General features: G+C 47.0%; 1 protein-coding gene and 1 pseudogene across 1 annotated transcript; both read right to left on the bottom strand.

The window, feature by feature from the left end:
• Positions 1-21,126: 21,126 nt before the first annotated feature.
• Positions 21,127-28,348, bottom strand: LOC109770249 (protein FAR1-RELATED SEQUENCE 5-like). The gene is made up of 5 exons (XM_020328958.3): positions 28,117-28,348; positions 23,571-24,190; positions 22,481-23,472; positions 21,363-21,942; positions 21,127-21,138 (listed from the first exon to the last, which is right to left on the bottom strand). Exons 1-5 carry the CDS (start codon positions 28,346-28,348, stop codon positions 21,127-21,129), a joined length of 2,436 nt encoding a protein of 811 aa, XP_020184547.3.
• A 1,157-nt stretch (positions 28,349-29,505) lies between these two features.
• On the bottom strand, positions 29,506-46,801 carry LOC109770241 (condensin complex subunit 2-like; annotated as a pseudogene).
• Between the last annotated feature and the right edge of the window lie 25,288 nt (positions 46,802-72,089).

A 72,089-nucleotide genomic window follows, 5' to 3' on the forward strand; every position in this document is an offset into this window, starting at 1 on the left:
AAATCCCCAACTCTCTCCGAGGGTCCTTGAGTTGCTTAGGATTTTCGAGGATTTGCCAAAATGCAATAAAATATGCTATGCAATGATGATCTAATATATAACATTCCAAATTGAAAATTTGGGATGTTACATTCTTTCCATTTCTGCAGACTGCTCAGCGCAGCGAGGGGTTCAATGCTGTTTTGAAGCGGTACGTGAGCCCTGGCAACTCATTGATGCAGTTTGCCATGCAATACATAGCTTTGCAACAGAAAATACTGGGATCTGAGCTACAGCAAGAAGCAAACACCGCACTCAAGCAGCCTAAATTGCTAACATATTTACCAATGGAGAGGCAGATGAGCAAGATATACACCAACAAGATTTTTAACAAGTAAGTGGATTATCTTACAGTCTTATTTGCACTACCATGAAGATAGTAGTTGCCATGTAGAATGCAATGTAGTTGCCAACTTTTTGACATGTTGATCTATTGAAAACAGCCATTGATTACATTGTAAGCATAAACTGTAGTTGCCATGTGAAATGAACTGTAGTTGCCATGTGAAATGAACTGTAGTTGCCATGTGAAATGAACTGTAGTTGCCATGTGTAATGAAATGTAGTTGCCATGTGAAATGATATGTAGTTGCCATGTGAGACAAAACTGCACTCGCCATGTGAAATGAACTGTAGTTGCCATGTGAAACAAACTGCATTTGCCATGTTAAATGTTATGCAGTTGCCATGTTAAATATTATGCAGTTGTCGTGTGGAAGCAAACAATCCAAAAAAATGTGGAAAAAAGGCTTTCCAATCCATCATTGATTTTAATACGTTTGCTATGTTGTGACCTACCTCAATATAAGGTGCTGAAAACATCAAATAAGAGTTTAACGAGCACAAAAACATGCAGATTCGAGGAAGAAATAAAGCGTGCCAGCATGTACACAACTTACCAGGTTGACGAACATACATTCAAGGTGTGTTCTCTAATGGGCATGTCCGATTCGGAACTTGAAGACCCGTACAAGGGAAGAAACTACTTTGTGAAGGCCTCGATAAACGAAGGCAAATACTACTGCCAATGTTGCAAATTCGAACGGGACGGGATTGTGTGCTGTCACATACTCAAAATAATGGACATGCACGCGGTCACGCAATTGCCCCGCCATTTCATACGACGGCGATGGACTTGGGATGTTGACGATGCGTTGGGGCCACAAACATCAAATGCAGTTTTGGTTGTGCATGATGACAGACCAGAGGCAACCATGGACGCTGTGAGGCACGTTGTATTAACCAAGAACTATGCTGAACTAATAGATGAAGCATGCAAGAGTGATAAGACAGCGAGGGTGGCAGAAAAACACAGGAAGGCCCTGAAAAGAGAGCTTGATGAGATCAAAAAGAGGAAGGCTGAAGAAGCCTTACACAGGTTCCCCCACACCTCAAGTGTGCCTTCGTCGACGGGTCCATCCTCTGAAAACTCGGAGGTAGGGTCTGGAACAGCAAGCACGCAAACCCAGGTCAGGAACCCGCCCCGTTCCATCACAAAAGGGCGTCCAAAAGAGGTGAGATACAAATCGGGGTTGGAAATTCAAGCAAAGCACAAGAAAACAAAGAAAGGAATGGGCAATCCGTAAGCATCTGTGGAGGATTATAACTTAGGTGTTGGTGACAATTTTGTAAAGTAGATGGTCAAGATTTTAAAAATGCGAGAATGACTGTTGGTGGACAACAAAATTTGAAGAAAATGCCATGTATGCATGACTAAAAAATGCCATGTAGGTGCTACTAAATCTGCCATGTAGCTTCCATCGAATCTGCCATGTACATAATTGCTACTGAATCTGCCATCGCGTAGATTTCTGTTTTCAGTCCACGCATTTTTGTTTCACGCATATTGTATTGTATACATACTCTGAACGAACTAGTTGAAACGATCACGTGCAAAAACACGACAGAGAACAGTTGCTTATGAACTACCATGCTAACCGATACAGTTATCAATGCAAAAAACCCAAAAGCAAAACGAAACAATTACTTTCACTAACCGTGCCTGACCAACTATATTTGCCATGTTTCAGGCATCATAAACGCATTCAAACACCCAACTGGTACTCACAATCACAAACACATAATAGTAGTGAACATAAACGTAGTTGTTGTCACACCTAAGCAGGTTCAGATCCACACTTATATTACAAATATTCAATGGCACACACATGCCACCACTATATACTAGACTACGGGGGATGCAGTCATAACATAGCACACGGACATAGTTTTAAAGAACAAGGTGATACCTTACATTCCTCAGCCACCGAATGTAAGTTAGGCATGCGTATGTAGCATCACGTGATCACTTGTACTTCTTGTTAGCGGTTTTGACAGCTCCCTCTATGAACTCTCATGCGTTAGCCCGCGTGTTGAAATCTTCATTCATCAACCAGTTCCATGTGTATATTTTACGGAGCTCGACGACCATTGCAGCTGTGATCACAGGGACCCGTTGACCTTCCCACTTTGCAAGGTATTCCAACATGTGAAAGCCGCAGTCATGCCTATAACGAAAAGAAACAGGTGAAGTTATGCCAATAGAAAAATATGATAAACTTCGATGAAGAGGTGAAAAGGTTTAAAATTGATGTGGAGGACACATGACAAAGATAGTAATTACCCGTTTCCTTGCTTCGTAGTGTTGACATACTCGATAGGAAAATGACTGATCTGAACCTTTTAGTTTTCGTAATGACGGTTCCATGTCTCTTTCAGGTTGTTGATGAAGAATTCAGCATGTGTAGTAAGGTCTTCGTCTTCTCCTAAACGGATTGAATCAAGCACCTCAAATCGTTGGTTCTTCAGGTCAAGGCAAATCGCGTAGTGGTGACCACACTTGTCATCTGGGTTGTGTGGTGCAAGCTCCTGGAACATGGGGAATATGACCTGCAAGTAAAAAAAGAGGAAAGAAAAAACAGAGTTCACATCAAAACAGAGTGATGTAGTTGGAAAAATGATATGTAAAATTATTGCCAGATGCAGTAAGAGATATATGAATAACCAAGCATCAAGTGGTTAAAGTGAACGCATCGAAAATGTTTATTTGCCATGTGTAATTAAAAGAAGTTTCCATCCATGTATAAACAAAGTTGCCCAATATTTTAAGTGAAGTTGCCACATAAGTTGCATTAAACGGTCAAACTTATTTTACATGGCAGCTGTTGCCACATGAAACATCTGTCACAAATAGTATGTTAACCACATATGAAGTATAACTACTGACAAAACATACCAGGCAAAAAATGTACACCGAGAAGAAACACTCACATATTTCTTCAGTGTGGGCTTGAATTCACCATGAGCTGCAAAATGCTTCCTCGGGATTTTATGGTGGAAGTCACCATCCCATATTTTGCGGGTCACGCTGTACTGCATGATCGTCTTGTTGGGACAAATGTACATATGCCTGTTGATGAAGTCAATCCCACACGCAACTACATTCTTCGACATTTTACCAGTAGGCCTCATAGACTCGGCAAGATCACCCAGGTCGACATATGTCGCATCACATTGTATGATTTTGGTTCTATCCAAACATGAGCTGTATGAAAATGATATAACATGAAAGAAATCATGTCTACTAAAAAAATAAAAATAAACATAAACAACGCATGGCTAGAAGAGAAAAGAAAACATCTGAGAAAAGCAAGTGAGTGGTTGTGTGGTGTGGACATTACGCTTTCAGCTCCTTCATGTGCTTGCTGTTCGACCTCGCATTTCCAAAACGCTTGACAATATCGTATAGATGGTTCTGCTCCTTTGTGGCCTTAACATCAGGCTCAAAGTCATCCACTGGGGGTGCGTGAACTACCCTAGTCTGCCTCACAGATCCAGGGGTGGCACTTCTAACAGTATCCTCGGATACTAACTCAGCAGGCACGTTAGAACTTGATTGCCCTGACCCCGTGAGGACCTCCTCTTCAATGCTTCCTCCTCAATCCTACGGTAAGCTTCATCGAGTGACGGCGAAATCTCCTCAGGGGTGGCTGCAAGAAATAAAAAAGTGGGTCAAGAAACTTGGAAACAACAAGTCATTGTGAAAAAGTCCAGACTGTGAATTGTAGGTCCTAATAAGAAAGTGTCAATATCAAATGTCACTTGGTAGAGGAAAATGTTTCGCAGGTGAGAACTGCACTGGAGTTTCCATGTGGCAACAACTGTAGTTGCCGTATGGCAACAATTGCAGTTGCCATGTGAATTGCACTGGAGGTTCCGTGTGGCAACAACTGCAGTTGCCATGTGCATTGCACCGGAGTTGCCACATGGCAACAACTGTAGTTTCCATGTGCATCCTATGATATTTGCCATCACAATTAAGAAACCAAAAAAGCTTGTGACAAATGTCAGACAAAAAATTTAGAAACAAAATGATAAGCACACAATAATTTACCTTGCACTATCGGCTCTGCAAACTTCACAGCTTTCCTGCCATCAGCCATTGGCTGCGCCATCGTTGGCCGTACCTGCCGGGAAAGCAAAGGCAACAGGCGCAGGATCGTGCACCACTGGTTCATCCTGAGTGCGATCAATGCCGAGACTAAAGCTCCGTGGAGTGAAAGCCATGGGGTGCCTCTCCTGCCTACCAACCGGATCGTGAACAAACTGTTTGGCAGAATCTAGAGGTGACAGATCAACAACATGTCTTCCTCGTCTGCTGCAGGATCATCAGGCTTATTGGTAGGGCGGGGCGCGCTGCCAGCGGTCTCAATCACAACTTTCTTGCCTATCTTCCTGTTTGGGATGTAGGGGACACCAATGTTGACAGGGAGTTTAGAAGTGCGCAGATTTAAGCTGGTGTTCTCCATGGTGGTTAAAGACGCACTCTACTACGAACATCCACCTCCTTCAGTCGTGCATGGCTTACCACCTGCGTTTGTTGTATTTCGGACTTCCATCTTCTCCACAACATTGCTTTTGGAAAAAGGTGGGAACAGTGTGGAAGCAGGCACATAACTAGAGTCACCTCTGCTGCTCTTAGCTACCTCTGGTGCATTGGATAACTGTGCAGGATGCTTGCGGGGGCCACGCCGCCTAGGTGGCAGACCAGCTCGCGCAACGGTTGCAGTAGCAGCCTCTGGGCCACCAGCCGCTGGAGCTGTTGTGCGATGAGTCTCATCTGTGGATGGCCTATCATTCTGAAATGTGGCCGCGGCCCCTTCTTTTGTGGACACAGAAGTGCCACCAGCCACACGCTTGGAATCCGTATCTGATGAGCAGGAGTCTTCCTTGTTTAGGTTGATCTCAGGAGCGTCCACTTCAACACTTGTTGTCGGGTGGCATGGGTCACAATAGCATCCCTCATTGCCACCAGGGTGGGCAATATCTCAGCAGTCCTGGCAGATACTAACTCGTCACTCCCAGATGTACGGATGCCTGTTGTTGTAGTCTGCACATCTGCAACCGGCGGAGATGGTCGGCCGCTTGCATCAGAGCTAGTGGGAACGGTGGACGGTGTTGCAGCAATTTTGTCGAATGGCGGCTCATGAATATCTGAAGTACCACTTGTCAACAACTTGGAGTGAATGCGTTCAAGTGGGTCTTTGGTAGTGCGTTTGGTCGAGCGTGTAGTAGTCTTCTTCACCCTGCAAGAAAATGCATGAAGAGTACAAAAAAGGTGAGCAAAATAATTGCCATGGTAGTCATCATAAAATGAAAAATGTGTGATATGCCAGAACTGCCATTTGAGAACAAGGTATGGATGAGCACACATGAAAATGTAGGTGGTGGAAGTTAGTGGAAAGCTACCAGTTGCCATATGAGTGAAAAAAGATTTTCCATGTGGTCTAGTAAGCAGTTGCCATGCAGAAGAAGCAGGAGTTGCCATGCAGCAAATTTAGATCATAAGAACAGCAGTTGCCATGTGGGACAGATAGGAGTAGCCATGTGGCAAGTTAGACAGCTGCCATGGAAAGCGGACAGTAGTTGCCACAGAAAATGTATCAAGTAAAAAGGTTGTATATGATTTAGAATGCATCAAACAAATGTATTAGAACAAATAAAAACAGGGAGAACCCACCTCTTGATTGTCTGCCTCAAGTCTTCCAGCACGACAGGAACCCCGGTGTTGGGCGTCGATGTGTCAGGAGATGACCTAGTGGTAGTGGTGGCACCAACAGTGGGAGCCCCCTTGTTCAATCGGGCAGAAACACGGGTTGGCGTGGGTGCTTGTTTCTTCTTACCTGGTCGTCCACCAGCTGTCGCCTCACTGCACATAGAAAAATGTCAAAAAGATACCAGGTGTGAGACACAAAAATCATGGCGCACTTAGCAAAATAAAAAAAGGTCGGGCTGTTAAAAAGGAAGGACAAACAAAACGCTAAATAGACGTCGAACCTCCTCCTAGCAGCTACGGGATCGATCCTACACCTCTTGCTAGCAGAGCCTTGCCCAGCATCATCTGGAGCCCTACCCCTCTTTGAGAGCGAACCCCCCATGTCTCTTGCAACAGTTTGATCGATGCCTCCGTCTGGTGGAGGAACTTTTGGTGCAGCCTTGTCGTTCTTACCGCCTACACGAACTTCATCATGTTCATCATCATCGGTTTCATGTGGCACATTCTCCATGTCATCGTCACCGTCCTTGTCGAGGCCAGCATCCACGCCACCAAAACCATCCCCATCTAGCTCATCTTGCATGTCAGGGAGCTCCTGAGAGCTGTTGTAGTCATACCAGCCACGGCAACCAGTTGGTCGATGTGTCCGTTCTCCAACAAATGATGTGAACTGCCTTGCAACCGCGTCGCTATTAGAACCATTAAGTGTTGTCCAACCCTCAACCAACTTCCCGAGCAAGCTGGTCATGCCGGAAGCAAACTGCCCGACTAGGTGCTCAACAGGTGCCCTTGCCTGAGCAGAAAGCAAAAAGTAACAAGAACCAAACATATTAGAGTCACGTGCGTAAGAAAAATAAGCCAAAACAACAGTAAAGAGATATCAAATGCAAGAAAATATAATTTCAGAAAACAAATAAACATCCTTGATTACCTCAGCAGGACAAGATGGAGCTGAATGCACATCCATCAACTTGCCAAAGTTTTGTGGCCCACCAAACACACTGTAGTCTATAGCATGCTTAGCCATCAGCTAAAAAACAGCAAAAACAACTAAGATGTCAAAAGAAATAAGGAGCAGTGACTACAATTCATGGATTGCAAAAAGGAAAAAGGAAGGAGTTTCGACACGGAATGGCGGAGTTGTCGTATGGGGTCAAACATGGGTGCCATGTGCAGACAACCATGGTTGCCAACGTATTTATCGCTTGTTAGCCATAAATGGTTGCCGTATGGGGATTTTTTCATATTATATCCAACATCTAAATTCACGAATGTCGTGCAAGAAAGAAGGCAGAACTAACCTGCAGTTTCCCATATTTTGTATCAGATATCCTGTCTGCGGCAAGCACAGCCTTGACAACATCATACGTCCATGCAGAGACAGCAAACTTATGTGGAGGCGGCGGGCCTCCTATCTCAGTAAAGTTGACAGTTAACAAATCAAGACGAACGACGTACATGAGCTGGTATACACAATAAAAAGCAAGCTATGTTAGTTTCCATCATGCTATGTTGAAAAAAAGCTTATGCAGTTTCCTTGAGTCACAAGGTGAAAAGAAAGGAATAAAGATTTGCCATCTATCTATGTTAGCTGCCATCATGCTATGTTGGCAGTTGCCATCCTATTATGCTAGTAGTTGCCACAAGTTCAACATGATAGTTGCCATCCAGATTGTATAAGGATGTAGGAAATGAACACTATTTGTGTTGTAGAAAAATGCTATTGTCTTGTAGGCAGCAACTACAGATGCCATGGATCAAACAAAATTCACTTTCACATGTAAAGAGCCACAGAGAAATGAAACAAAGGGTTGCCATGCACGATCTCCTATGGTTGCCATCAAAAAAAGGAAATACAAAATTCGGTTAAAAGATCAGTCAAAAACTCTGGGTTGTCAGATTATGACCAAATAGAGATACCAAAAATGCAAAACAATTTGGTTCACACTTATGAACAGCTGCAATGTTGATTTAGAAAAGAATGAACTGTGATAAGAGCATTTGCAAAAAAGTAGGGAAAAATACCATTAGGTGCAAGCGACAGCCCTTCTGGCACATCTTATTTGAGAATGCATCATGCATGAAGTCTGCGATGAATTTACACCAATTCATGTTCTTAACGTCTTTCAGCTTCGCCTGCACAACACAATTTCAGGACAAAAAGATGCCGCATCAGCATTCAAAATAAAAACATCAAAAACTGGCAGTGACTAGCTTCCGCGTGACATCAAGATCAAAAGATTGTAGGGGAAAAGATGTAGAGAGAGCATTCACCAGGATAGGGAAGCACTTGTTGCTTGGGCGAAGAGATGTGGTAGGCGCAAAGACAGCTGAGATCAAGTACATGAGCAGCTTCATCTTAAATACCTCGCCATGGGTTTTCATGCCCTCTAGCAAAGTTGCCAGCACAGTCGTATTAGGCATGGATGTCATTCCAGGAAACAAACGGGCGAACAAGGCTTCCTCAATCTTATTATTCACCTCATACGGGACTTTGATTTCTCCACGGGGCACACCCAAAGTGCAGAACACAGATTCCTCATCCAAAGGCAGTCTTCCACGTCCCGGAATCACGAATCCCCTAGATGCAGGCTCATATATCTCACCGAGCCAGTCGCATACAGGGTTTACTAGGTTCGTGCACCGAACATTCATCAGAGCCTGCATCCCCATCTCACCGGCAGCTCCCTTCTGCTCATCAGTAAATCCTTTGTTCAATATAGCTAGGCGTACTTGCGAAGCCCTATTGCGCTGACGTTTCTTCTTCTGCATAACACAAAAAGGATCACTTGTTGCCATGTTCAATGTAGTAAAAAGTTAGTTCCAACAGAAGAATGAAAACTCAATGTCAAATTAAAACATAGGGGGAGAGTGACCTCATTGCCATCTTTTGTACGACCGGTCGCATGATTATGTGGCGGTAACTCCATGAAGTCATCATCATCATGTTGATGGTCACCGTGAGCCATTGTGCTACGGTAAGAACAAAAACACATTAGTGTAAAATGAAAACACAGCCGACAGATGCGGACAGAAATGCACGAAATAATGATTCACTGGATATCATCGATAACAAAAATGAAATCTGCCATCTTTACCCCAAAGTTGTAGCATCTGAAAAGGAGGTAAATGCCATGTGTTGAACATGCACAAATAGGCAGAAAATAACCAATGGAGAAGCAAATGCAGAAACATGGCAACTGGATGTGTGTGTGCTTCTTAGGGAAGCAGTTGCCATGTAGCAGAATCAAGTTGCCATGTTGGCACTAATAAAAGTGGCAACTGAGGCAGTAAAGTGGAACACCCATCTACCATTGTCCAACATGTAATGTGGCAAATGGCACATTGGCTTAGTAAAAGGACAGGCCACATCTACTAGGTTCAAGTTGCCATGTTAACAAACAAAGGATGTGGTAGCTAAGGCAGTTCAAATAGGACAGACAACTTCCAGTCTACAACACATAATGTGGCAACTCACACCCTGGCCTCGTAAAAACATGAGTTGCCATGTAATGCAATCAAATATGTTGTGCTATCACAAAACAGCATGGCAACGTAGTGACTCTATTGTACATTCAAACTGCCATTACTCTGCATATGACATGGCAACTGGCATAGTTGATTCACAAAATTAGTTGCCACTTAGAGGATAGTTGTAGGTAAACAAATGCAATGAAATTGCCGTGACTGCCATTATCACACAATTAAATGTGCAACTACCTAGATATAGAAATCATACACAAAAATTACTCGCTGACTTTGATCTCATAAACTGACATTATCCCACATATGACATGGCAACTGACATAGTTGATTCAGAAAATTATTCGCCATCAGTGATGATAGTTGGGGACAAAACAAGGGTGTTGAAATTGCCATGACTGTCATTATCCTACATCTTTGAAATGCACCGAACTAGATCTAGGGTTCATTCACAACTATCATACCCTGAATTCAACAACAGAAAACGCCCTAAAAACAGTGATGGCCATAGCCTTCGAGGCAAAATAAAAACTAACAACTAGAAATCATCTCGCACAGGCAAATGCAGGAACTAATCTCTCCTATGTACGGATGTGGTGGACGACCGGGCGAGCCTCACCGGCATGACTACCACCGCGACGGCGAGGAAACTACCCAATGCCGCCCTAAATGGCACGCACGCGACTCCCCCGCTGACGGGGACACCAGAGCGCCGCCAAATCCGCCGGAATCTCGAGAATGCTCGAGGGGAATGTGACCACGGAGGGAGGGGGACAGATTTCGCAGGGAGGAATGTGACAAGCTTCTATAGCCTTACCTTCTCACTGTGTCTGCTCCGGCAACGACGCTCCAGTCCGGTGAACCCCAGCAACGGCCGCGAATGTCGTCGTCTCTTCCGCCGCTGCCGCCTCCTCACGTCTTCTCCTCCAATCGAATGGAACTGCTGTGGATAGTGGGTTGGGGAGAAGTGAATGCGAATGGGAGTAATGGAACCGCAGCGAGGGGAGGAATGGCGAGTCGTGAGAGACGCCAACCGAAGTCGTGCGCGGCGTGCGGGCGCGACGGCAGTTCCACCGCACGACCCGACTCGCAAACCGCTGTTGTCCGAGGGAGAAACGGCGTGCGGGCGAACTAACTACACACCACACACCGGCCTTGTCCTACGTGGCACACGAAATCTGCCTACTCGTGTCAAGATTCGTGCAAAAACAAATCGACGGCGATCAAGACGTGTGGGCGAGTTGGGGAAGTGCCAGACGTGTGGGCATTAGTGTTTTCGTAGATATATGCTGCAACTTAGTTATGGTAGGTCTGGAACTGAGCACGCCCAACTCCTCGGCCTTGGACATGAGAACATATATGGCAATTACAAACATGAGCGGCGAGAAACTATCTCCCTGCCGAAGACCGCGCACATACTTAATCCTTCGTCTCAGTACACCATTTACCACTACCTTCGTACTTGAAGTTTGGAGCAAAATCAACAGCCAATTCGGCCACTTAGATGGGAAACCCTTCCGTCTAAAAACTCCAAAAAGAAACGCCCAGGACAGCGAGTCAAAAGCTCTAGGGAAACACTTCATATATGTAGTCTGATGCGAAGCATTCATCAGACCACTTGTCAGCTGTCGATATTTGCTTCATCCTGCGGACGAGAAATCACAGCTTGACCCCATGTTTTGTTGCTAACCACTAGTTTTTGTGCATGTTCTCATAACCCCTCCCTCTAATCACGCACACGCTTAATCTCTCTCCAATCCCCCGTTCCTCTCACCAGCTTGGCTGCCCACCTTCGAGATTTCATTCCACTGCGTCCTCCTTTCCTACATCTCCGGTCAAAATCGATCCCCGGTTTCACCGGGATCCCAACACACGTCGCCCCAGGCTCGCCATTGACCGTAGCTAATAGATCTGATCCCCTGCACTGTCCCAGTCCATGATGCTAACCCCTGGGCGACCTGGCCGCTGTGCCACTAGATCTAGGCGTCCGAGGCCTCCATCTCTACCGCGTTCTTGCCTCACCAATTTCCCCGGGGCATCACCCATATATCGACGTATCACACGTCGGCCGGACAATCGAGGTATATTATTGTGTCACCTCCCCCGCACACACACACACACACACACCTTGTGTCCTAGGTTCTGATGATTCTCAGTTTGATAGTTCTTAATTTCAGTAATTCAATTGGTTCCTAAAATACATTGCGTGCCCATGATTAATTTGTAGAAATTTGCATTGTGTATCGATGATTGAAAGTTCTTGGGTGTCAGAATTGCTTTGGGTGAATCTAACTGTTCCATCATCACTTGTGCCCACCCACAGATTATTCTCAATTCAATATTTCCAGTAGCCATGCTTTGTATTGTAAGCATCAGATATGTGCTCCGGCTTTCCACTTTGTTTGCGTCAATGATGGATGAAATTGTTTCATAGATCACAAAATGATCGATGCACACACATGTTTTTTAGATGATGCACACACATGTTGGCAACACTCATTGTTTGTTTCCAGTTGCAAAATTATATGCTTCCACTAGTTATGAAATACATCAAGATAACAACAAATTGATGCTTCTAAGTATCCATGCTTCCTAACTTTATTGTATACTTTTTTCTATCCAGATAGTTTGGGGCAATAGAAACGTATTTCACTCTGTTTGTACTTGCTATTGCATTTTCAAGAGATTTGTTTGTATTTAACATTGCCATCATGCTTCCTGTATTTTGTATATATGTTGATGAGGCGACTGGAATTCTTCCTTTTTACTTGTGGATAATGCAAAATCACGATGTCACGCCCAATATGCGACCCTATCCGAGAGGAACTCGAAGGTCCCACCAAGGATAGACCCGCATATTGAAACGCTTTTGCAAGGTGGATATCATTACATCATACCATTACATAATAGTTCGGGATACATACAAGGCACACAAATGCCGCAAGAATACATCAACATACATGAGAACAACATCCGACTACGGATGAAACATAAACAAAAACTCAAACGACATCCACCCTGCTAGCCCAGGCTGCCGACCTGGAACCTATCCCCTGATCGAAGAGGAAGCAGAAGAAGAACGCCAAAACAAGTAACATCGCTCTCGCGTCATGATCATTGCAAAACCTGTACCTGCAACTGTTGTTGTAGTAATCTTTGAGCCACGAGGACTCAGCAATCCCATTACCATGGGTATCAAGACTAGCAAAGCTTAATGGGTAAGGAAGGGGTAAAGTGGTGAGATTGCAGCAGCGACTAAGCAAGTATGGTGGCTAACTTACGCAAATAAGAGCGAGAAGAGAAGCAACGGAACGGTCGTCAACTAGTAATGATCAAGAAGTGATCCTGAACTCCTACTTACGTCAAACATAACCCAAAAACCGTGTTCACTTCCCGGACTTCTTGATCATTACTAGTTGACGACCGTTTGGTTGCTTCTCTTCTCGCTCTTATTTGCGTAAGTTAGCCACCATACTTGATTAGTCGCTGCTGCAACCTCACCACTTTACCCCTTCCTTACCCATTAAGCTTTGCTAGTCTTGATACCCATGGTAATGGGATTGCTGAGTCCTCGTGGCTCACAGATTACTACAACAACAGTTGCAGGTACAGGTTTTGCGATGATCATGACGCGAGAGCGATGTTACTTGTTTTGGCGTTCTTCTTCTGCTTCCTCTTCGATCAGGGGATAGGTTCCAGGTCAGCAGCCTGGGCTAGCAGGGTGGATGTCGTTTGAGTTTCTGTTTATGTTTCATCCGTAGTCGGATGTTGTTCTCATGTATGTTGATGTATTCTTGCGGCATTTGTATGCCTTGTATGTATCCCGAACTATTATGTAATGGTATGATGTAATGATATCCACCTTGCAAAAGCGTTTCAATATGCGGGTCTATCCTTGGTGGGACCTTCGAGTTCCTCTCGGATAGGGTCGCATATTGGGCGTGACACATGGAAACTCATTTTTGTATGAGGACAGGGTGTGAGCTGCCACATTTTATGTTTATGCAGTGGAAGATTTGTGCCTTTCTTTCGTACTATCTTGTGCTAACATGGCAACTTCAGCTTTTTGTTTCAAGTGCCTTATGATCTGTACATTTTTTCAAATGAAGCCAATGTGTTTTGTTGCCACATTTATTGTTGGACAATCATAGGGGGTGTGGGTGTTCATACGATATTGCCTAAACTTTTTGCCACTTTCAATTGAGCCCATGTGGCAAGTACATTCTGTTAGGTGGCAACTGCTTACTTCATACTTTCATTTTTCACCCTGACATTTTGCTTTGTTCTTACCTCAGCAGAATGGCTCGCGGCGATCATCAAGACGATGATGATGATTTCATGGAGTTACCGTGGCAGAATCGGGCAACTGGACAGAGAAAAGATGGCGATGAGGTAACTGTCCACACCCCCAGCCCCCTTCCCCCATATGTTTTGAATGTCATGTTGAGTTTGCAATCGTCTGATAGGGTCTAAACCTTCATGATAGTGAAACATGGCAACAAATGATCATTTGTCTGTTTTGCAGAAGAAGAAACGTAATCGCAATAGGGCTTCACAGGAACGCCTGACTATATTGACCGAGGGATTCACCGACGACCAGAAGGGAGCTGCTGCTGAGTTGGGGATGCGGGCTCTGATGGATGTTCGGTGCAAGAATCTAGTGAACCCTGTATGCGACTGGCTCGGTGAGATTTACGAGCCCGCCTCCAGGGAATTTGTGATTCCGGGACGTGGAAGACTGCCGTTAGATGAGGAATCTGTGTTCTGCATGTTGGGTGTGCCCCGTGGAGAAATCAAAGTCCCGTATGAGGTCAATAATACGATTGAGGAAACGTTGTTTGCCCGTTTGTTTCCTGGGATGACATCCATGCCGAACACGACCGTGTTGGCAACTTCGCTGGAGGGCATGAAAACCCATGGCGAAGTTTTTAAGATGAAGCTACTCATGTACCTGATCTCAGCTGTTTTTGCGCCGACCACATCTCTTCGCCCAAGCAACAAATGCTTCCCCATCTTGGTGAATGCTCTATCTCTACTCCTTCATTTTTTCCTTCAATCTTTTGACTCCTATGTCATCTGTAAGCTAGTCACTGCCAGTTTTTTTGATGTTTTCCCATTTTGATTTCTGATGCAGCAACTTCTTGTCCTGAAATTTATGTTACAGGCAAAACTGAAAGAAGTGAAGAACATGAATTGGTGTAAGTTCATTGCGGACTTCCTGCATGATGCATTCTCAAATAAGATGTACCAGAAGGGTTGTCGACTCCATTTAATGGTATTTTTGTACTACTCTTTTGCAAACACTCCTAGCTCCTTGAGCATCCATGGCAACCATGATGGTGACATTGTGGAAACTGCCAACATAACTAGAATGGCAACTGCCAACATAACTAGATGGCAACTGCCAACATAACTAGATGGCAACTGCCAACATAACTAGTTGGCAACTAACAGAAATACATGGCAACTCTTTCCTTTCTTCATGCCCTCCAACTTGATGATTGAAGGAACATACGTTAGCTTCTTTTTTGCAAAATACCATGATGGCACCTGATTTTTTTTATTTTTAAATTGTTGTACATCAGCTCATTTACGTCGATCGTCTTGATCTATCCACTGTGGACTTTACTGGGATAGGAGGCCCGCCGCCTCCACACAAGTTTGTTGTTTCTGCGTGGACTTACGATGCTGTCAAGGTTGTGCTTGCCACGGACAAGATAACTGATACGAAATACGGGAAACTGTAGGTTAGTTCTGGCTTCTTTCTTTGCACGACATTCTTTCAATTTTGACGCTGCATAACATATGAAAAAATCCCCATACGGCAACCGTCCCGTGGCCAACAAGAGATGACTACCTTGTTAGCCATGGTTGTCTGCGCATGGTATCCATGTCTTACGCCACATGGCAACTCTGCCATCCATTTTGAAACTTCTATCCTCTTCCTCTTTTTTATTTTTATTTTTGCAATACATGAACTGTTAGTTAGTGTTCATTGTTTTCTCTCTTTACATGCTAGCTGTTTTTTTGGTTTTTTCCAGCTCATGGCCAAGCATGCTATAGACTACAGCGTGTTTGGTGGGCCTCAAAACTTTGGAAAGTGGATGGACGTGCACTCAGCTCCGTCTTGTCCTGTTGAGGTAATCAAGGATATATATCTATGGTTGTGTTTGGTTTATTTTGATCTTGTGCACGTGACTTTAATACAGTTGGTTACTGCTGCTTCTTGTTTTGTGCATAGGCGAGGGCACCTGTTGAGCATCTAATTGGGCAGTTTGCATCCGGAATGACCAGCTTGCTCGGGAAGTTGGTTGAGGGTTGGACGTCCCTTAATGGCTCTGACAGCGACGCGGTTGCGAGGCAGTTCACTCCTTTTGTTGCGGAACGGACACATCGGCCAACTGGTTGCCGTGGTCGGTACGACTACAACAGCTCGCAGGAGCTTCTGGACACACAAGATGAACTAGATGGAGATGCTGCTCTCGACAAGGACGATGACGATGACATGGAGAACGTGCATCATGACACCGACGATGATGAACATGTTGAAGTTCGTGCAGGTGGTAAGAAGGGCAAGGGTGCACCAGATGTCCCCTCACCGGAGAAAGTCAAAGAACATACAGCTGCGAGAGGCAAGGGGGTGTCGCCCTCAAAGAGGGGGAGGGATCCAGAGGATGTTGGGCAGGGCTCTCCTGTCAAGAGACCTAGGACCAATCCCTTAGCTGCTAGGAGGAGGTTCGACTTCTATTTTAGTGTTTTGTTTTGTCTATCCTTTCAAACAGACTGACCCCTTTTTTCAATTTGTTTTTGCTAAGCGTGGCAACGATTTTCGTGTTTGACACTTGGCACCTTTTTGGCCTGTTTCTTATATGTGCAGTGAGGCGACAGCTGGTGGACGAGCAGTTATGAAGAAACAAGCACCAACGCCCACCCGTGTTTCTGCTCGATTGAACAAGGGTGCCCCTATTGCTGGTGACACGCCTTCCACTAGATCATCTCCTCGTACGTCGACGTCCAACACCGGTGATCCTGTCGTGTTGCCGGATTTGAGGAAGACAGTCAAGAAGTAGGTTATCCCTGTTCTTTTTCATCGCCATATTGCTATATTTTTGCTTTTCAATGCAGCTGTTCAGCTTGCCACATGTGCTTCTGCCATGAGTCCCACATTTTTGCAACTGTTGTTTCTCCCATGCTCTATTTCTTTTTACTACATGGCAACTCCTGCTTGTTTTGCATGGCAACTGCTAACTAGTCAAGATGGCAACTCTTATTCCACCTACATGGCAACTACCAGCTTTTCCATCTGTTTGTGCACTCATCCACACCTAGTTTTGAAATGGCATTCCTGGCGCATCACACATTTCTTACATTTTTTAAGATGTCTACCATGGCAACTGCTGCTTGTTACGCATGGCAACTGCTAACTGGTCCACATGGCAACTCTTATTCTACCTACATGGAAACTATCATCTGTTCATCTAACAATGTTCGTGTGTTTTTTTCAGGGTGAAGAAGACTACCACACGCGTGACGAAGCAGAACCCCAGAGACCCACTCGAACGCATACACTCAAAGTTGTCGACAGGTGGCAGCTCAGACGTTCATGAGACGCCACTGGACAAACCTGCTGCTGCAGCGTCCATTGTTCCCACTACCTCTGATGCAAGCAGCCGAGCATCTCCGCCGGTTGCAGATGTGCAGGCTATGACAGCAGGCATCCGTACACCTGGGAGTGACGAGCCGGTATCTGCCAGGACTGCTGAAATATTGCCCACTCTGCTAGCAATGAAGGATGCTGCTGTGAGCCATGCCACCCGATCAGCAAGTGTTGAAGTGGACGCCCCCGAGATCAACCTAAGCAAGGAAGATTCCCGCTCATCTGACACGGATTCCAAGCGCGTGGGTGGTGGCACTTCTTCGTCCATGAAAGAAGGGGCTGAGGCGACAGTTCATAATGATATGCCATCCATAGGTGAGACTCTTGGCACAACAGCTCCAGCTTCTGGTGCTCCAGAGGTTGCCAAGGTGACCGTTGCGCGAGCTGGTCTTCCACCTAGGCGTCGTAGCCCCCGCAAGCAATCTGCAGACATACCCAACGCGCCGGCTGTAGCTAGGAGCAGCAAAGATGACTCTGGTTATGTGCCAGCGTCCACACTGTTCCCACCACCTGCCAGAAGCAATGTTATGGAGAGAACGGAAGACCGGAGTACAACCGACCCAGGTGGCAAGCTGGGCACGACTGACGGAGGTGAACGTGCGGAGCAGACTGCGTCTTTACCCGCAGTGGATAACCCCAGCTTAAATCTGCGCACTTCTAAGCTCCCAGTCAACATCGGTGTCCCCTACAGCCCAAACAAGAAGATTGTCAAGAAAGCTGCGACTGATACCGCTGACAACACGCCCCGCCCTATGAATAAGCCCAATGATTCTGCAGCGGCCGATGCAGAAATGTTTGTTGATCTTTCACCCTTGGATTCTGCCCAGCAAGTTGTTCGCGGTCCGGCCAGTAGGCAGGAGAGGCACCCAATGGCCTTCACCCCACCGAGATGTAGCCTTGGCATCGATCGCAGTCAAGATGAACCAGTGGTGCAAGATCCTTCACTAGTTGCCTTTGCTTTCCCGGCAGGCATGGCCCCAATGATGGCGCAACCAATGGTCGAGGGCAGGAAGGCTGTGAAGTTCGCAGAGCGGGTTGTGCAAGGTACATTTCTTATGCGTTTATCATATTCGTGTATACATCTTTTTAGCATGACTTTTGTCCCAAGCATTTTTTTTGGGTTCTCACTTTTTGTGATGGCAAATGTTATCTGATGGACATGGCAACTGGATTTGCTTGCATGCTATCACCTACATTTTTCTGTCGCCATGCTGCATTTTCCATTCTGCAAGCACATGGCAACTGCGGTTGATAGATCATGGCAACTGTAGTTGTTGTCACATGGCAACTACAATGCATTGCACATGGCAACTGGAGTTGCCTGCACATGGCAACTCCCTACTTTCTGTGCCTACATTTTCATATTCTGCAACCTTCATTTCAAACTAGATTTGTTTTGTTTTTCCAGGTATCCTAACCCACTTTTTTGATCCTTGCAGCCACCCCTGAGGAGATTACGCCGTCACTTGATGAAGCTTACCGCAGGATTGAGGAGGCAGCATTGCAGAGGAGGTCCTCACGAGGTCAGGGCCAATCAAGTTCCAACGCGCCTGCTGAGTCCGTATCTGAGGATACCATTAGAAGTGCCACCCCTGGTTCTGTGAGGCAGCGTAGGGTAGTTCACGCGCCACCCGCGGATGATTATGAGCCGGAAGTCAAGGCCAGAAAGGATCAGAACCAGCTGTACGATATTGTCAAGCGCTTTGGAAATGCGAGGTCCAACAGCAAGCACATGAAGGAGCTGAAAGTGTAATGACCACACCCACATAAACCTCTCATTTGCTTTGCTCTTTTTACTATTCATCCTTTTTGATATTTCTAGATATGCTCCGTTTACGTTTTATTTCTTTTTTCACTTAGTAGACATGATTCTTTCATGTTATATCATTTTCATACAGCTCATGTTTGGATAGAACCAAGATCATACAATGTGGGTGTGACTTCATCAACATGCATATGGATATGTCTCCCGACAAAACAATCATGCAGTACACTGTGACGTGCAAAATATGGGATGGTGACTTCCACCACAAAATCCTGAGGAAGCATTTTGCTGCGCATGGTGATTTCAAGCTCACAATGAATAAATGTGTGAGTACTCCTTCCTTTTTTGCACATTTTTTTCCTCCCATGTTATTTTTTGCCAGTAGCTATGGTTCAGATGTGGGCTACACCCTGCTTTGTGACAGCTGTTTCATGTGGCAACAGCTGCCATGTAAAATGACTTCTGATTTGCTTTCCTAATACAACCTATGTGCCAACTTCAAACTAAAATACATGGCAACTTTGTTCATACATGGACGGCAACTTCTTTTAATTACCCACTACAACTAAACATTATACGTTTGTCCACTTTTCTTGGCCCCTTGATGCTTTCGTAGTCACTCATGTGCCTGTTAGTGTAACCGGTGATATCTTTACATGTCATTTTCCCAACTTCATCATTTCTGTTCTTAATGTGAGCTCTGCTTCTTTTCTTTCCTTCATTTTTGTTTGCAGGTCTTGTTCCCCATGTTCCAGGAGCTTGCACCACACGACCCACACGACAAGTGTGGTCACCACTACGCGATCTGCCTTGACCTGAAGAACCAACGTTTTGAGGTGCTTGATTCAATGCGTTCAGAAGCTGATGCAGACCTTACTACGCATGTTGAATACTTCATCAACAACCTCAAAGAGACATGGATCCGTCACTATGAAAACTCAAAGGTCCAGATCAGACATTTTCCAATTGAGTACGTGGCGACTACGAAGCAAGGAAACCGGTATTTTCCCATCTTTTCCTCATGTGTCCTCCAAACCAATGCTCACCCTCTCTTTTTTGTCACCTCTGAATTGAAGTTTATGATTTTTTCTATATGTTCTTGTGAGTTAACCTGACGCTTTTCTTGTTTAGGCACGACTGCGGCTTCCACATGTTGGAATACCTTGCAAAGTGGGAAGGTCGACGGGTTCCTGTCGTCACAGCTGGAATGGTCGTCGAGCTCCGCAAAATTTACACATGGAACTGGTTGATGTATGAAGATTTCAACACGCGGTCCAACGCACGTGAGTTCATAGAGGAAGCTGTGAAGAAAGCCACCAAGAAGTACAAGTGATCACGTGGTGCTCCTGACCGAACGCCTACCTTACATTCTGTTGCCGAGGAATGTAAGGTATTACCTTGTCTTTTCAAAACTATGTCCGTGTAATATGCTATGACTGCATCTCCCCGTAGCCTAGTATACAGTGGTGGCGTGTGAGTGACATTTGAATAGTTTGTAATACATGTGTGGATGTGAACCTACTTAGGTTTGACAGCAGATACTTTTATGTGTTTTCAGTATTATTATGTGCTTGTGGGTTGGTAGTACCGGCATGGTGTTTTGAATGCGTCCTTGATGTCTGAAAACATGGCAAATGTAGTAGATCAGTCATGGTTAGTGAAAGTTATCGTTCTTTCTTGTTTGGCTTTTTCAGTTTTTTTGCACTCCTAACTGTACCGGCTAGCATGGTAGTTTGATCACGGAGCAGTAACCTATGCGGTTGCTGCACAAGACCGTTTCAGCTTGTTTCCCATTGTTTGCACTAGAATACAATATGTGTGACTAAAATGCGCTGACTGAACATGGAAATCTACGCGGTGAAGATTCAGTACAACTAACATGGCATGTTCAGTACAACTAACATGGCAGATTCAGTAAAAAATAAGATGGCAAATTTAGTAAAAAAATAACATGGCAAATTCAGTAGAAATGGCATGGAAGATTCAGTAGAAATGGTATGGCAGATTCAGTAGAAATTGCATGGCAGATTCAGTTCAAGTAACATGGCAAATTCAGTGCCATACACGTGGCAACTATAGCTATTCCTTCATGGCATTTTTACTTCAAATTCTGATGCACCTGAAGAGTCATTCTCCAGGCTTTACAAAATTTAGAACATCTAGATTACAAAAAAAATGTCACCATGGACCAAGTCAAAGTGCTCCAATGTTGTTTACGGATTGTCCGTCCCTTTCTTTGGTTTCTTATGTTTTGCTTGAATCTCCAATCCCGATTTGTATCTTATCTCTTTTGGACGCCCTTTTGTGATGGAACGGGGCGGGTTCCTAACTTGTGTTTGTGTGCTTGCTGTTCCAGATCTTACCTCCGAGTTTTCAGATGATGGCCCTGTGGACGAAGGCACACTTGATGTGCGGGGGAACCTGTGTAAGGCTTCCTTAGCTTTCCTCTTCTTGATCTCATCAAGCTCTCTTTTGAGGGCCTTCCTGTGTTTTTCTGCGACCTTTGCTGTCTCATCACTCTTGCACGCTTCATCAATTAGTTCAGCATAGTTCTTTGTCAACACAACGTGCCTCACGGCTTCCATGGTTGACTCTGGTCTCTCGTCATGCACGGCCAAAACTGCGTTTGATGTTTGCGGCGCCAATGCGTCGTCAGCGTCCCAAGTCCATCGCCACCTTATGAAATGGCGGGGCATTCGTGTCACCGCGTTCAAGTCCATTACTTTTAGAATGTGACAGCACACAATCCCGTCCCGTTCGAATTTGCAGCATTGGCAGTAGTATTCGCCTTCGCTTATCGATGCCTTCACAAAGTAGTTCCTTCCCTTGTCTGGGTCTTCAGGTTCTGAATCCGACATGCCCATGATAGAACACACCTTGAACGTATGTTCGTCCACCTGGAAAGCCGTGTACATGCTGGCACGCTTTATTTCTTCCTGGAATCTGCAAGTTATGTGTGGTTTTTGTTAAACTCTTGTGTGAAGTTTTTTGTAGCACCTTTTGTTTGTTGTGGCCAATGGAATTACAATTCGTTCAAACATGGCAACTACAGTTCATTAAACATGGCAACTGCAGTTGAGTAAACATGGCAACTGCAGTTCATTAAACATGGCAACTGCATTTCATTTAAACATGGCAACTACATAACAACTTCAATTTGGCATTTGCATTCCATACCATCATGGCCATTGGAATTTACATTTCATTAAACATGGCAACTGCAGTTCATCAAACATGGCAATTGCAGTTCATCAAACATGGCAACTGCAGTTGAGTGAACGTGGCAAACTGCAGTTCATTAAGCATGGCAAACTGTAGTTCATTAAGCACGACAGCTACATATCATGTTTACTCTGTACCTAATGGCTACTTTTCAACACAATCATCATTTTCAAATAAGCATTTCAACCGCATTGCATTCTACATGGCACCTGGTACCTTCATGATTTGTGCAAATAAGATTGTAACACAACTGACTTACTTGTTAAAAATCGTGTTGGTGTATATCTTGCTCATCTGCCTCTCCATTGGTAAATACGTTAGCAATTTTGGCTGCTTGAGCGCAGTGTTTGCTTCTTGCTGTAGCTCGGATCCCAGTATTTTTTGTTGCAAAGCGGTGTACTGCTTGGCAAACTGTAGTAATGAGTTGCCAGGGCTCACGTACCACTTCAAAACAGCATTGAACCCCTCACTGCGCTGTGTAGTCTGCAGAAACGGGAAGAAGCACTGCATGAAGTAGGCCGGCACCCAGTACATTCGCTTCTCCCACAAGCTAGCAAGCGTCTCGTGGTCTTGGACTTGATATGTTTCAATCATAACCATCCAACTCCTTTCAAACTCCTCCACCGTCAAGCTGTGGTCCAAGAACAGCTCGAATGCCTTGTGCAGGTCTGGACGGTCAGCAAAGAACGGTCCTATTGTCTCCTCAGCCTTCTTTATAATGTGCCACCTGCAGTGCCTGTGCACTGCCAACGGAAAGACCTCCTCTATGCCTGCACGCATGCTAGAATCCTGGTCTGTTATTATGTTCATCGGAGCAAGTCCACCCATGCACTCCAAGAAGGTCTTGAACAGCCAAACGTACCCATCCGTGTCTTCGTTCCGAACGAGCCCGCATCTGAACTGCAACGACTCATTGTGGTTATTTATTCCTATGAATGGAGCGCATGGCATCTTGTACATATTAGTGAGATATGTCGCGTCGAATGAAATGCAATCTCGGAAATGTTTGTAGGCTCTTCTTGCAGCACCATCCACCCAATACATGTTCCTGACACGGTCCTCATCGTCCAATCTTATCCTGTAGAAGAAATCTGGATCTTCCTTCGCTTTCTCATCGAAGTAGGCCATTGTGGCCTCTATGTCAGCCAACTTGCTCTCTCTACGGTACTTTGCCTTTAGGTTTGTGACGTCAGCTGGTATGTAGGGCATGCTACTCAAAGTCCCTTTTTTGTTGTGGATGAGTGATAGTATCTGGACCATTCTTGATGGACCGACGTTACAATCATGAGCAGCTTTATGAATTTCTTCTCGAGGGGGGTGAATCCTCTGTGGGCGGTCAGAAATTTTACCAGGTCGAACTTCTTTATGAGTTTGTGGTTGTGCTCGTCAAAATATTCAGTGACCACCCACTGTGCTCCATCTACGTTTAGCTTACACCGGACAGGGCATTCCGTCTTGAGAATGATACCTCTCTTTCGTTCCGGAACGACAGGCGCAACACCTTTCCCCTTCTTGTTCCTTCGTGCCTTGTGGCACCTCATCTCACCTCTGTTGTACTCGTTAGTTTTCTTAATTTTCCTATGGTATTCGGTGTTGACCGCAAATCCATGGAACTTTGCATATGTCTGGTAGAATTCCTTTGCCTCTGCGAACGATTCAAATCTCTGCCCAAGATACGGTGGCTGGGGTACCATGATCTCTGATTTCCCACCATCTTCATCCCCTTGTGCTTCGTCATCAGTTTCATCATTCACTTCAGTATCGGCGGCACTTTCATCTACTTGAGTGTTGCCAGTGCTTGTGTTCAAAGGTGTGCTTGTCGGCATTGCTGGAATGATTGCCATTTCCCACTCTGACTCGGCATTGTTTGCAGCATGATTGTTGGCTGGCTGGTGGAACGCGTCTTCCGTGCGCTCAGAGCTCCCCGCAGTAGATGTCCCCGCGCCGCTGTTGATTGTAGTTGAAGGCCCTGTAATAAAAAAACAGGTACGAGCGTAAGATTTTGCTTGAATGACATGTTCATCGTAACGGAGTACATAAACTGCAAGTGATTTGGCATGACATCATTCAAACAGCAAGCCGTGAGTCTGCATGTGGACATGCATGGCAAATGTAGTTCTCCAGTCATGGCGGCTACAGTCCAACAAACATGGCAACTACTTTTGCCAATGCATGGCAACCAGCTCCTTTCAGTACCAAAACTTGCATTCTATATCAATGGCAGCTGCAGTCCTACATACATGGCAAATATTGTTGCCAATACATGGCAACCAGTATATTCTAGCATCAAAACTTTGTATTCTATGCTTGAGCTCACTAGGCAAATGCGATCAATCATTAGTGCTGCACACATGCTTTTAGCAATTGGCAAATCCCGAAGACAATATATGAGTCATTGCACATGACCACTTGTTAGCGTTTTCTGTTTGATTTTTTCCACCATCACTGCTACAAATCTTCTTTTCCTCACATGCTATTCCCACAAAAACAAATACAGTGTTGTTTTTGTGGTTCAAATTTCCTTACCTTGTTGTGCCGCATGTGCCCATCTTGTGTGGTCTGTCACACCAAATTGACGTGCTCTGTCTGCAATCTGTGAAGCTTGCCATGAGACGTTTGCCGAGGTAGCACCACCGTAATAACCTGTAATCATGGTAGTAGTTGGTCAATGCATGGCAACTGTAGTTTCTTCAACATGGAACATGCAGTGGTCCAACCATGCCACACAGATTTGTTCACACTTGCCATCCACGGTTGTTTGTACATTGCAATCACATTTTTGATCATACATGGCAACTGCAGTTTGTCCTGGCATGGCAACTGCAGTTGTCCAGGCATGGCAACTGCAGTTGTCCATACATGGCAACTGCAGCTGTCCAGACATGGCAACTACAGTTGTCCAGGGATGGCAACTGCAGTTGTTCAGTCATGGCAACTGCAGTTGTCAACTATGCTCCTTCTGCTAATTCACCGTCTGCAACTTCACTTTTTATGGACTCACCTGTGTATGACGTCGATGGCAGGTACATGGGTGCCGCCTGATGCCACGTGCTGCATGAAGGTTCTGCATTTTTCCCGACATAACTCGTGAGTCTTTTGCCATCCTTTGCAAGTTTATTTTTCATGTCCACACCAGTATGTTTCATTTTTCGTATGCGTTTACCTTGATTTGCCACATTAGCTAGTTGAAGTTGGCTGCCCGTACATTTGTCAGTGTTAGCGCCCTGTGACTGAACTTGCCATGGTGCCCCCCTGAGTGTGTTTTGGTCATAAGAACCTGCGAAAAATGACAGTGTAGGACATAAGTAGAATGTCATCTTCATCATCGCGAACATGGCAAATGTTCTTTTCTTTGTTATCATGCATCATACCAATGCCTGCGTACTGCTCTAGTAGTGGCAGCAACGGCCCTGCAGAAATGAGTTGACTGTACTCTGCTGCATCCCAAGGGGGCGTTTCTGGCCTTTGAGAAACCCAAGGATCAGCGCCATCTTCGTGATTCATTCTTTCCGCGTTTTGTTTCTGCCAATGTGTTCTCAATCACTGCATGAACAAGAACGCATCAACAATCCGCAAAAAATGTATTCTTCTACTGCTTGCACGTACAAGATAACACGGCAGTCTTCACATTTTCATGCGTAGGCAACCAACACATCATGGCAAGTAGGACATGCACATCCACTCTCTTTTCTAAAATCTGGGTGCCAGCTATCCTTTCGATTCGATGGCAACAACCACCACAATAGGATGGCAAGCAACAAGTTAACATGGTGGCAGTTAACGGCAATGATAGGTGGCAACCGACGTTAGACACAAGTGGCAACTAATTTTCCTACCCCCTTTATTCCAAATTTCTCATTTCTCTTCCTTTTTTAGGGATTCCTACGCATCCATTCATCACCAACTACTTGCACCAAGCGAACTGAGAACTTAAGCTTAACTCTAGCGTAGTACATGGCAGATCTGGTGTATGCTGCTTGGCAAACGTGAAGACACACAAAACCATGTAGTGTTTTGCCCCCATAGCGTGGATCCAGTCGCCACCTTTGTTGGTAAATTTGCAATTTTCTGCCCAGAAGAAGGATGAGAAGCAGTAGGAGATCGGAGATTCACCTGCTTTTAGCTGGTTGTCTTTGGAGGGCGGGGTTGGAGTGGGGGCGGGGGGTGGGGGTGGGGGAGGGGTGTGGTGTGGTTAGCGGTGGGAAGGCCCTACGGATCTGCTCTGGTTGCCATGGCAACCAGAGAAGGCCGGCGATGGAGGTAGGGGATCGAGAGGTGGGAGACGATGGCGGCAGTCAGGACTGGGGATCGAAAGGAGGCCGGGACGGCTGGGTCGTGCGGGCAGCGTGGTCGTCTGGCCCGGATGTGTGGGCGGGTTTGCCACACACCGGACGTGCGGGCTGTGGCTTTGCGCGCCCGGACGCGGTCGTGCGGGCGGGTTCCTATCCATGCCACATGAGGCGTGCGGCACAACCACCCGATACACTACACGTGTGGCAGTTATCGGGACCCAAAAATATTGATTGTGGTCGAAGCAAATTTATCTCATAGTGAAAGTAATTTTTTGTTGCATTAGAAACAAAATAAAATGCTACAGGAGATTCATTTTTGTTACACCGAAGCAAAATCGTTGTGCACTAGAAGCAAGTTTTATGAGTATTTTTTATTGAAAACACTTTGATCCGTTTTTTATCCCATGGACTAGATTGCTTCCAAAATCGAGAGATGTGTGCGCCCTCACCCATGCTAGCTTGATTTTCTCTCCACGTCCTAACCAATAAACCCTCTCGTCACAAACGCACCAATCCCCTTGCCGTCTCGGATCTCTCTTCCATGAAGCAATCTTGCCCTCTATGGTGGTGAGACGCACCAAAACTAGTGCGATGTAACATACGGTAGCTGCACACGACAATAGCCATGATGCGCACGGACAAGCGAGCTCCGAAACCCATCGTCGTCCCGGTCACCTACTATGTGGTCTCTAGTTCTCGACGGCAGAGCGTTGTCTCGATGCTTCATGCCCTAATAATTCGTGCTACCTACCCTACTTATCGCGTGCTTCTTTTCTTAATTGAAATTAAATTTATCAAAACTTTGCCCATCAATTAGCACAAATTGATGCTTCGCAAATCAAATTGGACCATATTCATCTATGCGCATTCAGTCTCCATGGGTGGGGAAAAAATCTTCATACTCTAAACCTGATTGCTTCTCAATATATTAAAGGCCGACATTGCTTCTACAACTAAACATTGGTGCATCGCTACTCAATAAAAAGTGCTTCCATCGAACTTGTTACCCCCAATTTTAATCTTCTCTCTCGTCAAACGCATCTACCATGAGCTGATGTAAAACAATGCATCAGACACACCATAGGACCCCCAATACACAATAGAAGCACTACAGAAACATGGGAATACACAACATATCATCTGTCGCCACCATGAACAATCGTGGGATTTGCAAGCTGCTGATTGGACCAATCTGCAGTACCACCTCCTGCTTCTAAACTCAGACCAGGCCATAGACAATTTCTATCCGTGGAAGCAGGACGCCCAATATCAGGGGCTAGGTGCGCCATATTTCGTTGATCTGAAGATAACTTTGCATCAAGGAAGCAACGTCTGAGGGAGTAAGAAACGGATGAGAGAGAGAACCCTTGCGTGGAGGGCGTGGGTTACGGGAGCAGTTAGGAAGCACTCAATTAGCGGCTACAGCTAATCTCCTGTGGGCCTAAACTACCAGATCGGGCGGACATGTTGCTTCCAATCTAACGGCCTACGACTAGTCTGATAGATGCAAACTATCAGTAGTCTGATCCCTAGTAGTGCTCTACAGTCAATGGTTTTGGTCAACAAGACAAACTGGAGTTGAGGCGACTCGCGACTCACGCACGCGAGCCTCGATCTAGCGCCGCTGCCACCGCCACCACCCAACGCAGGATCTCCCCTCCACTGCCACCTTCCTGCATCTTCCTCCCCAGCCGCACCTTTCTCTCCTCGCCGCCGCCCGAGACGCCCTCCGGCGAAGTTCGGATGGCTCCGGGGAAGGTGGCGGCGAGGCCCTTTTCTAGCTGATTGTGTGGCTGTAGCGGCCGTGATCCATGGATCCGGGGAGGCAGCCCCATGGAGAGGCGGTGGCGTCCTCATCGAGACGGCACCCCGCGCCGGCGCCGGGATCTGACCTCAACTGCGGCAGCGGCATGGTGGGTCTAGTCTCCGGTCAGATCTGATCCAGCTGGTGCAGCCTGCTCCATGCGCGGCGGCGGTGATCGGTGGCGGTCCCCTGCACACGATGCTGGATGAAGGGTTCTCGAACAGATCTGGGTGAAAACCCTACTCTTGGCACGTTGCAAGGGCGGCGATGGCGGCGTTTTTGCGTCATCCCCTTTTGAAGGCGTCGTCGTGGAGAAGCTCTAGACCCCTATCTGCTACCTTCGGGGGAAACCCTAAATCAATAGATCGGATGATGGCGGCGCTCACATGTCGTACCCCTCTCAAGGGTGTCATTCTTGGAGGTGTCAATAGGCTCGAGGGACCAGTGGACGACATTTGCGGTGGAGCGGCGTTCACTGTGACGCGTCGACGTCATGGAGTCTCGGCGGTGAGGCGCAACAAAGTCTCAACGACGGATGCATGATGATGGACGCACATAAGGAGGAGGCATTGTCTAGCGCCATGGGGGCGTCGACGACAGGCTGGCAAGGTCGATGTATCAATACCTGAAGATGGGTTGATGGAAGACGGCAGCAACAACCTATGAGTGCATCAGACCGGTTTGTGGCCCAGACCATGTATGTGACTTAGTTGGGGCCTCCGGCTTGTTAGGCTAGATGAAAAGTCTGAGTGTTCGGCTCACACTTTATGCACCCCTTCATCAATGGATAGGAGTAGCAACAGATGTTGCAAGATGATGGCTTCAAACGTATTGGTGTATTATTTTATAAGATCTTTGTGAATAATTAATAAAGTGACTGCATGCATCTTCAAGATGAAGATGCAAAGGCCAGGGTCATCCTCCTTTTCTAAAAAAGAAGACATGCAGCAAGTTTATGATACATTCTTGATGTGAAGAAATGATATGATGCGTGCCATAGAAATGCTACAGGCAAGTTTACTCCACGAATTTGCTTGGTCTTTGGCTTCTGTAGCCACGTTGTAAAATCCCCTTAGTGATGATTAGCAATGTCTTAGTGACAAATAAAGCCATGTCTCGTCTTCAGAAAATAACGCATGTCAACCAAAAGATCAACCATTAATTCTCTTGCTATTGGCGAGATACATGTGGAAAAAGAACTGCAAAACATGTTTGCTAAAAAAAATGGCAAAATATGTCGATGTTCATCACATAAGCCATGCCACGAAAGGTGATTACAGATAGCCATCAAGCACTTGCAGGTTAGCATATACATCCTGGGAAATCCCGATCAATTAGAAATGGCATTAAATAAATACATGATACAAAATGCAGTGTAGCATAATAAAATATCAGACGAGCAGAGATTACTTCACAAGCGGTGAAGTCAGAATGTATATGTCGATCTCATCCAACGTCGGGCAGTCGCGCAGCGTCAAGCTGTGTTCATTTGTCAGATGCAAGAGACAAATGAAATAGAGGTGTGGCGAGATTTCAGTCGTTGAAACATCTCTGTTACTGCATGGAAGATCATGCAGTACCTTCGTCAGGCACAGAGACGGTTCTATGCCATCTCTTTCCTGCAGGACCAAGTACAATCAGGCTTAAATACTACAAGTAATTTCGTACCCAAACCAGAAGACGGGAAGGGAAAATGGTTCTTACCAACAAAGTAAGGAAATCATAATATTAGTGAAGAATGTAATATAATGTGTGCACATGGCGATGTTAATTGTTTACATGTAAACTTATTCTATTCCCCTGACAAAAATGTACATGTACTCAAACCTGTTAAGTAACAATGTTCTTTTAAGGCCCCGTTTAAATGCATGAGTGCACTATGCCACTACCGGAGTAGGTATGTAGATGCATACAAATATAGATTCATAACTCCAGTTGCCCGTGTTGCTAATGAATACTCCCTCCGTCCAAGAAAACTTGTCCCTCAAATGGATGTATCTAGCACCTAGTGTTAGATACATCCATTTGAGAGACAAGCTTGGGACAAGCTTTTTCGGACAGAGGGAGCATAAAGTCAAGTAGGAGGGTTGATTTTAAGTACTATACTATTATTAAAACCCTTGTTTTTTGTTTAAAGGTATCAATAAAACATGGGCAACGTATTAGGTATGTAGGTGCATATGAATGTAAGTACTACATAACTCCAGTTGCCTGTGTTGCAAATGATCCTTTTTTCAAATATTCCATGTTTGGTCACAACGAAAATTCTTGTGTTTTCTTAAATCAAACTAAGAATATGTGGCACCCAAAAAATTGTCAAACCACAACAAATTTGTTTTCGACGGCTAAAGATATTTCTTTTCAGTCCCTCAAAGGTTGGACATCCCGCCCATAGCAATTTGAAACATTCCAGCGATGAGCAGTAAGGCTATTGCTTATTACAGTAAGACAAACAGAATATCCTTACAAAAACTCAGACCCAAAATGTCACCTTAGTCTAAGCAACTTGATTACCAAAAACTGTTTTGGACCAAGAAAGCCAGTGAATGGCAATAGCATGGTTGTTACTTGGTATATACTGTATTAGATTACAGTGGCCCCGTATGTAATATATCAAAAAATCCATCAAGATATGTAGCATTGCAATGAATAGGAAAAAAGTCATAATCCATCAAGCCTAAACAAGTACTTTTAAGTGGGGATGCCACAGCTAATCTACATAAAAAATGACAGTTAGACCTATATTTGATGATAGTACTTAGTAGTAACCAAAGCACGTGTATTACCAGATCAGCAGTCTTAGCAGATGTATGAATGTGATTCCAGAGCACTTCCTTTAAGGCATGAACATCGACTTGTTTCGATACCTTGTCATATTGTACATCGATCTTATTGACCTATGATTCAGTCACAAAGAAAACAGGCATCAGCTCAGAACTGACCAACAGCCCAAAAGTAAATTGGTTATACCACAAAGAGCAACATAAGTCAATTTCAGACTTATAAGAGTCATCAGCCTGGAACAATAAAAAATTCTGTATATAACTGTTTGGGCTTAGCACGCTGCCCAAAGGCCAACAACTGTAGATTGGAGGAGCCCTCGGTAGTCGAGTATAGACTAACCCGATGTTGCACAGACATTATGTGGCATCATCAGTGTCAGAAACAGTAGTTCATAACAGGGTATAATGTGCAGAAGAGGGTCGATAGATATTGGCTGGTTTGAAAGCAAGATCAGATGATTGTAGGAAAAAATAAACCAGTGGTGATAGAGAAGAGTTGACATGGGAGGAGTCCGTGAAGAGGGATCTGAAGGACTGGAGTATCACCAGAGAACTAGCCATGGACAGGGGTGCGTGGAAGCGTGCTATCCATGTGCCAGAACCATGAGTTGGTTGCGAGATCTTATCGGTTTCACCTCTAGCCTACCCCGACTTGTTTGGGGCTAAAGGCTGTGGTGGTGATGGTGGTGGTGGTGGTGGTGATAGAGAAGACTCTTTATGAGGAAAAGGTCAAAAGGACAATTATATTTCCTTGCATTCTACTAAATTACAAAGCATGCCCATGGACAGACTGAACTAGCCACTTAAGACTCAAACTTTATCATGACAATACATTTTAACCCAAATTCTTATGATAACATACTACCCAAACCAAAATACTAGCAATAACATTGCAAAGGTACAGGCAAGATCCAGAGCATATTGAAACCGTGTTATTGATTAAGTCGGACAAACTAATACCCCAAGTGGCTGACGAATTGTTGAACAACTCTATGCAGAGCCATGAACTCATGAAAGCATCAGACATTCATATGTGATTTTTAACACATTAGCCATTGATTCCAGAAAAGTGAAAATACAATCAAAGCATACAGAAATATGCCCACACTAAGAAAACAACCTGGGTCAGTGCCCAATGAATAGGAGTGAAATTTGGACATCAGTGGAACAGGTTAAAGGGTATGTTTGGTTGTAGCCAACATGTGCCTTACCAATTTTTCGGCCATGGCCAGAACTTTGGACTTGGTTTGGATGGTTGCGAACTTTTTGGCATGCCAATAGCTCCTTACCCACTCTAGTAATTTTTTTAGCCAAGGTTGGCCAACTCTTGGGCGCACAAAACCTTGATCAAAATTGTCTAGCCAAATGTTTGGTGGGGAACACACCCCAGGTATTTAACATGTGATTTCCTAACCTAGGGAACTATTAAGCAGCACAAAGCAAAGTTTATGTGCAGGTTGAATATGAAGTGATTGATCATGCACAAGATTGAATCGATAGGGGTGATACATCGTTAAATTCCAAATACAATTGATGGATTGGCGCAAGTCAAAATAGCTAAAAAGTAGATAGAGACAGTTCTTCAAAATGGCTTTAACTCACCATCTCCGCTTCGCACTGCACATCCGTTAAGCATTATTCAAAATGTGTGCCAAGAAGAGTGTAGCTGTTGCAATGTTATCACTTCCTGCCCCTGCTTTAATGCAGTAAGAGACCGAGTGGGCATGTCATCTAATACGGTGGTCCAGTATCATGAACAATTTCATAGATGTGCTCACTTACTTTGTGCATGTGGTGGCCTGGACATATGTTGTGCAGTCAGAGGGTGCACTCCTGTGAATACTCTTCTGTGTACACTACAATTCTTTTGTTATTGAAAGTTTATGATTGCTACATCTAACAAAGATCAATCCCTCTAAAGGTTAAGATCTTCCCACGGAAGTTATTTCGAGGCAATTTGCCCTCTAGTGATCAGATCCGGAAGGGGAATGGGCCAAGTTCCGGGAATTGCGTATTGGTGCCCGATGACCAAGTTTATGTGGAGCTGCGCGAGGGAACTCCTGATGTGCAACTGGAACCATTCTTGTTTTGGTGATTTCTTCGATTTAAGTGGGGACACCTTAGGTCAATATGACGTAGGATCAATTAGACATGATTCGCAGCAGAGTTGGGCTCTGTCGAATATTAGAAACAAGTTGACCATCAAGTGGGTGATTCCTGTTAGAGGAGCAACTTACCCCTATTGCATACCACATGGGGCAAATGTATAGTAAGATAGACAAAAAAACTGTTAAATCAAGCAGGGGGGTGGGGGGTAACCGAGAAGGCAGCACATCACAAGAAGATAATGCATCATGGGAAGATACAAGAGAAGATGGGTCATCGAAAGAAGACGGCACATCAAGAGAATGAAGCATTGTGCAAGAAATCATAGCCCAAGAAACTGGCAGCAAAGAAACACGGCGGCAATAAAATGGACATAGATCGACGACGATGCAAAAGGAGGCCATAACAATCCTATTGAAGACAACAAGGACCAGAAAGACCACAAAAGTTGTATTAGAAATGGACTAGGACCAGAAAAGAAGGCAGACATATAAAGGTTTGGTGGCCTACTGGCCTCGCATGGCATGAGAAACACGAAAGAGCAACGAATTTGGTGGACACAGCGGAAAATATAGAACTATGAAGCGCATACTAGACAAGGCAACGGGCTAGAGAGACTGGCAATGGTGGCAGCAGAAGAAAAAATCAAGCCAGCCAAGCTCCCAAATGGCATGAGTCACAGCGGCGAGGGCCAGAAGGCAGAGTACGAGTTGGAGGCCCGGCCTAGCAACGGCCCGATTCGTCCAATAGTTATATGTTAGAAAAAACTCAGTCTGATCTCACCACCGGGTCGAGGTCGTGATCCGATTTGAGCAAGGAAAACAGAGAAGACAACAGGGTATGAACTAAAATGGAGCTGTGGAAACAATCCAGATGTGACGAGACGAAAAAGAAGAATTTGATCAAGATTGATTTGGACGAGTTGCACGTCCAGAGAAAAAAAACTAAACCAGGGCTCATGATACCATGTTAGAGGAGCAACTTATCTCTATTGCATGGCACTAGGATGCCATTGGCGAAGAAAGCAGAGCACCATTGGGAGCACCGATGGCAGCAATCAGAGCTCTTCACTCTATAATTAGGGCGGCTAAGGGTCAATCCTAGCTCGTGCCGAGTGCTAAGTTGTCGCCGTATCAGACATTTGATATTTCTTTTATTGTTTGATTTGTTTTGGGCTGTAATTGTTATACTGATGAACTCAGTGCGGTGTTTGTATGGTTGGGTGCCGGCTGTTTAGGGCTTTATATAAGCCTTTCGTGTAAAAACATCTAAGATTGTGCTTAGATCCTTTGAGAGACTTGAGAGCACTGAGGATTTTAGGTGCAATCAGCGGCTCAGCGCACCACACCTTTAGTTCAACATTCAAAAAGTTAAGGAAAACATCTATTTTTTTTCCTACATGCATCTACCATGAAATGAAAAATCAGATCCAGATTCAATCCTCTCACTACGAAACAATAAAAGAAAAAAATTGACTAAGCATAGTACTCCCTCCTTATGATTATCTATGGCGCGTAAACTTTTGGCAGAAAAAATAGCATGCAGATGGTCGTTGCTGAACCGCACAGTTATAGACGATATCCTGTAACAAACATGGTTGTCCGATCCATGAAAATAGCAAACAGGGTGGCTCTAGAGGAGAAATTGCGCGGGAAGAGCTAGGCAAGGTGGGCTCTGTCTAACCGCAACATAGAGTTCCCAATCTGGCTGTACGGGAGAGAATACCGTGTGTTGGGAGCCAGAAGGTAGAGTTCCAAATCTGCCTTACATTTTCGGCTTTTTTTAGAGAAGTTTATGTGCCTAAGATTTTGGGAAGGGGGGAGTACTAGATAGCACCAGAACATTGTTTCATTTCAGATTTGGAAATATTCACTGCTGAATTTGTCCCTTTTGGTCTTTGATGTGTGGGTAAAATTTTGACCTGAAATTGTATGGCATGTTTACATGCATGTCGTCTGAATGTTGTCAAGTCATTTCAGAGGTTTGCATACCATTATATGGTAAACTATAGAACTTGGTGCACAAGTCCACATAAGCGCCTTAGTGCATACAACCCACTGCCTGACTTGGATCCTCAAACAATTAAAGTGAAATATGGAAATGTGTATCTTGGAGCCATGTAGCAAATTTCCAACTGCTTATTTCAATACACTGATTACGAGTCGAGGGACTAGTCGAGACTAGTCGAGACTAGTCGACAGACTAGTCTACGAGTCACAACTTGAGTGCCGACTACAAATCTCGTGTAGACTACTTGGTTGAGTCTGAGCAGTCGACAGACTAGTCGTAGACTAGTCGAGCTATTTGAGTCGAGCGACTCAAAATTTTGAGGGAAGAAGTCACCTAGCCCGGCCGGAGCTCATGCTCGGGCGGCGGCCATGGCCGTGACACGTAGGCGTGCGCGGCCCTGGGACGAGAGAGAAGAGAGATAGAGGAGAGGAGAGGAGGAGGCATGGCTGTGGTTGGCGGCAGCGGCCGGGGCCGGCGGAAGGCGGCTGTAGGCACGGGTCGCGCGTGCGCGTGCTCCTGTGCATGATGGTGCTGGCGGCGGCACTGGGATCGATCGGGAGCTAGGGTTCCAGTGACTGGGAGGCTAAGTAGGCTGGCTACTTGGGCCCAAATGGGCCAGCTGGGGGGTGCTGCGTGGCACTGGGCTGGGCCTGGCGAGCATCGCCTAGCACTTCGTTTTATTGCATATTGTACTGTTAGTACATACTACATACACCTACTAGGTATTAATATTTGAGTACTACAGTACCATGTCGACTAGTCCAGCACTAGTATAGACTAGTCACGATTAGTCTACGAGTCTCAACCTCGGAACGACTCATCGACTCGTCGACTCGTAAACCTTGTTTCAATATTGTTTGCTATACATGTCTTGACCTTGGATCAGTATATTACTGTAAACTTGTAACATAATATGGCAAAGACAATCACGAGCACTAAATACAGCTGGTGATAGTAATTGCTCGGTGGAGATTAAACCACTATCTGCCATTTAAGCCTACAATATTGTTCATTTGATGATTTTTCTGGCCATTGACATTCAGATGGACACAGAAAGATAACATACAGGACAACGTCCAAATATAAGTACATAGAGATGAATGTCTTGAAAGCAGAAGGGGCAGAGGATGCACCTGTCTTGGTTTGGCAATAAGATTTACTGGCTCTTCCACATCACTAGCCGCATCCCCTTCATCAACATGATCATTGCCCAGGTCATCATCGTCCCAATGTCTGGATGGCATAAAGTCATCGCTGTTGCCCCTTGAATCATCTATAAGGAGGTCAAAGGCACCGTGGACCATTGTACCAGATAAATGATGTCAGAAAAAATAACAAAATCACATCAACAGAAATATAGGCAAATAGTACTCATGAAGGCATAACCTAGTATGAGCTGCAGGCTTCGTTCCGCATTGCGGCGGATTCTGCTAAGTGGGATCATCTAGCCAGATTTTATCAAAATTATCATTTTCTTGACAATTTTTTTTTTACTTTTGAGGCTATTTTTCTGCAGCAGATTATAAAATAATTTCCTGGAAACAGCCTCTTCCAGAAATGCAGGGAAAGGCTGCGTACAAAAGACAAAGTGGTCGGACGCTTCCCCGGACCCTGCGCAAGCGGAAGATATGTGCACCGGGCTACCATTTTTTTTAGATTACAAAAATCAACTGTAAAACTCCGCCTATGTTGTCTCAACATAGCCGGTCCCAAGCCTGGGAAAAGGAGGAGGGTTGTGATAGGCTTGGCGAGCCAACGTAAAAACTCAGCCACTCTTATGGAGATGAAACCCAAAAGAGCTGCAGGAGGATGGGGGTATTGATGAAGATGTGAACCATCGAATCAAAGCCGGATGGATGAAGTGGCGCCAAGCTTCTGGCATTCTCTGTGACAAGAGAGTGCCACAAAAGCTAAAAGGCAAGTTCTACAGGACGGCGGTTCGACCCGCAATGTTGTATGGCGCTGAGTGTTGGCTGACTAAAAGGCGACATGTTCAACAGTTAGGTGTGGCGGAGATGCGTATGTTGAGATGGATGTGTGGCCACACGAGGAAGGATCGAGTCCGGAATGATGATATACAAGATAGAGTTGGGGTAGCACCGATTGAAGAGAAGCTTGTCCAACATCGTCTGAGATGGTTTGGGCATATTCAGCGCAGGCCTCCAGAAGCTTCAGTGCATAGCGGACGGCTAAAGCGTGCGGAGAATGTCAAGAGAGGGCGGGGTAGACCGAATTTGACATGGGAGGAGTCCGTTAAGAGAGACCTGAAGGATTGGAGTATCACCAAAGAGCTAGCTATGGACAGGGGTGCGTGGAAGCTTGCTATCCATGTGCCCGAGCCATGAGTTGGTTGCGAGATCTTATGGGTTTCACCTCTAGCCTACCCCAACTTGTTTGGGACTAAAGGCTTTGTTGTTGTTGTTGCTGTACAAAAATCAACTGTAAGCTGAGACATACTGCTAAGGGAATGCTACCTAACGTCAATGTTCATAACAGATTAAATCTTTCCCGGATTGTGTAAATAGAGCAATAAAGTCTTCAATCAAAACCAGCAAGTCCAGAAAGAAGTACAATAATGCAATATGATACACGAGGAACAACAATTTTAACTTGTAAAGACACATATAGTATAAATAGAAAGAAAAAAAGTAAACCTATTGTTTTCAAGCTTCAATTTTTGCAGGTCCAGAAAGAAGCACAATAAAGTCTTAAGCAGGAAGAGAAAATCTTCAATTCAAATACAGAATGCGAGAATGTAACAAAACTTACCAAGTGGTTTTCTTCTTCTCCGAGCCAGACACTGCAAAAAAAGGCGCACAGTTATTACACCCGATCCTAGGCCCGTATCAAGAATAATTTTCATGAAAGTAAGCATTACCAAAATATCTGGAAGAAGAAATAATTTAACAAGGCTTTCGGGTTGGTAATGACAATCCTCTGGAAGTTTATTGTTGCAGCTACCCTTATTTGCAGGCAGCAACAATGATTTTGGGTTCTTGGGAGGTGCAAAAACATTTGCCTTCTCATGTTCCAATGCTTTGGTGAAATCAATATCAGGCTCCTCTTTGCCTTTCTTCTTCTTTGCCTTTTTTGCTACTTCCAAATCACCAGAAGAAGCTTGGGCAGGCTCCAGATCTAGACAATGGTAAACTCAGTATTAAATAAGCTAATTTGAAATGGAATCATAATAGGACTAGCCAGGGTTTACCTCTAACTTTTCGATATTTCCAATGCTCGGGTCCAGCCCAAGCATTTGTTTTGGAAGAGAATCCCGCGCCGAGTGACAACAAATCTGCAATTTTCTCGAGCCTTTCATCTACATCAGGACCGTCTGGACCCTGGAAAGTGTACTCATAGTCATCGGTTCCCTGTATACCAATACACGTCAAGACAACAAATTTGTAGAATCAGGTTTGGAACTTTGAACCTGTCACAAACTATAACTGTTCTTTTGTACTACCTTGGATGTGGGTATTGTTCTAATAGAAGAGAAATAGCAATACTCAGTTGTAGGCAGCAGATTATAACAACAAAAGAAATGCTTGAGGTACAAGATACAAAATGTAAATCAATAATTCTACCCTATGACTAATTGACTTTTCCTCATATGCCTTCAAATACTCCCTCGTTTCAAAAGATATCGTTTGGGAGTTGGACACAAGAGTTAAGAGTGTGAGTGAGATGTCCATGTTACCCTTCAGTTATTTTCATGCCCATATCTTTTTTATCACCAAGGAATTAAATTGCCTCTTTTTCCTCCTAAAAGCAAGGCACAGAAGCACAAGAAGTCAAGAAGGATTAATTAACTCTTTTCTTGATGCCATTGATGAAGCGATAAACTGGAACACCGTCACTAAAGTTGCGTTGGAAGTTTAGAAAGACCAGTATTTTGAGGAAAGTTCGAGAGGCTAAGAGGATTTCTATTGTGGAATGGAGGGAGTGCATGGATAAGTACATAATGCTCAAGTAGACAACAGATATTTCCCTAACCAGGTAGTAACTATTTTTCTGAAGGACCATGTCTCAATTTTGTCTAGTTTACAAGTACCTTTTCATAGTTTGTTGAGTTGAAATTCATTGGGTTGCAGTTTTCATCATACGCACTGTCCTGATCATCACAACCACCAAAATCCCAAGTTCCACAATCAGGTGGCATGCTGTCATCATTACTGTCAACCACCTGATCTTCCATCACCAGCATTTGCCCGGAAGATGCATCATGTGATGGCCTTTTATTCTCTTCATCAAACTGAGCCATGATATCCCTCAAGGTAGGAGAGATGTCATTGGATAGAGGCATGTGAACTATCATTTGCTCAATTTGTTCTGTCAAAGAGTAGTAGCGACTCACTGAAATCCCATTGGAAGCAACATGTAAAGAGCACACCATTAAAATGATCAACGTCCAGTACGGGACAGGTTGATGGAAAATGAGCTCGCCAATGAGCTGACGGGGGACGCTCTGGATGACTATGAGGTTGGCAACGAGGGGCAGGCTATAGCAGAGTACTTGAGCTTGCTGGGTTCTGCTGCTGCTAGCTCTAGTTTTGATCAAACTGAATAACTTTTAGCTAAATTCTTATGTCGACGGTGCATGTACCAAAAAAGAACTAATAGCATGATAAAAAGCACAAGATGTGGAAACTTCCAATTCAGTGTCACTCCCACTCTTTGGAACACTACTGGAAGCTAGTTTCAGAATAACAGAAGTTCAAAAGAGAGGACGAAAAATAAGTTCAGACTCACCTAATAAAAAGGACATATATAAATCGAGCTGCTCACTTGGATATTATCGCTGAGATCTAGCTTGCCACTACTGTTACTACCCCATAAGACAATAATACTGCACCAAAAATCTTTCCACTATTGTTACTACCCCATAAGACAATAATACTGCACCAAATAAATTGTGAACTCATATCCTCAATCAGCACAGATCACTCCATTAGAGCTTGAGTTTTTGTTCGTTTCTTTTACTTGAAAAGGTTCAAATTTAAAAGAGTTCAGACTTAAAATTGTTCAAATGGAAAATTGTTCAAACTGAAATTTGCGCATTTAGTTTTTGTTCGTTTCTTTTACTTGAAAAGGTTCAAATTTAAAAGAGTTCAGACTTAAAATTGTTCAAATTGAAAATTGTTCAAACTGAAATTTGTTCAAATTTTTCAATTTTTAAATTGAAAACTATGATCATTTTTTAAATACTCTCGTTTATCAATGTTGCCTTTTGGGACATGTTACTCTAAAGGCTGTCACTGAGAAGCAGCAGGCAGGCGAGAATCGCAATGTCATCTTCGCCCGCACCCAGGCCCTGCTCGATGACTTTGTTGTTGGCCAGAGGAATCGTTTGCTTGTTTAGCTTTCCATAACCTCTCTTGTAGATCAACTCTCGGACACTCTTCAACCTTTGCTTGCTGGGTAGCGTCTTTGGTGTTGTGGCCTCGTGGGGACGAGGCATCAACGTCCCGGTCGGAGAGGAGGAGTGCACGGTGGAAGGATGAGATGCTACCGTCAATCGCTAGGTGCTGGCTGGCGCACGTCTCCATGAACCCATCGCTGGGTAGCGTCTTTGGTGTTGTGGCCTCGTGGGGACGAGGCATCGGCCCCTGTGTGCATGTTATCTCCAATGCGGCCTTGACCACACGCGCCTGCTAGCACCGGGCCAGAGGAATCCTTTGCTTTTTTAGCTTTCCATAACCTCTCTGCCCGCATTCTCAACCCAGAATAACCTACTTCAAGAAGCTTGCGGCTATTGACTTCGAGAAGAAGGAGAAGGCTGTCACCGAGAAGAAGCAGGCAGGCGAGAATCGCAATGTCATCTTCGCCCGCACCCAGGCCCTGCTCGATGACTTTGTTGTTGGCCAGAGGAATCGTTTGCTTGTTTAGCTTTCCATAACCTCTCTTGTAGATCAACTCTCGGACAATCTTCAACCTTTGCTTGCTGGGTAGCGTCTTTGGTGTTGTGGCCTCGTGGGGACGAGGCATCAATGTCCCGGTCGGAGAGGAGGAGTGCACGGTGGAAGGATGAGATGCTACCGTCAATCGCTAGGTGCTAGCAGGCGCACATCTCCATGAACCCATCGCTGGGTAGCGTCTTTGGTGTTGTGGCCTCGTGGGGATGAGGCATCGGCCCCTGTGTGCATGTTATCTCCAATGCGGCCTTGACCACACGCGCCTGCTAGCACCGGGCCAGAGGAATCCTTTGCTTTTTTAGCTTTCCATAACCTCTCTGCCCGCATTCTCAACCCAGAATAACCTACTTCAAGAAGCCTGCGGCTATTGACTTCGAGAAGAAGGAGAAGGCTGTCACCGAGAAGAAGCAGGCAGGCGAGAATCGCAATGTCATCTTCGCCCACACCCAGGCCCTGCTCGTTGACTTTGTTGTTGGCCAGAGGAATCGTTTGCTTGTTTAGCTTTCCATAACCTCTCTTGTAGATCAACTCTCGAACAATCTTCAACCTTTGCTTGCTGGGTAGCGTCTTTGGTGTTGTGGCCTCGTGGGGACGAGGCATCAACGTCCCGGTCGGAGAGGAGGAGTGCACGGTGGAAGGATGAGATGCTACCGTCAATCGCTAGGTGCTGGCAGGCGCACGTCTTCATGAACCCATCGCTGGGTAGCGTCTTCGGTGTTGTGGCCTCGTGGGGACGAGGCATCGGCCCCTGTGTGCATGTTATCTCCAATGCGGCCTTGACCACACGCGCCTGCTAGCACCGGGCCAGAGGAATCCTTTGCTTTTTTAGCTTTCCATAACCTCTCTGCCCGCATTCTCAACCCAGAATAACCTACTTCAAGAAGCCTGCGGCTATTGACTTCGAGAAGAAGGAGAAGGTTGTCACCGAGAAGAAGCAGGCAGGCGAGAATCGCAATGTCATCTTCGCCCGCACCCAGGCCCTGCTCGATGACTTTGTTGTTGGCCAGAGGAATCGTTTGCTTGTTTAGCTTTCCATAACCTCTCTTGTAGATCAACTCTCGGACAATCTTCAACCTTTGCTTGCTGGGTAGCGTCTTTGGTGTTGTGGCCTCGTGGGGACGAGGCATCAACGTCCCGGTCGGAGAGGAGGAGTGCACGGTGGAAGGATGAGATGCTACCGTCAATCGCTAGGTGCTGGCAGGCGCACGTCTCCATGAACTCATCGCTGGGAGCGTCTTTGGTGTTGTGGCCTCGTGGGGACGAGGCATCGGCCCCTGTGTGCATGTTATCTCCAATGCGGCCTTGACCACACGCGCCTGCTAGCACCGGGCCAGAGGAATCCTTTGATTTTTTAGCTTTCCATAACCTCTCTGCCCGCATTCTCAACCCAGAATAACCTACTTCAAGAAGCCTGCGGCTATTGACTTCGAGAAGAAGGAGAAGGCTGTCACCGAGAAGAAGCAGGCAGGCAAGAATCGCAATGTCATCTTCGCCCGCACCCAGGCCCTGCTCGATGACTTTGTTGTTGGCCAGAGCCTCTCGGCTTCCTAGAAAGGTCAGACGCCATGCCAATCAAAAAAAAGGCATGCGTTGTTTGATTGGCATGGCGTCTGACCTTTCTACTACAAATCTAAGAGTGAGACGCCCCAAGCCTCCTGATCTCTAGCGATGCTCTAATTCAGTCTGTGATTTGTCTGTTTTTTTAGATCAAAAGCAAATAATTGCCCAGCTTTATAGGGGTGGCCGGGCTGCCCTCGAGGTCGCTTGCCTCCACTCCGTCCCTGTCAAAAAAAGTGGTGCCAGCCGGATCCCACGAGCATGAAGTACGACATTAGGAAAGGAGTACGACCGGAAGAGGAACGGACAAGAGCATTGCCAGATGTTGATGTGGACGTCGCTCTTCTGCCCTTCCGCGTCGGCCTCCACTGCGCACAATGGAGACCTGCATGCGCGTCCCGCTACATGGCTTCTTCTACGAGGCGCTCACCCACTTCGGCATGGGCGGCGACGGAAGCATGGGACGCAGGCGTGGGCGAGGAATGCTAGTAGTATGTGACGCTCACCGGAGAACAACAAGACAAGCCGCTTACTGTTGGACGAGCTCTCTCCACCAAGCGTCACATACGATTGGCACAGCGAGACCAGGACTGCATGTATCTACCAAGACCCATAGTGTGACGACGAAATGACAACCGCAACAATTTTTCACTACTTATGTTTTCAATGAATTGAGACTGCCTAGCACGACATGCAATGGTCAGTTTGTTGCATGCATCGATATCATTTCTTGTGATGAGCTGGTGCTGGACGAAGACTTGCCATCGCCGGAGTTAGAACAGGAGACGACCCGTTCTTCGTCATGGTGGAGTGGGTGAAACTGGGCCGCGCCCCTGGGGTGGCCGGGCCGAGCCAGTCGGCGGGGGAGATGGTGGAGTAAGTCCCAGGGGTCCGGGTAGTCGTATCGTCTACGGGTGGGCACGAACGGGTCATCCGTCGGACCCTTGCGCTCGGCGGTTCAGACGTGTCGGGTCGTCCTGTGGCGGACCTGGCCGGGTGGGCCGGTGGCGATGTCCACCGTCCTGGCGGAGTGGGAGAAACAGGGCCGCGCCCCTGGGGTGGCCGGGCTGAGCCAGTCGGCAGGGGAGCGGACCGTCGTGCCGGCGAGCAAGACCGAGCTCAAGGTGCAGCCTTCGCCCAAACCGTAGAGCAGCAACTCGAGTTGGCCCGTTCTTCGAGTGTGGGGTGGTCGGGCCGAGCCAGTCGGCGGGCGAGCGGACCATCGTGCCGGCGAGCAAGACCCCCGGGGTGGCCGGGCCGGGCCGATCGGCGGGGGAGTGTTGTATCGTCGGCGTAACGGACCCCTAGTGTGACGACGAAATGACAACCGCAACAATTTTTCACTACTTATGTTTTCAATGAATTGAGACTGCCTAGCACGACATGCAATGGTCAGTTTGTTGCATGCATCGATATCATTTCTTGTGATGAGCTGGTGCTGGACGAAGACTCGCCATCGCCGGAGTTAGAACAGGAGCCGACCTGTTCTTCGTCATGGTGGAGTGGGTGAAACTGGGCCGCGCCCCTGGGGTGGCCAGGCCGAGCCACCAAAACAACAGTAATGCTCTTTTGTCCACGAGCAATACCGTCATCTCCCTGACCAAACGAGCGGTGATGCTCGCGTTGTAAACCAGCAATACCATCCAGTCGGGCCGCAAAGACAATGCAATGCCGATGCGTGTCCTCGTCCTAGTATCATAAGGCCGACACGTGTCCTTGTGCTGGACCATATAGGCCGCTGGACCGAGGCCCAGGAGTAGTTGATGGCTTGGCCTGGCCCAACAGATCCGAGTTTGCAAATAATATTTTTTTTAAGTCTTTGCGATTTTTAAATGTTTGTGCATTTAGAAGATCTTCGCGGTTTTTAAAAAAATGTTCGCATATTAAAAGAAGTCTTCGGAAATTTGAAAACGGAAATAGAAGATGTTCATGATTTTTTAAATATATCGTCTATTAAAAATTATTCATGAATTGAACAAAATTTCGTCAAGTCGGAAAATATTCAACAATTGAAAAATACCATAAAAATTCAAAAGTTGTTCGTGAATTACAAAATGTTAAAACATTCGTCAGTTTCAAAAAAAATTCTACCACTTCTGCATCTACACAGCAGAGCGACAAACTGATATTACCTTTAGCAAATGAAAGATCAATCACCTCAGCCTTCTCAGGATCAGATAAGATGCATTTGTCTGGCGCTTCAAACGAATCAAAAAGCACACAACAACTGCCATATACTCCAAGATTATACAATAAGAGCCCCTTTGCTCCACCTTCATCAAACTGAGCAGTGGTCTGATGGTATAGAGGATCCACCGTAAAGGCAGCTATAATTGCAAATAAAATGACCTTGTAGTTTCAGCCCCATTATAGAATTAATAAATTCCACAGAAGCACAATGAGAAAAGGCTTGAAACATACCATCAAACTTCTTCACATTAAGAGCCTCAAACGAGGGCTCCAGCGTCGAAGCAGGTGAAATCTGCATAGCCGAAACAGCATTGGCAAGATAAAGAACAAGTGAAGTGCAGGTAGTGAAAAATCGTATTAAAGAAATGTACCCTCCTATCAACATCCTTTTTGTTGACGCCTTCTTCTTGTGCAGGCTCTGCATCGCCACCTTCTCCCAAATCTTGTTACAATTTCCAAATCAAAACACTGTAATGTAGTTGTGCAGCTTATATTTTTCTATGGTTATTAAACTTGCAACTATGAACACAAAGCTAAGTTTATGACAATAGTAAACAGATAGGGAATTCACAACAATAGTCATATAACAATATAAAACAAAAAAGATGTACCAAACCAAACCTACGCCATTCTCAGAAGGTCGATGCCTCATGCAAAGTGCACACTCGTGTAAACCAGCGTAACATGGTAATGTAGCACTGAGTGGTTTCCCAAAGAAATGGTAATATTACACTGTAATTATTACCTTAACAAAAAGGTGCTAAGGTCGTCCTGATATGGTGATATTTTTAAATTAAAAACCTAAAAGATGTTCTTATTTTCCTTTGCATCAGTTTAGAAACTGATCTTATCAGTAAACCACAAACGGACATCATGTATGACAGCTTACTTCAGAGTTTAGCTTGCAAAGTTGGTTTCCAGCATTATAAGAGTATTTGCAATTTATACCAAGCCGCTTAAACAAGACAAATAAATTCAAATTGGTGCACAATTAGAAGATACTCCTCCGTTCCAAAATAGATGACCCAACTTTGTACTAGCTTTGTATACATACCAGCCTCTTAAACGAGACAAATAAATTCAAATTGGTGCACAATTAGAAGATACTAACAACGCAAGTGGATACATACCAGCCTCTTCCCCCCTTCCTGCGCGGTTGATCCCACCGAGCACCTTGTACGCCTCAGAGTGCACCGAATCCACACGCAGAGAATAGATCTTGACGCCAGCCTCTAGCGTGCAGCTAGCCTGGTCGCAAAACCATAATGTTTCCTCAATCTTATTATTTTATAAGAAAAAGAAACACAAAGCTGTTCCCAAATTGAAAATAAGAAAGGAAACGGAAGATCATATCACGCGCACTTTCTGGAAGTTGGTCTCGTCGTCCTCCTCCTCCCCAGCATGGATGATCTTGCTGAGGTGGTCGATGAGCCCCAGCTCCCACGTATTCTTCTGGTTGATTTTCTGCCAAATTTCCACAGATAGAGAAGAAAAAAAACAAGCTTAGTAAGATCCAGGAGCGATGTAGGGTTTTGACGGTGGGTGAGGCACGTACGTTCTCCGAGGCGAGTTTGATGCAGTTATGGAATAGGTCCATGACCTCGTCCCGGTTGAGGAGGTTGGGATGCGGGGTCTTGGGCGCGAGAGATGCGGCAAGGGAGCGTCGACGGACGGAGGCCGCGCGGGCCATGGCGCGAGCGCGAGCGCGCTCGAGCTGGTCGTCGTTGGAGCCGAGCGGGAACGCAGGCGGCGGCGACTGCAGCAGCAGCCTCGAGCCGACCCATCCCATGGGCGGGAGGCGGAGTCGGCGCCTGCGGGGGGGCGGCAGCGGAGGCGTCCTCGGCGGGCGGCATCTCGTGGGGAAGGACGGCGGCGAGGGAAAGGGGATCGGGTTCGGGGGATTTGCGGGGGTTGGAGCATCTCCACCCGCGCCCCCAACAGGCCCTCCCTAGGCGTTTTTGCCGCGCCGGTGCCAAAAAAAACGGCTCAGTCGCCCTCCAAAAGCCCGTTTTTCGCCGGCTCGGGTCGAATCTGATGCCGGCGGACCCAGGCAGAACCCGGCGCCCTGGGCGCCTGGGGCGCCGGCACAAGCAAAAAGGCGCGCGTGGGTCCGCCCTGTCGGCGAGTCGAGCGCCTCTTCCCGCCGTTTCTTCCCGCTTTTCCCCCAGTTCCCTTCCATTTCTCCTTTCCTCCCGTCATTCTCTCTCCCGCTCGCCTCCCAGCCGGCCGCCATGGCACCGAAGAAGTACGTCGTCCCCCGCGCCGCGGCAACCGCGACCGCCTCCGTCGCCCAGCCGAAGCAGAGGAAGCCGAGGGCGCCGCCGTCCAAGCCGCCGGGCATGACAAACGCCGATTGGAGGGTAGAAGTACAGCGACGGGAGGCCGCCATCGCCGACCGGCGGAACAGGGCCCTCGCCAAGAAGGCCCGTGACCACGGCAACCACGCGCCGTACGCGCCCTGGGGCACGCGCGGGGATGATGAATCCCCCCGGCAACCACGCGCCATACGCGCCCTGGGGCCAGCAAGGTGTCGGGTCTCCGACGCCGCAGCCATGGGGATCGCCGGGCTACGCCGACGGGGACGTGCACGGTGGGTTCAACCCAAATGTCACGTTCCCCCATGGACACCCGGCCCAGCGCACGCCCTCGCCCGCCTTCACCGGCGTGCAGTACCCTCCATACAACTACTCGCCGCTCGCGTACGCGTCCTCCCCGACGCCCCCTCTCCGCCGTTGCGCACTGCCCTTCTCGCACCTCGGCGACGCCGACGAGACCGAGACCGACATGGACGACATCATCGTGGAAGGATCGGCCGCAGCCGCCGCGTCTCCCGGGTTCACCGCGGATGAGGCGGTGGATCTCAGCGGCAGCATGGACGGCGAGCTCGGCTACGTCTACGGCGACGAGGAGCAGGAGGACGAGGAGGAGGACGAGGACGAGGAGGAGCCGGCGAGGAGGCGCAAGAAGAAGAAGCGGACGGCCAGGTCAGCCGAGTCGCGCATCAAGTGGGCGTCCAAGGAGAAGGAATGCCTCGCCGAGGCATGGAAAATCATCTGCCTCGACCCAACCACCGGCGCGAACCAGAGCATCGACACGTACTAGGAGCGCATCAAGGCCGAGTTCGACGAGCGCAAGCTCGTCGACCCCTACTTCAAAGGCGTCCACATGCAGCGCGGATCGAAGGCGATGGCGAACCATTGGGGGCGCATCCAGGGGGCGTGCAACAAATGGCATGGTGTCGTCGAGGAGGTGGCCGCTCGCCCGGAGAGCGGCGCCAGCATTGAGGATCAGGTATGCCACGCCGGTCTCCCGTCTCTCTTCGCCGTGTGCGCCCGCCAACTGTTTGTTCGTCCCCGCGCAGTTGCTGTGCATGTTCGGCCTGTATAGGCAGAGCAACAACGACGCCGAGTTCAAGTACCTCCACGTTTACAAGCGCATTGACAAGTGCGACAAGTGGGCGAAAGTCCAGCGCACCCTCGAGAAGGCCAAGGAGACATACAAGCCGGACGCGCCGGCTCCGGGCGCGTCAGAAGGGCGGCCGGACGGCAACAAAGGTGCCAAGAAGGGGAAACACGCCGACGCGGCCACCGCTCGCATGCAGGAATCCATCCAGCACTGCCTCGCCGACGCACAGGCCCGGGCCGTCCTTCGTGAAGAGAAGACCACCGAGGCGGTCAAGGCGTGGTACAGGGCGCATGTCGGCCTCATCCTGGACCAGCTTCCCTCGACAACGCCGCCCACGCCCACGCCCACGACGACGCCGTCCACGCCCACGCGCACGCCAACGCCGCCAACAAGCCCGACCGATGATGCCGCCGAGACTGCCCGCGGCGCAGAAGCCACGCCGCCAAGCACAGAGACCCCGTCAAGCCCGCGCACGCTGACTCCGCCGACGCCGGAGGCCGACCTCGCCGTCTGATGCGCGTTTCTGTTCTGATTTTTGTACGCCGAACTTTTCATCGATCGCCGATCACCGCTTGATCGTCGGATTGTGGCGTTTATTTTTGGGCGCGGGATGAACTACGTTTGAATTTGCCAAGGCTGGGGGCGCCTGGGGCCGTGGCTGGGAGCTAGGCCGCCCCCAGGGGCCGAACTAGCGCCGGCTCGCCCCCAGGGCGCAGTTTTTCGGCGCCCTAGGGGGCCGAACGGCTGGAGATGCTCTTACTCCACACCGCTTGGGGTGTTTTGGAGGAGCCTGGTGCCGTTTCAGGCTCCATAGCCATCCCTTCGGGGGGATTTTCAAATTTTCGGGAGCCGCTAGAAGCGGCAACCGGTGACTCGCGAATCCAACGGGCAGTTTTTTTTCTCTCCGATCCAGTGGAGTACTTTTTTTTCCTCGGTACTACGTGCCCATGCGTTTACCATGGTAGGCCAAAATTTTCAACCCAATAAGAGCGTTAAAATTCAACATACTAGGACAATGCCCGTAAGTCGCAACAGTAACACATATATTCTCCCAATTCTCAACTTTTCTCTCATGAATAAGTCCTTAGTCATTTTATATCATCAACAAGCCTTTTTTTTCTCCTACTTATTCAGTTCAACCTACTCTGCCTTTTCCTCTGAAATAAGAATAGGGAGGATGTTCTTTAGACTTCTTCTTCTTGTGCATTTGTTCCGGGACGTTTGATCACGGATAATGTCTTGTAGCATACGAGTGTGTACATGCAATACGTACCAGGAGGAGGAAGAAGAAGAGTCTGTGCGCAGCAAAGTTGGATATGATGAAGGCATTGAAGGAAATTGCCCTAGAGGCAATAATAAACTTATTATTTATTTCCTTATATCATGATAAATGTTTATTATTCATGCTAGAATGGTATTAACCGGAAACATGATACTTGTGTGAATACATAGACAAACAGAGTGTCACTAGTATGCCTCTACTTGACTAGCTCGTTGATCAAAGATAGTTATGTTTCCTAGGCATAGACATGAGTTGTCATTTGATTAACGGGATCACATCATTAGGAGAATGATGTGATTGACTTGACCCATTTCGTTAGCTTAGCACTTGATCGTTTAGTATCCTGCTATTGCTTTCTTCATGACTTATACATGTTCCTATGACTATGAGATTATGCAACTCCCGTTTACCGGAGGAACACTTTGTATGCTACCAAAAGTCACAACGTAACTGGGTGATTATAAAGGTGCTCTACAGGTGTCTCCAAAGGTACTTGTTGGGTTGGCGTATTTCGAGATTAGGATTTGTCACTCCGATTGTCGGAGAGGTATCTCTGGGGCCACTTAGTAATGCACATCACTATAAGCCTTGCAGGCATTGTAACTAATGAGTTAGTCGAGGGATGATGTATTACGGAACGAGTAAAGAGACTTGCCGGTAACGAGATTGAACTAGGTATTGAGATACCGACGATCGAATCTCGGGCAAGTAACATACCGATGACAAAGGGAACAACGTATGTTGTTATGCGGTTTGACCGATGAAGATCTTCGTAGAATATGTAGGAGCCAATATGAGCATCCAGGTTCCGCTATTGGTTATTGACCGGAGACGTGTCTCGGTCATGTCTACATAGTTCTCGAACCCGTAGGGACCGCACACTTAAAGTTAGATGACGATCGGTATTATGAGTTTTGTGTTTTGATGTACCGAAGGTAGTTCGGAGTCCCAGATATGATCACGGACATGACGACGAGTCTCGAAATGGTCGAGACATAAAGATCGATATATTGGACGACTATGTTCGGACACCGGAATGGTTTCGGGGAGTTTTGGACCGGAGTACCGGGGGGTTACCACAACCCCCCGAGGAGTTTAATGGGCCAAGATGGGCCTTAGTGGAGAAGAGGAGGGGCGGCTAGGGCTGGCCGCGCGCCCGCTCCCCCTCTAGTCCGAATTGGACAAGGAGGGGGGCGGCGCCCCCTTTCCTTCCCCCTCTCTCCTTCCCTTCCTTTCCCCCTCCTACTCCAACTAGGAAAAGAGGGAGTCCTACTCCCGGTGGGAGTAGGACTCCTCCCTGGCGCGCCCTCCTCCTGGCCGCCGGCCTCCTCCCCTGATCCTTTACCTACGGGGGCAGGGGGCACCTCTAGACACACAAGTTGGTCTGTTGATCTATTCCAGCCGTGTGCGGTGCCCCCCTCCACCATATTCCACCTCGGTCATATCGTAGCGATGCTTAGGCGAAGCCCTGCGTCGTAGCAACATCATCACCGTCACCACGCCGTCGTGCTGACGGAACTCTCCCGTGAAGCTCTGCTGGATCGGAGTTCGCGGGACGTCATCGAGCTGAACGTGTGCTGAACTCGGAGGTGGCGTACGTTCGGTACTTGGATCGGTCGAATCGTGAAGACGTACGACTACATCAACCGCGTTGTGCTAACGCTTCCGCTTTCGGTCTATGAGGGTACGTGGACAATACTCTCCCCTCTCGTTGCTATGCATCACCATGATCCTGTGTGTGCGTAGGAATTTTTTTGAAATTACTACGTTCCCCAACAGTGGTATCAGAGCCTGGTTTTATGCGTAGATGTTATATGCACGAGTAGAACACAAGTGAGTTGTGGGCGATACAAGCCATACTGCTTATCAGCATGTCACACTTTGGTTCGGCAGTATTGTTGGATGAAGCGGCCCGGACCGACATTACGCGTACGCTTACGCGAGACTGGCTCTACCGACGTGCTTTGCACACAGGTGGCTGGCGGGTGCCAGTTTCTCCAACTTTAGTTGAACCGAGTGTGGCTACGCCCGGTCCTTGAGAAGGTTAAAATAGCACTAACTTGACGAACTATCGTTGTGGTTTTGATGCGTAGGTAAGAACGGTTCTTGCTCAGCCCGTAGCAGCCACGTAAAACTTGCAACAACAAAGTAGAGGAGGTCTAACTTGTTTTTGCAGGGCATGTTGTGATGTGATATGGTCAAGACATGATGCTATATTTTATTGTATGAGATGATCATGTTTTGTAACCGAGTTATCGGCAACTGGCAGGAGCCATATGGTTGTCGCTTTATTGTATGCAATGCAATTGTCCTGTAATGCTTTACTTTATCACTAAGCGGTAGCGATAGTCGTAGAAGCATAAGTTGGCGAGACGACAACGATGCTACGATGGAGATCAAGGTGTCGCGCCGGTGACGATGGTGATCATGACGGTGCTTCGGAGATGGAGATCACAAGCACAAGATGATGATGGCCATATCATATCACTTATATTGATTGCATGTGATGTTTATCTTTTATGCATCTTATCTTGCTTTGATTGACGGTAGCATTATAAGATGATCTCTCACTAAAATTTCAAGATAAAAGTGTTCACCCTGAGTATGCACCGTTGCGAAAGTTCTTCGTGCTGAGACACCACGTGATGATCGGGCGTGATAAGCTCTACATTCAAATACGGGTGCAAAACAGTTGCACACGCAGAATACTCAGGTTAAACTTGACGAGCCTGGCATATGCAGATATGGCCTCGGAACACTGAGACCGAAAGGAGAATAGCTCTGTCAGTGAACATATACTCAGAATGTCTGGGTATAACAACCACTTGATTCAACTGGGAGTTAATCTTCCGGATGATAGTGTCATTGACAGAATTCTTCAATCACTGCCACCAAGCTACAAGAGCTTCGTGATGAACTATAATATGCAAGGGATGGATAAGACAATTCCCGAGCTCTTCGCAATGCTAAAGGCTGCGGAGGTAGAAATCAAGAAGGAGCATCAAGTGTTGATGGTCAACAAGACCACCAGTTTCAAGAAAAAGGGCAAAGGGAAGAAGAAGGGGAACTTCAAGAAGAACAGCAAACAAGTTGCTGCTCAAGAGAAGAAACCCAAGTCTGGACCTAAGCCTGAGACTGAGTGCTTCTACTACAAGCAGACTGGTCACTGGAAGCGGAACTGCCCCAAGTATTTGGCGGATAAGAAGGATGGCAAGGTGAACAAAGGTATATGTGATATACATGTTATTGATGTGTACCTTACTAATGCTCGCAGTAGTAGCTGCGTATTTGATACTGGTTCTGTTGCTAATATTTGCAACTCGAAACAGGAGCTACGGATTAAGTGAAGATTGGCTAAGGACGAGGTGACGATGCGCGTGGGAAATGGTTCCAAAGTCGATGTGATCGCGGTCGGCACGCTACCTCTACATCTACCTTCGGAATTAGTTTTAGACCTAAATAATTGTTATTTGGTGCCAGCGTTGAGCATGAACATTATATGTGGATCTTGTTTGATGCGAGACGGTTATTCATTTAAATCAGAGAATAATGGTTGTTCTATTTATATGAGTAATATCTTTTATGGTCATGCACCCTTGAAGAGTGGTCTATTTTGGTTGAATCTCGATAGTAGTGATACACATATTCGTAATATTGAAGCCAAAAGATGCAGAGTTGATAACGATAGTGCAACTTATTTGTGGCACTGCCGTTTAGGTCATATTGGTGTAAAGCGCATGAAGAAACTCCATAATGATGGACTTTTGGAATCACTTGATTATGAATCACTTGGTACTTGCAAACCATGCCTCATGGGCAAGATGACTAAAACGCCGTTCTCCGAAAAAATGGAGCGAGCAACACATTTGTTGGAGATCATACATACTGATGTATGTGGTCCAATGAATGTTGAGGCTCGCGGCGGGTATCGTTATTTTCTCACCTTCACAGATGATTTGAGTAGATATGGTTATATCTACTTAATGAAACATTTGAAAAGTTCAAAGAATTTCAGACTGAAGTGGAAAATCATCGTAACAAGAAAATAAAGTTTCTACGATCTGATCGTGGAGGACAATATTTGAGTTACGAGTTTGGTCTACATTTGAAACAATGCGGAATAGTTTCGCAACTCACGCCACCCGGAACACCACAACGTAATGGTATGTCCGAACGTCGTAATCGTACTTTACTAGATATGGTGTGATCTATGATGTCTCTTACAGATTTACCGCTATCATTTTGGGGTTATGCTTTAGAGACGGCTGCATTCAAGTTAAATAGGGCACCATCAAAATCCGTTGAGACGACACCTTATGAACTGTGGTTTGGCAAGAAACCAAAGTTGTCGTTTCTTAAAGTTTGGGGCTGTGATGCTTATGTGAAAAAGCTTCAACCTGATAAGCTCAAACCCAAATCGGAGAAATGTGTCTTCATAGGATACCCAAAGGAAACTGTTGGGTACACCTTCTATCATAGATCTAAAGGCAAGACTTTTGTTGCTAAATTTGGATCCTTTTTAGAGAAGGAGTTTCTCTCGAAAGAAGTGAGTGGGAGGAAAGTAGAACTTGATGAGGTAACTGTACCTGCTCCCTTATTAGAAAGTAGTTCATCACAAAAACCGGTTCCTGTGACACCTACACCAATTAGTGAGGAAGCTAATGATATTGATCACGAAACTTCAGATCAAGTTACTACTGAACCTCGTAGGTCAACCAGAGTAAGATCCGCACCAGAGTGGTACGGTAATCCTGTTCTGGAGGTCATGTTACTAGACCATGACGAACCTACGAACTATGAGGAAGCGATGATGAGCCCAGATTCCACAAAATGGCTTGAGGCCATGAAATCTGAGATGGGATCCATGTATGAGAACAAAGTGTGGACTTTGGTTGACTTGCCCGATGATAGGCAAGCCATTGAGAATAAATGGATCTTCAAGAAGAAGACTGACGCTGACGGTAATGTTACTGTCTGATACGTCTCCGTCGTATCTATAATTTTTTATTGTTCCATGCCAATATTATTCAACTTTCATACACTTTTGGCAACTTTTTATACTATTTTTGGGACTAGCATATTGATCCAGTGCTCAGTGCCAGTTCCTGTTTGTTGCATGTTTTATGTTTCGCAGAAAACCCATATCAAACAAAGTCCAAACGGGGTAAAAACGGACGGAGAATATTTTTGGAATATTTGGAGAATATGGGAAGAAGAATCAACGCGAGACGGTGCCCGAGAGGGGCACGAGGCAGGGGGCACGCCCGCCCCCCTCATGGGCCACCCGTAAGGCGGTTGCTGCTCTTCTTCGGCCGCAAGGAAGCTAATTTTCAGAATAAAAAAATCTCGGCGAAGGTTTCAATCCAATCGGAGTTACGGATCTCCATATATATACGAAACGGTGAAAGGGCAGAAGAGGAGAGCGCAGAAACAGAGAGAGACAGAGAGACAGATCCAATCTCGGAGGGGCTCTCGCCCTCCCACGCCATGGAGACCATGGACCAGAGGGGAAACCCTTCTCCCATCTAGGGAGAAGGTCAAGGAAGAAGAAGAAGGAGGGGGGCTCTCTCCGCCTCGCTTCCGGTGGTGCCGGAACGCCGCCGAGGGCCATCATCATCACCACGATCTTCACCAACACCTACGCCATCTTCACCAACATCTCCATCACCTTCCCCCCTCTATCTACAGCGGTCCACTCTCCCGCAACCCGCTGTACCCTCTACTTGAACATGGTGCTTTATGCTTCATATTTTTATCCAATGACGTGTTGCCATCCTATGATGTCTGAGTAGATTTTCGTTGTCCTATCGGTGGTTGATGAATTGCTATGATTGATTTAATTTGCTTGTGGTTATGTTGCAGTCCTTTGGTGCCCATCATATGAGCGCGCGCATGGATCACACCATAGGGTTAGTTGTATGTTGATAGGACTATGTATTGGAGGGTAAGAGTGACAGAAGCTTCAACCTAGCATAGAAATTGATGCATATGGGATTGAAGGGGGACCAATATATCCTAATGCTATGGTTGGGTTTTACCTTAATGAACGTTAATAGTTGCGGATGCTTGCTAATAGTTTTAATTATAAGTGCATAGAATTCCAAGTCAGGGATGACATGCTAGCAGTGGCCTCTCCCACATAAAACTTGCTATCGGTCTAGTAAAGTAGTCAATTGCTTAGGGACAATTTTGCAACTCCTACCACAACTTTTCCACACTCGCTATATTTAATTTATTGTGTCTTTATCTAAACAACCCCTAGTTTTTATTTACGTGTTCTTTATATTCTTGCAAACCTATCCGAAAACACCTACAAAGTACTTCTAGTTTTATACTTGTTCTAGGTAAAGCGAACGTCAAGCGTGCGTAGAGTTATATCGGTGGTCGATAGAACTTGAGGGAATATTTGTTCTACCTTTAGCTCCTCGTTGGGTTCGACACTCCTACTTATCGAAAGAGGCCACAATTGATCCCCTATACTTGTGGGTTATCACTATCTATAAAGCTCGACTTGTTGCAAAAGGTTTTCGACAAGTTCAAGGGATTGACCACGATGAGACTTTCTCACCCGTAGCGATGCTTAAGTCTGTCCGAATCATGTTAGCAATTGCCGCATTTTATGATTATGAAATTTGGCAAATGGATGTCAAAACTGCATTCCTGAATGGATTTCTGGAAGAAGAGTTGTATATGATGGAACCAGAAGGTTTTGTCGATCCAAAGGGAGCTAACAAACTGTGCAAGCTCCAGCGATCCATTTATGGACTGGTGCAAGCCTCTCGGAGTTGGAATAAATGTTTTGATAGTGTGATAAAAGCATATGGTTTTATACAGACTTTTGGAGAAGCCTGTATTTACAAGAAAGTGAGTGGGAGCTCTGTAGCATTTATGATATTATATGTAGATGACATATTGTTGATTGGAAATGATATAGAATTTCTGGATAGCATAAAATGATACTTGAATGAAAGACCTCGGTGAAGCTGCTTACATATTAGGCATCAAGATCTATATAGATAGATCAAGACGTTTGATAGGACTTTCACAAAGCACATACCTTGACAAAGTTTTGAAGAAGTTCAAAATGGATCGAGCAAAGAAAGGGTTCTTGCCTGTGTTACAAGGTGTGAAGTTGAGTCAGACTCAATGCCCGACCACTGCAGAAGATAGAGAGAAAATGAAAGATGTTCCCTATGCCTCAGCCATTGGCTCTATCATATATGCAATGCTGTGTGCCAGACCTGATGTGTGCCTTGCTATAAGTTTAGCAGGGAGGTACCAAAGTAATCCAGGAGTGGATCACTGGACAACGGTCAAGAACATCCTGAAATACCTGAAAAGGACTAAGGATATGTTTCTCGTTTATGGAGGTGACAAAGAGCTAGTCATAAAAGGTTACGTCGATGCAAGCTTTGACACTGATCCAGACGATTCTAAATCGTAAACCGGATACATGTTTACATTGAACGGTGGAGCTGTCAGTTGGTGCAGTTCTAAACAAAGCGTTGTGGCGGGATCTACGTGTGAAGCGGAGTACATAGCTGCTTCGGAAGCAGCAAATGAAGGAGTCTGGATGAAGGAGTTCATATCCGATCTAGGTGTCATACCTAGTGCATCGGGTCCAATGAAAATCTTTTGTGACAATACTGGTGCAATTGCCTTGGCAAAGGAATCCAGATTTCACAAGAGAACCAAGCACACCAAGAGACGCTTCAACTCCATCCGGGATCAAGTCCAGGTGGGAGACATAGAAATTTGCAAGATACATACGGATCTGAATGTTGCAGACCCGTTGACTAAGCCTCTTCCACGAGCAAAACATGATCAACACCAAGGCTCCATGGGTGTTAGAATCATTACTGTGTAATCTAGATTATTGACTCTAGTGCAAGTGGGAGACTGAAGGAAATATGCCCTGGAGGCAATAATAAAGTTATTATTCATTTCCTTATATCATGATAAATGTTTATTATTCATGCTAGAATGGTATTAACCGGAAACATGATACTTTTGTGAATACATAGACAAACAGAGTGTCACTAGTATGCCTCTACTTGACTAGCTCGTTGATCAAAGATGGTTATGTTTCCTAGCCATAGACCCGAGTTGTCGTTTGATTAACGGGATCACATCATTAGGAGAATGATGTGATTGACTTGACCCATTCCGTTAGCTTAGCACTTGATCATTTAGTATTCTGCTATTGCTTTCTTCATGACTTATACATGTTCCTATGACTATGAGATTATGCAACTCCCGTTTACCGGAGGAACACTTTGTGTGCTACCAAACGTCACAACGTAACTGGGTGATTATAAAGGTGCTCTACAGGTGTCTCCAAAGGTACTTGTTGGGTTGGCGTATTTCAAGATTAGGATTTGTCACTCCGATTGTCGGAGAGGTATCTCTGGGCCCACTCAGTAATGCACATCACTATAAGCCTTGCAAGCATTGTAACTAATGAGTTAGTTGAGGGATGATGTATTACGGAACGAGTAAAGAGACTTGCCGGTACAAGATTGAACTAGGTATTGAGATACCGACGATCGAATCTCGGGCAAGTAACATACCGATTACAAAGGGAACAACGTATGTTGTTATGCGGTTTGACCGATAAAGATCTTCGTAGAATATGTAGGAGCCAATATGAGCATCGAGGTTCCGCTATTGGTTATTGACCGGAGACGTGTCTCGGTCATGTCTACATAGTTCTCAAACTCGTAGGGACCGCACGCTTAAAGTTACATGAAGATCGGTATTATGAGTTTTGTGTTTTGATGTACCGAAGGTAGTTCGGAGTCCCAGATATGATCACGGACATGACGAGGAGTCTCGAAATGGTCGAGACATAAAGATCGATATATTGGACGACTATGTTCGGACACCGGAATGGTTTCGGGGAGTTTCGGACATATACCGGAGTACCGGGGGGTTACCGGAACCCCCCGGGGAGTTTAATGGGCCAAGATGGGCCTTAGTGGAGAAGAGGAGGGGCGGCTAGGGCTGGCCGCGTCCTTCCCTTCCTTTCCCCCTCCTACTCCAACTAGGAAAAGAGGGAGTCCTACTCCCGGTGGGAGTAGGACTCCTCCCTGGCGCGCCCTCCTCCTGGCCGCCGGCCTCCTCCCCCTGATCCTTTATATACGGGGCAGGGGGGCACCTCTAGACACACAAGTTGATTTGTTGATCTATTCCAGCCGTGTGCGGTGCCCCCCTCCACCATATTCCACCTCGGTCATATCGTAGCGGTGCTTAGGCGAAGCCCTGCGTCGGTAGCAACATCATCACCGTCACCATGCCGTCGTGCTGACGGAACTCTCCCGTGAAGCTCTGTTGGATTGGAGTTTGCGGGACGTCATCGAGCTGAACGTGTGCTGAAATCGGAGGTGCCGTACGTTCGGTACTTGGATCGGTCGGATCGTGAAGACGTACGACTACATCAACCGCGTTGTGCTAACGCTTCCGCTTTCGGTCTATGAGGGTACGTGGACAATACTCTCCCCTCTCGTTGCTATGCATCACCATGATCCTGTGTGTGCGTAGGATTTTTTTTGAAATTACTACGTTCCCCAACAGGCATATGACAGGGTGGAGTGGATTTTCCTAGAACAGGTGATGGTTCGGTTTGGTTTTGCCCCTCCCCCCCGAATGGGTCTCTATGATCTTGCGATGTGTTACGTCGGCAAGGTTTTCTGTTAATCTTAATGTGGGTTCTTCGAGAAGTTTTTCACCTTCACGTGGTCTCAGACAAGGCGATTCCTTGTCACCTTATCCTTTTTTATTTTGTGTGGAGGGCTTTTTGCCACTATTAAAGAAAGCACAACAACACAAGCAAATTAAAGGAGTCAAGTTTGGGAGCATTGGCCCCCATGTTACTCATCTTCTGTTTGCAGACGACAACATTGTTTTCCTTGAGGGTTCAAGGGGAAATATGGAGACTCTCAAGCAGATACTTTTCAAATATGAGACAGAAAGTTTCAGGACAAAAAGTAAACTTGCAGAAGTCATCTATATTTTTTGGGAAGGGGAGTCAGAGCGAGATGCAAGAGCAAGTGAAGCAGGCGGTTGGTATTCAGTCCGAGGCTCTTAGTGAGCGTTATTTGGGGCTTCCAACACTGGTTGGAAGATCCAAGGATGGCACTTTCAAGCATGTTACTGAATGTTCCAAAGGTAAAGTTAGCGGGTGGAAGGGACAAGGGTTGTCGAAGGCAGCCAGAGAAGTGCTAGTAAAATCTGTCCTCCAGGCCACACCGACCTACACCATGAGTTGTTTTCACCTCTATAAGGAGATGTGCCGGAACCTGACTTCGATCTCTTCGAAATTCTGGTGGGGTGCAATGAATGGTGAAAGGAAGGTTCATTAGATAGCATGGAAGAAGATGTGTGCTAGCAAGCGTGACGGTGGGATGGGGTTTCGGAACCCCGAAGCGTTCAACCAAGCCTTGTTGGCCAAGAAAGCATGGCGCATTTTACAAGTCCCTACTTCTGTGTGTGTGAGAGTGCTAAAAGCCCGGTACTTCATGAATGATACAATCATGTCTGCCACTTGTCCATCGTCGGGGACATACACTTTTCGGAGCATACTACACGGACATGATTTGCTCAGGGAAGGGTTGATCTGGAGAATTGGGGATGGAGCTCATATCAACATTTACCATGACCCCTGGATACCTCGAAGTGGATGCTCACAACCATTGGGCCAGATTTACATACAGGGAATTACTAAGGCCGTTGACCTTCTGAGTGATGATGGAACAAAATGGAATGAGGAAAAAGTGGAGGCCAAGTTCACCCCGACGGATGCTCTAGATATCAAGCAAATTGCAATTGGGGGCCCGGGAGCTCATGATTTCTTAGCTTGGAACTTTACAAAGAACGACATCTTTACGGTAAAATCTGCTTATCATTTGCGGATGTCTCTGAATAGAGCTAGAACCGGATAGCCTAAGGCATCTAGCTTTGTATCCAAACATAAAGGGGATATGGCTTTGTGGGAAACTAGTGCACCAGCTCAGGTCAAGATTCATATGTGGCGAATGGTACGAAATGGTCTTGCTGTGGGAGCGGAGCTCCACACATTCACGGCAGACAGATAACACTACCTTCGCTTCAACCTGGTGGGTCCCAACTGTCAGGGGGTAAGAAGGCACTTCCTTCCATGCGAAGATGCAGCTAGTGGGTCCTAGCTGTCAGGGGAAATGTTTTTTTCGCAAAATACAGAGGCCCTTCCGGTGGGTCCCCGCGGTCAGGTGGAGGAATCATTATTTTGTGCGTATAAGGAGGCACTTCCTTGCTGCGGCCGTGGACCCCGTTGTCAGCCTCTCCACGTATAGTCCTCTTCCGATGGAAGTCGTTCCTTGACCATGTTGACCACGCCGCGTCGAGCGCACTAAGGCGGTGGACGACGGCGAGGCCCCGGACGACAACGAGCCGGAGATGGGAAGGCGCGGCAGTGGAGTCGCAGACGGAGAGGTGTACGAGGGTTAACTGGTTCTGGTGCAGTGTGGTTCTGGAGTCGGCGGAGAATAACATGAGGCGTGGAGGGGTGGAGGGATGGCCCACCGGCGGTGTCGGATTTCGGGCTCCGCAAACCCTGGATAGATTCGAACTCTGGGGTGTGCGCGAAGAACGCAACCTCCCCAGTCTGCCTGCTCGCCAATCTCGTGTCCTAGCTCGATGAACATGAAAGAAATGGGACATGACAATTTACCCAGGTTCGGGCCACCTTGCGGTGTAAAACCCTACTCCTGCTTTGTGGTGGATTAGCCTCGAGGCGGGCTGAGGATGAACTAGTACAGTGGAACAATGACCCCAGGAGGTGTGTTCTTGAGCTGGTGGGAGAGAGCATGATCTGAGTGATATGGATCCCGTCTGTCCCCTTCTACGGTGGTGGCTAGGCCCTATTTATAGTGGTCTTGGTCCTCTTCCCAAATGAAGGTGGGAAGGGATCCCAGAACGGCCAAATTCGAAGGGAGACAACTAGTACACCTTATCCTGACAAAAGTAGTCTCCGCCTGCAAAGCCTCTGGTCGTGACGCCACGGTGGGCTCGGCGATGACCTCCATCCTGGCGGTCTTAGTCTTGTTGCATGGGAATGGAAACCTTTGACTGATTCCTCGGGACTCCACGCATGCGCTTGCCTCCTTAGCACCACAGAGGAAACTGCTGTCCTGCGCCCGCTGGCGCCCGCTTGGCCTTGGTCGTCATGGCTCACGTCACCCGAACCTCGCGAGGTGAGGCTTGCATAGAAATCTCTGCTCCTCAGGAGCTAGCCTGAGGAGGCTGCTCCTTCTGGAGGTCTTAGTGTCGTCCGCCTCGCGAGGGTCTTGAGTTATCGATGCTGAAGGTGGGCCGTACCAAGCCGTCAATGGAGCCACGTCATGGGCCGCAGGCAGGCAAGTCTGGGTACCCCCGTTCCCAAAACGCCAACAGTAGCCCCCGGCCCCAAGGCACTTATGCCACTATGCTATGTTTATTATTTTGATATTGTGCCGTGGTACCGATGTTCTGAGCATGTGCGTTGAGGGTAACTTAGCTCGATATGCTTGCGATAGTTTCCCACCTCGCGAGGGTGCGCCTTTCCAACAACATCTGGCGAAGTTCCCTTCCTGACGACTCAGGAGCCGTCGGGCCTCAGGAGGCATTGTACAGCTGCAGAGTTATTAGAAAGCTTGACCGGGCGTCCCATCCTTCCTCGCGCGAGCCCCCGGGTGTGGGTTGGTTGTGGCTAGCACACCGCGTCGCACTACCGGAGGCACGAACTTAAGAGGGTGCGCACGCCCATGAGCTCATCCGAGAGCGTCTCATGAGGATTAAGGAAGCCGGAGCTCTGGGGCAACGAGGCTTCGGCGAGGTGTGTTTGCGGTGCGGGCGAGCCCAGGCGTACATACCCGTGCGCGGGACGCGCGAGGAGGAGCGACGGGCAACTGCCGCTCTTCCTGGGACAAGACTGGAGAGGCAAGCGAAGCAAGAGGAGAAAAAATTCCAACTCTGGCAAATGAAAAACCCGAAAACTCCAAATTTCATTTAAGAAGTTGCAAACCAGCTCAGAAAGCAAGTGGATTTAGGCCTTTTGTCGAGGATTACGTCATTTGTATCCACTATGGAACGTAGAGCGGTGAGCTCCTCAGCCGCAAGGGCCTCGGATAGTGCTTCGAGGGCCAGGGATGCGGTTTTGTTTTCGGCGCGGTGTGTTATGTCCGGATCACTGGTGATAGTGATAACTCCATTGGGCACGGGCATTTTGAGCTTCATGTACCCGTAATGAGGTATGGCTTGAAAGCATGTGAATGCATCTCGCCCCAAAGGCATGATATCCGCTGTTGAAAAGTGCCACCTGGAAGATTAACTCTTCGGACTTGTAGTTCTCAGGCATGCCGAATACCACATCAAGTTTTATTTTTCCCGAACATCGCGCTTCTCGACTGGGGATAATACCTCAAAAGGTTGTACTGCTCTGCTCGATGCGGCTCTTGTCCATTTGCATTTTGTCGAGCATGTCCTCATAGATGAGGTTCAATCCGCTGCCCCCGTCCATGAGCACTTTAGTGAACCGAAAGCCATGCACAATTGGGTTTAGAACTAAAGCGGCTGGTGCTCGGACTGATCGGGCCCATGGTTCCTCAGCAGCGTTGAAGGTTATCGCCATATCGTTCCAGGGGTTGATTGTGGCTACTTGGTTGACTTCGGCGAGGTCGAGGAGCACCCTTTTACGCTGATTATTTGAAGAAAAGGTTTCGAAGACCATAAATACATTGAGATCATTGTCCTCCGAGGAGTACTTCTCTGGGGTAGTGTTGGTGAGGATTGCCTCACCGCTCTTAGCCACCTGCCGGAGTATCCAACATGCCCGAAGGCTATGTGTTGGTTCAGAATTCGGTGTCGTGTGTATCTGACAGGGCTTGTCAAGCCATTCATCAAGGACGGTTCTATGTCCCGTTAGGGGCTTAATTTTCTTATCCGCGAAGTGATGATCCGGTGCCCCGTGAGAGTGCATCCTTTTTGCCCGACTGGTGTGTGGCTTAAAGGCCGGTGGTTCCCATCGAGCTGTCTGGGCTTTCCAGGCGTTTTCCATTGCACAATACTTCTGTACTATGTGTGCAAAATTTGCAAAGTGCAGTATGCAGCGTCGGTTGAGGGCATTGAGGATCCCCTCGTCCGTACAGTTGTGGCAAAAGATTGATACCGTATCGTCGTCGCAACAATCTTTAATCTTGTTTTTAACAAGTAGGAATCTAGCCCAAAAGTGATGGACTGTTTCCTGAGGTTGCTGCCGTATATACATTAAGTCGCATATATCCGGGGGACCGGAATTGCTTGGAGAGTATTGATTGTGGTGGGCGGGTGGGCTTAAATCCGAACCCTGACCCACTGTGGAATCCAGACTTTGAAAAATTTCTGAGGTCACTGGCCCAGGATCCGGAGTGTCCTAGGGATTTTTAGGCTCAACGCCTGATTCTATGTTCGGAGGACAGATGGTCTCTTCTCAAAGATGGGTGTCTGGCTCGTAGGGCTCGGAGATCTGAACATAGTTTGTTTTTAGAATAGGAGGAGCAGTATCCTCAACTTGCTCTTCCACGACAGTCACCAGGTGGGTGACAGGTGGGGACCTGATTTCCCTCTGATCGGGTTTAAGCCCAATCAGATCATAGTCTGTTGCGACCCCCAGGGCGGCGATGCGATCTAGCAGTTTGTTTAAAGACGAGATACCTGTCGGATCCATCTTATCGACGCTTTGGGGGTTGATGTGGAGATGATTTTTGGCAATCTGGGGGACCGCCTTGGGCTTAACGGCCGGGCGGGCGCCCATGGTGAAACTGCTGATCTGGAGGATCTGCCCAGGAACTAGGGCCCTTCCAGAGGTGATTTTGTCGTTGACCACAAGGCGAGCCATCGATTCTTCTATCGACAACACGGAGGAACTCTCAATGAAAGCACCAATGTTGGTGTCAAACCCGCCCGATCTCGGGTAGGGAGTCCCGAACTGTGCGTGTGAGGATTGAAGGTAACAGTAGGCGGGGGACACGATGTTTACCCATGTTTGGGCCCTCTTAATGGAGGTAATACCCTACGTCCTGCTTGATTGACTTTGATGAGTATAGGGGTTACACGAGTTGATCTACCTCGAGATCGTGATGGCTAAACCCTAGATGCCTAGCCTGTATGATTGTAATCGCCTCTACGGACTAAACCCTCCGGTTTGTATAGACACCAGAGAGGGCCAGGGTTGTACAAAGTCGGTTTACAGAGAAAGGAAACTATACGACTAGCCGCCAAGCTTGCTATCCACGCCAAGGAGAGCCCCATCCGGACATGGGGAAAGGCCTTCTATCTTGTCCCTTCACGGCCCATTAGTCCGGCCCACGTCACATAGCCCGACCATCCGAGGACCCCTTAATCCAGGACTCCCTCAGTAGCCCCCAAACTTGTCTTCAATGATGATGTAGTATCCGGTTTTATGTCTTCGGCTTTGCAAGGCGGGTTCTCCATTGTACTTCGGATTGATGATAGTTCGGCTGCTCATTAAATACCATTTCTTCACTGCCGTCGCCTCGGCTTCCACGTGTCAAATGAATGTGAACAGTCTTGGTGTTTTTACCAATAACCCCTCGACCAGGCGGGAAAGGCGCCTATATAAAGAGATTGGGTCTCAGAGACCATTCCCCACCACGCGGAAATCCTTAGAGCTTGCCATAGGAAATCACCCAAACATGGCCAGCGCTCCTAGCTCCTCCTCGCGCCCCAACGGCCCTCAAAAAGGCGACTGGGAAAGTTGTTCGGTATCCCATGCCCATCTGAGCAAACTTCAGACGGAGGGGTACCTTCCTCCCGCGGATCTAGTCTCCGTTCGGGCTGGATTAACTTCCATCGACGGCAAAGCCTTGGCAGAGAATTTCCCCAATCCTTCTAAAGAGGAGCGAGTGTGTTTTGTTTCCTTCCTCTTGAGAGGCGTAGGATTTCCTATTCATCCTTTCCTCAGAGGTCTACTGGAGTATTACGGCCTTCAACTGCACAATCTGACGCTGGGCTCCATCCTGCATATCGTGGGCTTCATTGCTCTTTGCGAGCTGTTCCTGGGCTGCGAGGCCCATTTCGAGCTATGGCAGAAGTTTTTCTGCCTCGTCCCCCGCTCCCAAAAGGGATCTATATTCGAGGTGGGCGGCGCCGAAGTATGGCGCATAGCCGGGACTGGATATCTGTCCGGCACTCCGAAGAAGGCATCCAAAGAGTGGCCCTCGGAGTGGTTTTATATTGAAGACGTCATTCTTCCAGACCCAATCCGGCGTGGTCTTCCCGAATTCTCCAGCGCCCCCTTAAAGAAGCGCGCCAGCTGGCGTTCCCAAAGCCTCGAAGAAGATAGTGCGGAGGTTTCGAGACTAGCAAGCAAGATCAGAGTACTTGCCAACTCCGGGCTGTCTATAATTGAGGTAATGGCAATTTCCATAACCCAATGCATTCAGCCGCTCCAATCTAGAGGTCTCCCCATGTGGAATTACAATGGGGAGGACGATGCGTCCCGTTGTCTACACAAAGGTCCAGACAATTTTGCCGCCCTGGCCGCTATCTTAGTCGATCTGTACAAAGGGGAGAAGGAAGACTTCGCTCGTTTAACATGTCGGGAAGGCTTTTCCATGTACAACCCCATCCCATGGGTGAGTTTTTCAATTATTGGCTTTACTCAACCTTTCTCCAGAGTCTATGCTAGTTGAATTTAATCCGGCTGCTTTTTGACACGAATGGAGAAAGATCGTCGAGGGGATCTACAGCCCCGCTCCGCAGCCGGAGGACCATATTCGGGACCTAGATCCCGGATATGAAGAAGATTCGGACATATTTATAGAGCTTAAGGAGGGAGTTTTTTATCATGCGAGCTATGACGACACGGAAGTAGCCATTACAGCCGATTACCCCGGCCTTCTCCCTTCCTCCCATGTAAGTACCCAGGAGACGTCTCCTCCAAAAGAGTTTTCCCATTGCGCCTCACCCACCATGATGTCTCATGATCCGAAGGGGCGACGCTCGTGTCGCCGAGCTGTATCAAAGGTGTCTTCTAAGAAGGCGACACCTGCACGGGGCGAGTCTTTGAAAAGAAAGGCCAACTGTGATACTACCGAGCCCTTGCCATCACAGAAGAGGTATAGTTTCTAACACACACCCGGTGGACAGATCGAATCATGACGTTTTTTGTTGGGCCGTCTTGCGGGAGGAGCATACGCCAGACTATATCCGGGGACCTCGCCAGCCGTGCATCGACAAATCCGACCCCGGACCCTGCCATAAGGACTAGGGTCGATATGGGTAAAATGTCGGATTGTCATCTCCAAGAGGATTCGAATAATGTATCCGTCACCAATTCCGAAGTGGAGAGCGCGATGAATCATCGGCGGAGGAAAGAGGCCATGCGCGACCCAAGTTTCACCGAAGAGGCATTCAATGCCCTCAGCTCAGCGGATGCATACATCCGAGCTGCTCGGGATGGACTTGCCAGAGCCACTCACCAACTTTCAAAAGATATGCGGGTAAAAACTTAGTGCAGATTCAATAATCATATGCCAGTAGCCCCCGAGACTTGAAGCAGTTGACCCAACTGGTTTAAGGGTTGTTTAATGTTATTAGGTACTTACGGCGAAAAATAACACGCTGTCTCAGGAGCTTGAAGAATGTCGGACCAAGCTAGCTGTTGCCACCGCCGAACTGGAAGATTTGAAGAAATCCCAGAAGGCCTCGGATGGTAAGCACAATAGTGTCCGGAAAATACGATCCTGTCTTGACAAGGATTTTTGAATATTGATTGTTTTATTTATGGCAGCAGGATCGGCAAATCAGTTGGAGGAAAGGCTAAAGGCCGCTCAGGCGGACAAGCAACATGCCGAAGGGCAAGAAGCTGCTGGTCAACGTGTATTAACACGGACCATTAATGAGAAGAACAAACTACATGATGCCAACATCAAGCGAGCCGAGGAGCTAAAGGACGTAAGAGCCCAACTGTCGGATGCCTTGAAGGAGAATCGAAAGCTGAAAGGTGGCATATTTAGTATGTCCCTGAACCTAACTTTCATAAGATCCCCTGATGAAAAAAATATTACGAGATTTGTTCCTGTAGGTTTGTTAACTGGGCGGCTTGAAGGAGAAGTGTCCGGATTTCAAGGCGGCTTGCTGCAAGAGTTATCCAAAGTGCACGAGCAAGCTCGGAAAGCAATGAGGAATATGGCTAAGGCTTTATGGCCATCCGATTCTCCTCCAGGAATGATGGGGGAGCTCGCGGAGTTATTCAAGGGAGCTCGTCTTCATTTTGAGCTGTGGAAGGCATCAGCATGTCGAGAGAGTGCACGAGAGGCCTGGGCCATGGTGAAAACGCAGTATACCGGACTTGATCCGAACCATATGGCCCGGGTTGGACCTCGAGGACCAGACGGACAAGAAATTCCGGTTAGCTTGGTATACGACCAAGTAAAGATAGCCGCCAAATTTTCACAGCAGGACTGTAAACTAGACAGCCTAATAGATGGCATAGATAAAGAGTAGGCGTGTGATTTTATGTGACAATACACTTTATCAGCAAAACTTATCTCCGGCCGAATTGTAAAAGATTGTCATGGCAGACTTTCCGCTTTGACCTCCGAAACCCAAGGGTGGAGTGTTTCCGAATACTATACCTATGGGAAACACCAAGTATGTTCGGAAACCAGGCGGTCCGGTCATAATGCTTGAACAGACAAACTGTATTCGGGGAGTTATGTTATATTACTTTTTAATGTAAGAAACATCTTCCAGAAAGAATAGTTCCGTTAAGGGTTCCTCTCCCTGGGTCGGCATGCGTTTATGCATGACTAAGCCATGATGCGAAAGAATCACAGGAGTCTTTGTATTTTTGGTAGTTTATATTGCTACGAATGCAATTCATCTTTTGTCCGCCGACCAATTATTCCCTTAAGAACGCTAGCTTTCGGCTTCACCCGTCTGAGGTACATGTCCGGATGACCCGGTTGCAACAATCGCAGAGGTGCTCCCTTTATGCCCTAGCCGAACAAGCGGGAACGTAGGGCATAAGCACAGGAGCCAGGCAACCCAGCTTGGCAAAAACTTAAGTCATAGAGGTGCATATAATGGCGAAGACAGGACGTATATGAGCAAACAATACACATATATGTGGTGAGCCTTATGCTCGAGAAAATAAAGAGCTTCTATTTGAAGGAAGCCCCCAGTTATGGTGGCGTGTGTACATTTAAGGATGTATACCCCTCAAGTGTGCGGCTTGCCCGAACACACGCTAGAAGTCGTAAAAGAAACGAAAAGAAAAAGGGAAAAAGGAAAAAAAAAGAGAAAAAAAGGTAACGAACAATGTGTCCAGACTTAGGCGTAGAATCTTCGGAGTCTGGCAGCGTTCCATGGGTTCGGCTCTAAGCGATTGTTCAATGCATTGCGAAGGCGATAGGCTCCTCCAGTGAGAACTTCATCTATAATGAAGGGACCCTCCCATTTGGGCTTGAGCTTGTCCTTTTTCTTCTCTGGTAGGCGTAGAACGAGTTCACCAACATTATAAGTCTTGGCCTGCACTTCTCTGCTTTGGTATCTTTGAGCTTGTTGTTGGTAGAATGCGGAACGAGATTTTGCGACATCGTGCTCCTCCTCTAGGCCATCTAAGTTGTCCTGCCGATCGAGCTTGGCCTCTCTCTCTTCGTACATGCGCACTCGAGGTGAGTCATGAATAATATCGCAGGGCAAGACGGCCTCTGCGCCGTACACCATGAAGAATGGTGTGTATCCGGTCGTGCGATTGGGTGTGGTCCGCAGCCCCCAGAGTACGGAGTCAAGCTCCTCGACCCAGTGTTTGTCCAACTCCTTTAGGGATCACACTAGTGTGGGCTTAATGCCGCTCATTATCAGGCCATTGGCCCGTTCGACTTGACCGTTTGTTTGAGGGTGATATACGAAGGCGTAATCTAGCTTGATGCCCATATTAGCACACCAAGTTTTTACCTCGTCCGCTGTAAAGTTAGAGCCGTTGTCTATGATGATGCTATGTGGGACACAATAACGGTGTACGACACCAGTTTTGAAATCTATCACCGGTCCAGCTTCAACCGTTTTAACTGGTTTGGCCTCTATACACTTAGTGAATTTATCTACCATAACCAGTAGGTATTTTTTCTTATGGCTTCCTCCTTTAAGGGGTCCGACCATGTCCAACCCCCAGACCATGAAAGGCCAAGTAATGGGGATTGTTCGTAGGGCAGTAGGTGGCATATGGCTTTGATTGGCGAAAAGCTGGCATCCAACACAGTGTTGGACGAGGTCCTGTGCATCTGCTTGGGCCGTGGGCCAGAAAAAACCAGTACGAAAGGCCTTACTTATAAGGGCCCGAGCTGCAGCGTGATGGCCGCCAAGACCAGCATGGATTTCGGCCAAGAGCTGCCGCCCCTCCTCTTCGGAGATACATCTTTGAAGGACTCCGGTAGTACTTTTCTTGTAGAGTTCTCCTTCATGAACCTTGTAGGCTTTCGAGCATCGAACGATGCAACGAACCTCATTCTGGTCCTCAGGGGCTCTCGCCTATTAAGGTAGGCCAGGAAGGGTTTGGTCCATGGAGCGATTACCACCATGATTACATGGGCAGAAGGCGTTGGTTCTATGCCCGAGCCCCCGATGATGTCTGAATCATGTTCGGCATCTCGGGGACATGATCGGCGCCGGACTGGTATTTCCGCTCTCGTCCTGCCATACCACGGATGGCTTAAAGAGCCTTTCCACGAAGGTGTTAGGCGGGACAGGGTCGCGTTTAGCGCCCATTCGAGCAAGGATGTCCGCTGCTTGGTTACTGTCTCGGGCCACATGATGAAACTCGAGCCCCTCGAACCGAGCTGATATTTTGAGCACGGCATTGCGGTAAGCTGCCATCTTTGGATCTTTTGCATCGAATTATCCATTTATTTGGGATATTGAAAGATTTGAATCCCCGCGCACCTCGAGGCATTGTATGCCCATAGAAACAGCCATCCGGAGACCATGCAGCAGTGCCTCATATTCGGCTGCGTTATTGGAGTCCGTATACATGATTTGCAATATGTAACGGACTGTGTCCCCTGTAGGGGATGTTAGGATGACACCGGCCCCCAATCCGGCTAACATTTTAGAGCCGTCGAAGTACATCACCTAGTTGGAGTATGTGCCACACTCTTTAGGAGTTCGGCTTCTGTCCATTCGGCGACGAAGTCAGCCAACACCTGAGATTTAATGGCTTGGCATGGTTTGTATGTTATTTCAAATGGCAGGAGCTTGATGGCCCATTTTGCAATGCGGACGGTGGCGTCTCGATTGTTTATGATGTCAATGAGTGGTACCTCGGAGGCCACCGTGATCGAGCACTCTTGAAAGTAGTGTTGCAGCTTCCGAGATGCCATGAAAACCGCATATGCTATCTTTTGATAGTGCGGGTATCGGGATTTGCATGGTGTGAGAACCGCCGATACGTAGTATATGGGTTTTTGGAGTGGGAATTTATGTCCCTCTTCCTCTCGTTCGACGACGAGTACTGCGCTCACCACCTGGTGAGTTGCAGATATATACAGTAGCATAGGTTCGCCGATGTTAGATGCGGCAAGGATTGGGTTGTTTGCTAGCAGAGTTTTTATTTCTTCCAACTCGGCTGTTGCCACGTCCGTCCACTCAAAGTGGTCGGTACGTCGAAGCAGGCGATATAGCGGCAGCGCCTTCTCTCCCAATCTGGAGATAAAGTGGCTCAAGGCTGCCACACACCCAGCTAGTTTTTGGACCTATTTTAGGTCTGTTGGTATTGCCAACTGTGACAAGGCTCGGATTTTTGCTGGGTTTGCTTCGATTCCTCTATTGGAAACGATGAACCCGAACAGCTTTCCGGCCGGAACGCCAAAAACGCATTTTTCCGGATTGAGCCGTATGTCATATGTTCGAAGGTTGTCAAATGTAAGACATAAGTCGTCCACCAATGATTCGACATGTTTAGTTTTGATGACTACATCATCTACATATACCTCCACCGTCTTGCCAATTTGTTTTTCCAGGCATGTTTGAATCATGCGTTGGTAGGTGGCACAGGCATTTTTGAGTCCGAAAGGCATAGTGTTAAAGCAGAAAGGCCCGTATGGAGTGATAAATGCCGTTGCGGCCTGATCGGATTCCTTCATCTTAATCTGATGGTATCCGGAGTATGCGTTGAGGAAACACAGTGAACCGTGTCCTGCAGTTGCATCAATGATTTGGTCAATGCGGGGCAGTGGGAAGGGGTCCTTAGGGCAAGCTTTATTGAGGTCTTTAAAATCGACACAAAGGCGCCAGGATTTGTCTTTCTTTGGCACCATGACCAGGTTTGCTAGCCAATCCGGGTGTTTTATTTCTTGAATAAACCCGGCTTCAAGTAGTTTGGCTAGCTCCTCCCCCATAGCTTGTCGCTTGGGTTCGGAAAATCACCGTAGCATTTTCTTAACTGGCTTGAACCCCTTTATTATGTTGAGGCTATGTTCGGCCAGTCTGCGTGGGATTCCTGGCATATCCGAA

This window comes from Aegilops tauschii, chromosome 3, assembly GCF_002575655.3.
Source record: "Aegilops tauschii subsp. strangulata cultivar AL8/78 chromosome 3, Aet v6.0, whole genome shotgun sequence".
Classification (NCBI taxonomy): domain Eukaryota; kingdom Viridiplantae; phylum Streptophyta; class Magnoliopsida; order Poales; family Poaceae; genus Aegilops; species Aegilops tauschii.

Bases quoted from the DNA above. Each gene is read 5' to 3' on its own strand.
- LOC109770249 (XM_020328958.3), bottom strand. From the start codon at position 28,348: ATGGGGCTGCCTCCCCGGATCCATGGATCACGGCCGCTACAGCCACAC. The intron at 23,473-23,570 runs GTAAAATTTCTG...AGAATGGTCCAG, and splicing joins TCATAAAGAAGTTCGACCTG to ATACTATCACTCATCCACAA. The intron at 21,943-22,480 runs GTAAGTCAGTTG...CATAACTTGCAG, and splicing joins ACCAACACGATTTTTAACAA to ATTCCAGGAAGAAATAAAGC.